The sequence below is a fragment of the Taudactylus pleione genome, unplaced genomic scaffold (genome assembly GCF_031769625.1).
Source record: "Taudactylus pleione unplaced genomic scaffold, aTauple2 ptg000541l, whole genome shotgun sequence".
Lineage (NCBI taxonomy): Eukaryota > Metazoa > Chordata > Amphibia > Anura > Myobatrachidae > Taudactylus > Taudactylus pleione.
The window spans coordinates 2,366,162-2,438,250 of NW_028284943.1; the positions used below are offsets into that span (position 1 = coordinate 2,366,162).

General features: G+C 45.3%; 1 pseudogene; it reads left to right on the forward strand.

Annotated features, from left to right (window-relative positions):
* The first annotated feature begins 18,855 nt into the window (after positions 1-18,855).
* LOC148500880 (uncharacterized) lies at positions 18,856-51,214 on the forward strand (annotated as a pseudogene).
* The last annotated feature ends 20,875 nt before the right edge of the window (positions 51,215-72,089 follow it).

The following is a 72,089-nucleotide window of genomic DNA, read 5'->3' on the forward strand; positions in this document are numbered from 1 at the left end:
GAATCAGGCCCACAGACCCTAGCCCCGGCACGCCTACAAAATGGGGGATGACACGCTCCCAGATTGTAAAACGCCCCCCGGTGCTGTACCCTCCCTACCCCTAAACGGTGGCACTGAGCGCGATCTCGCAGGACCCGTTCCGCACATGCACAGAACAAGATCATGTGCATGCACAGTCTGACCGCTATCGGAGATGTACATAAACCATCAGGTTTGTGTACATCTCTGAATCAGGCCCACAGTGCATTAACAACATAGTCAGTCGGTAAGTGTGTATGCACCCCACCTTCTCCCATATCAGACCATACAGAGGCCCCCATTTATCAACGATGGTAAACACCAGCGCAATTTTTTGTTTAGTATCACTGTGATGCAAACAAAGAATGTACTGTTATTTACCAATACTTCCCCTCCAGCGAGGTACAGCGAAGTCCTCCTCCTCTGCAAGGTCCTCCGCTGGGCTGTCGGCAGCCTAACGCTACCAGCGAAGGGGCTCCTGTGTTATACACATGCACAACGGTCCATCTGGTAGGCTTCCCTGAAGCCGGAAAGACACCGCCGGGTCTCCATTGCTGGCAAAGCGAGCACTAAAGGGGTTATGCATCGATGATAAATGGGGGCCACAATTCTTAGTAATGTTTTTTGTACTAATGTTGCTTTTTGGACACAAATGATTTAACAGCACCCAGATACCTCCCAATTGTTTTTTTTTGGACACAAATGTTATTTTTAAAAGCACCCAGATACTGGTAAATTGCTTTTTGTGCACAGATATTTTTTTCACAGCACCCACATGCCTCCGTTTTGTTTTTGTTTTTTCGGAAATAAAATTGGAAATAAAATCTGCATTGTATTGAAACTTACGTTTGGAACTATCAGTATCACACGGTCTATATCAAAGATATCACTAGGGTTGGTGTCACCCAGGCCGTAACTTATGGTGTCACCCCCTCCCCCCATGGTCGTCCTTACATATCACACCATGCAGAAACCTTGGTAACGTATTTTGTACCAATGCTTCTTTTGGACACAAATAAATGTCATTTTTACAGCACCCAGATACTGCCCAAATGCTTTTTGGACACAGGTCCGTCCTGTGACTGCGGCTTTTGGTGTCACTCCCTCAGAGGGTGAAACCCGTTGCGGTACGCAAGTGACGTCTTAGATTGGAACTGCAATGAGACAGACTCAGGGGCGTATTTAAAACGGGTCCAGCTTGTGCGGTACACGTGGGCCCCTTGGTCCAGGGGGGCCCACACTGCACACCCTGCACTCATATTTCTTAATACCCCCCCAAAGTCCAGCATTGGCTGTAGCGCTGCACAAAACACTTGGAAAATGCCCGTTTTGCGCATGCGCAGCAAGAAAATTGCCAGGAAAATGGCGGCAGTGTAATTTTCCTGGTAAGCTGCACATGCGTATTAGATTAAATACGTGCCCAGAGTTTACTGCTGCAGTGCGCTGCTGGCTGCTGGGAAGAGAGGAGGGGCCCCATATGGGGAATGCACACGGGCCCCCTCCTCTCTTAATACGCCTCTGGACAGACTGTTGTAAATGACTAGATATTCTCTGTAAAGCACTGTGTAATATGTAGGAGCTATATTAAAAAAATAATAATAATTATAATCACTTCTTATCTGTTTCCCTGTCTATATTTCTTTTACACTACTTATTCATATTTATTTACCATTCCTCTACTTCTGATCCAGTCACCCCCACATCTTGCCCCTTCATTAATCACATCCTTTTCCTAAACCTCTGACTCCCCTCTCTCCACTTCCTTTTGACCTTGGAATTCCTTAAGTTTCCTGCTCCCACCCCCTAATAGGACAGCTTTAACAATTGACTGACACTGCGATTACAGCAATAGAATCCTTTAAATATATAGCAATGTCACCTAACTGATGAAAAAACTGAGAAGCATTTTTGCCGTATGGAAATTAAGACGGACTGCAAGCAATGAGGTTTGTTATTTGCTACCCCGGAAAACGGTGCATTGGGTCAAGCATTTTGTTTTAGTAGCAAAATAGAAGAAACATGACACGAAATGGCATTCCCTCATTCCATGCATTGTCCCTCATCCCAGGAATCTCTACCCTCCTTCCGTTGCTTACGAACTGTTAATTTAATATTGCTGAAAGTGCTCATATTTTACAGTCAGCATTTTCTGAAATGAGAAGAAATGAGTATACTGCTATGGGCCGGAAGTGTATAGTTAAGATGGCAGCTTATTAGACAACAGCAGATATCATCCAATTAGCTCTATAGGCTACACAGCAGCAGGATGTGTAGGGTAACATGTCTCCCACTTTCTGTGTACACTGGACCTGATTCAGAGCCGGACGCTCTGAATCCGGGCCAGGCTTTTTTTTTTTGGAGCGGCCTCTTGGCCGCTCGCATAGCTGTGGGTGGCCACCCACAGCTATAGCGAGCGGCCATGATTATGGTCGCGATGGTCAAGACCATCGCGACCATCGTGCTTGCGACGAGACCCTTGTGGTAGGGTCTCGTTCATCGCAAGCCCCAGAGAGCTTTCGGCTCTAACAGAGCCAGAAGCTGTCCACTGACATCACTTGTGATGTCAGTGGGGCTGCCCCCAAACGGCAGGCGTACTCATGGGAACGCCTCTGTTTGGGCAGCCACCCCCCCAGGCCCGCTCACCAAAGGGGGCGAGCTGTCACTCAACATCGACAGCTCGCCCCCTTTGGTGCGAGACCCGGAGCGACGGATTGCCCGTCACTAGCCGGGTCTCGCGCACGCGCACAGCCGAGCCGGCTCCGTCATGCGCATGTGCTGTGGGCCACCATCGACCCGGTTGCGAGCGCTCAACGCTTGCGACCTGGTCTGAATCAGGCCCACACTTCCTTATGTGCAGCAGATGACCTGAGGTGGCCATCCTAAGTAAGAAAAAGCTTATAAGTGTGTTGTGTCACTACAAACAATAGTTTTGGGCAAACAAAATGAGTAGTCAGCAGGTACACACTATAAGATTATCTGTCCAATCTGACTGGTTGCAACGAAAATCTGGTTATGTATGGGAGCAAATTACAATCGACCTTGATTTTGGGACAAAAGCATATAAGGCAGCCTAGTGTTGGAATAATGGCTGTTCAAGGCTATGCTATGCTGTGCACCTACCTGCGGTATCAGGGGCATAACTAGCTCTTTGGGGGCCCCATAGCAAAGGTGCACACAGGTCACCCCCCACCATGGTGGGGTCCAGCCGACATAACCAGGCAAATGTTTTGTTAAAAAAAATAAAAAATTATATGTGTGTATATATATATATATATATATATATTTATTTAAGATGAGCATATTATATTTATGAAGAAATTATAAATCACTTTCACTTTTCTAGACTGTGCAGAAGTGTTTACAGTTTTTCCCGTTAGTGTGCATGTGATACATTTGACCCAATAGGAAGTAATGAGGAAGTTACGTTCGATTTTGCATTCGATTTTAATGGGGATTTGAACACAAAATCCCTTCTTAAAATCAACCAAAATCTAATTCGACTTGAAAATCGAATGCAAAATCGAACATTAGTAAATGAGGGATTTGCTAAGGGATTTTGCAGTTCGATTTCAGTCGATTTTATAGATTCATAAAATTGAATACCAAATCGAAACTTATTAAATGTACCCCCTGGTTCTCTTCACTGGCAGCAGCAATGAGATGTGTGAAATTTTAAATATCCCAATCCCTGCAAACCCACTTTAAAACCCCACCTCTCCAATTTTAAATGAATTGTCTTCCATAATGTGTAATACTCCTATCTAAATATTTCTGTTTTATGTTAAGATAAAATGTAAATTGACACTTGAGGAATGCGGCATTCATTGATGTCCAGTGTGGAACTATCATGGTAATCTCCATTGTCTTCCCCTACAGTTTTTTTACATTATTTCTCTCAGCGCTTCATACCTGCATTCCCTTGCTTCATGGTTATACTGAGGTTCCCAAGCTCTGCCATTACAGTCCAGGTTTTAAGGATATCCATGAATGAGAACAGGGTACTTAATAAGTACCTCAGTCAATTTGATCTAACCATCTAGACTCAAGCGTGAATATTCTTAATACATGGACTGTAATGGTAGAGTTTGGGAAATTCTGCTGTAAACTTTGGGCCTGATTCAGAGACGGACGCAATTAGCGCTCGCTCGTCCAGAAAATAGGGGTGGCTATTCAAATGAACCGTTCACTCTTTGCGGTCTGTTCACGCCTCTATGTCTGAACGAGCGAACAAAAATTGCGGTCGTTTTTTTGAAAAATACGCCCCCTGGCCGCTCGCATCCTACATCATGTCCGCTATTTATTAGATTAATCGAGTACATCGACCAGCGTATGAACTGCTCGCTATTCTTGTGGTTGGTTTTTGCTACCACAATCTTGCGAGCAGTTCTGGCTATAAAATAACCCAGTGACGTGGTCAATGACGCTGCTGTTTTAATTATGCACACCCATAAAACGCCCGTTTTGACCTTTAAGCACGCCTGCGTTCGGATCACCACTCCCCGTTTTCAAGCACCTTCCCCTGTTACCACCCACATACGCCTCCTCCTGTCACTCAAATTATCAGGCACTCGCTATTTTGCGAGCACATGAATTTCGACTGCACTGACTGGTTCGCGCATGCGTATAACGATCCGTACGCATGCGCAGTTGGGCAAACATCGCTCGGAGCGAACGAGCGGCCGCTTACGAGCGGCTCTGAATCAGGCCCTTTGTCCTCCACTGTGCACTTCAGCCTTCCCTGCCCTCTTACATTATATCTGCCCCACACTATCTCTTCTGTACAGTGCTCCTTTCCTCATACTGTATGTGTCTCCTATGTCTTTTCTGTGAACTATACCCTTACCTGTCACATCTTTGTTTTAAATATTAAGACTCCTATCTTCCCCATACCTCGTTTTAAAGTAACCCCTTGCCAAATGTTTAACTGTTTTAGAACTTTTGCTCCAGCCAGGGGTGTATCTATAATGGGTGCAGGGTGTGCGGTGCATATGGCTCCATGGGGCCAACCCTGCACCCCTTTATTCAATACTTACCTCTCCACAGTCCCACATCGGTGGTAGCAGCGCTGTACAAATCACAGTCAAAATGGCACAGCAGCCATTTTTCTTGCGTTTTGCATGGGTGTGGATTGAAAGATCTACAGTAAAAAGGTAGACTGTCTAGATAGACAACAGATGTTAGACAGTCAATAGGTCAACAGGGACAAAAGGTCGACAAGTAAGGTCGACAGGTACAAATGGTCGACAGTGACATGAAAAAGGTAGACAAAAAAATGGTCGACACATGTTTTTTTTTTTTTCTAACCCTAATCTTCACCCTAAAGCTGGCCACACACATAGCGATATTTTACCCGATCGGGCCGATTTCCAGGGGCTGGCTGGCAACTTTTAGCCTGGGGGGCAAACACAAGTAAGTGGCCCGGTTTTTCCACCAACACATTGCAATGGGGAAAGACACATGATAATAGCTTCTGTGGATAAGGTTTGTCTAATGTGGGTGTGCTTTAAATAGCCAATTAAATACATGAAAAATTATTATGTCAAAGAGCTATAAACACCTACAACGACCAGCCCCATCCCGAACCAGAAACCATTCTAGTGACCCCTACATAATGCATACAGCACTCTAGTGACGGATATACAATGCAGGAACCATTCTACTTACCATTATACAATACAGGGACCATTCCTGTGACCATTATACAATACAGGGATTATTCTTTTGACCAATATACAATACAGTGACAATTCTGAAAATGCAGAGAGCATCGCAGTGACCGCCATATAACACAGAGAATATAGCAGTCACTGCCATATAATACAGAGAGCATCTCAGTGACCAACATATAATGCAGAGAGTGTCGCAGTGATTGCCATATAATACGGAGAGCATTGCAGGTTCCGCCATATAATACAGTGACTACCATAATACAGTGAACACCGCAGTGATCATCAATTAATGCAGGAAACATCACAATGACCGCCGGATAATGCAGAGAGGTTTGCAGTGACTGACAGATAATGCAGAGTGGTTCGCAGTGACCACCATATAATGTAGGGAACATCTCAGTGACTGCTGGATATTGCAGAGAGGTTTGCAGTGACCACCAGATCAGGGAGCGTCACAGAGGCTGCCAAATAATGCAGAGAAGTTTGCTCTGATCGCCGGTTCAGAGAGCATTGCAGTGATTGCCATATAATGCAAGGAGGTTTGCAGTGTCCACCATAAAATGAAGACAACATCGCAGTGACCAATGGATAATGCAGAGAGGTTTGCAGTGTCCACCAGATTAGGGAGCGTTGCAGAGTCTGCTAGATAATGCAGAGAGGTTCGCAGTGATCGCCATATCAGAGAGTATCGCAATGACTGTATATAATGCAGAGAGGTTCACAGTGACCACCAGATCAGGGAGCATTGCAGTGGCTGCCAGATAATGCAGAGAGGTTAGGAATGACCGACAGATCAGGGACCATCGCAGTGATGTGCTATATAATGCAAAGAGGTTCGCAGTGACCATCAGATCAGGGAGCATCAAAGTGGCTGCCATGTAATGCAGAAAAGTACACAGTGACCACCAGATCAGGGAGCTACGCAATGACTGTATATAGTGCAGAGAGGTTTGCAGTGATCGCCAGATCAGGGAGCGTCGCAGTGGCTGCCAGATAATGCAGAGACGTTAGCAATGACCGACAGATCAGGGACCATCGCAGTGATGTGCCATATAATGCAAAGAGGTTCGCAGTGACCATCAGATCAGGGAGCATCACAGTGGCTGCCATATAATGCAGAAAAGTACACAGTGACCGCCAGATCAGGGAGCTATGCAGTGACACTATATAGTGCAGGGAGGTTTGCAGTGATCGCCAGATCAGGGAGCGTCACAGTGGCTGCCAGATAATGCAGACCATTGCAGTAATCGCCAGATAATGCAGAGACCATCAGTGACCCACATATAACACATATAATATGAATATACCCCTCACACACAATAACAATACCCCCCCTCACATACACACATTATTACACCCCCCCGGACAGACAGTATTAAAACAAACCCCCCCCCCCAAAAAAAACAACTACACCCCTCCCCATTGCAAAAGTATCCCCCCTCCTCAAATATCATTTAAACAATTTCACACCTCCACTGGCACTTACCTGTCTAGTAGGGGGATCTGTCTGGTCCCTGCGAAGCTCCAGGGTACAGGAAAAGATGAGAGACAGGAATAGACTAGAGAAGGGGTGGAGACTCGAGGTGAGGGGGCGGGGTCTTTGGCAGGGACAAGAGGTAGATTAGTCAGACAGGGTAGGAGAGGGGCGGGTCCACCTGGTAAGGGGGCGGGATCTTAGCCAGGGACAGGAAAGTTTAAAACAGTCAGAGAGTGTAGAGGAGTGGGCAGGGGCGGAGACTCGGGGGGAGGGGGGGGGACAGAAGCATACAGGAAGCCAGTACCAGTGCACACTGTACAACCCTTGCAGAAGGAGCGCTGCTCAGTGTGCAGCCGCAAGCTGCATGGATGTAACAGGCAGAGAATGCTGCCCATGCGCTCTGATGGTCCTATAGTTGGAGAGACTGAGAGCATTTTCTGCCTGTCACCCGGCTGTCAGTACTGCTGCATGTGCAGTGTGTGACTGCGGCCCTCACTAAAGCAAATGTGTACCGGCCCGGGGGGCATATGGCACCCTGCCCCCCGGCTCAGCCCGCCCCTGCCGATTCCGATACATTGGAACGACAGATCGTGTAAAATATGGCCAAATTCTGAGTAAATCGTGAGTCCCCACTCACGATCATGATGCAATGCGCGTCCCCGCTGGTCGCACATCGCATCTTCAGATCTGCCATGCAGTAGGGCAGATCTGACAATCTGGGACACAATGCACTGGAAAAAAAAAAAAAAAAAGTTAGGATGCAAGATAGATCTTCAGTCAGATTGGATACTTTTTACTCCAAATCGTGTGTAGAGCTGCCGGGGGAGAGTTCAGGGGGAAATCGCACACATCGTGGGATCGTGTGAAGATCGCTATGTGTGTGGGCACCTTAACCCTAACCCTCCCCTTGGTGCCTAACCCTCCCTCCTGGTGCCTAACCCTAACCATCGGGGTAGGTGCCTGATCCTAACTGTCCCTTCTAGTGCCTAACCCTCTGGTAAGTGCCTAACCCTCCCTCCTGGTGCCTAACCCTAACCGTTGGTGTAAGTGCCTAACTCTGACCCCCAGGTAAGTGCCTAACCCTAAAAAACCCAAAAAAAACATGTCGACCATATTTGTGTCTACCTTTTTCATGTCGACCTTTTGACTATGTTGACCATTTGTACATGTCAACCTTATTATGTGTCGACCTTTAGTGTCGACCTTTTTTCCCTGTCGACCTATTGACTGTCTAACATCTATTGTCTATCTAGACATTGTCTACCTTTTTACTGTAGGGGGTAAATTTACGAAGATGGGAGTTCTATTAAGAAGTGATGTTGCCCATAGCAACCAATCAGATTCTACTTCTCATTTATCTAGCTTTCTACCTTCTAGAAGATACCTGGAATCTGATTGGTTGCTATGGGCAAAATCACTTCTTAATAGAGCTCCCATCTTAGTAAATTTACCCCTGGATCTTTAGACCGGATCCCGTTTTGCACATGCGCAGTAGGAAAATAGCCAGCACATGCGCAGGCGACTAGCACAGCACGAGAGTCTACTGCTGCGCTCAGTGTGCTGCCGGGTAAAGAGGAGGGTGCCCCGGACAGAGACTGCACATGGGCCCCTTCCTCTTAGCACGCCCCTGGATCCAGCACATTGCTACCCATAACATACAGTGGTCACCAAAGCAGGGAGATTCAGAATTCAAGAAGGAGCCTCACTATTACCCTGCATTTTTTAAAAGAAAAATATAACAAGATAATAATCTGTTCCCTTATGTCACCTGCCTCCCCCTTCATCGATCCCCTCCCTAAATCTTGCCTGGATCCATGTCTCCTGATTCCCTCCCCCAAATTCCCTTTATAGTCTGTTTAGTTTAATCTGTTCCAAGTATTATGTTTCTATCTCCCCCTTACCACTTACAGATCTAACTTGCTTTTCTGATTAGATCAGTAGAAGTATGACGGGTCATTCCAATGCTTTGGAAAACTGATTTTACTGACACTCATATCTAATAACAACCACAGAACAGTGGACCTGATTCAGACCCGGTCGCAAGCGCTAAGCGCTCGCAACCGGGTCAATAGTAGCCCACAGTGCATGCGCACGACGGAGCCGGCTCCGTCGTGCGCATGCGCGAGACCCGGGTCTCGCACCAAAGGTGGGCGGGCGGGGGGGTGGCTGCCCAGACGGAGGCGTTCCCATGAGAACGCCTACCGTTTGGGGGCGGCCCCAGGAGAGCTTTCGGCTCTTGACCATCGCGACCATCATCCTGGCCGCTCGCATTAGCAACCCACAGCAATGCGAGCGGCCAGGAGGCCGCTCCATAAAAAAAAAAACGCCCTGATTCAGAGCAAGCGCTCTGTCAGAGCGTCCGGCTGAATCAGAGCCAGTGTTCAGCTAGCTCTTCATCGATGTAATTCCTGATACTTAACCTAAAGCAAGACATCTACCACATGTCTCCAGCTATCAGGACAGGACATATGCCTCCATCCTTCTTCTTGACCCTCCTCTGCAGTGCGAGTCACATGTGTGTATGTCTCCATGCCTCCCCCCAGTCACAGGTGTGTATGTCTCCATGTCCCCCCCCAGTCACAGGTGTGTATGTCTCCATGCCCCCCCCCAGTCATAGGTGTGTATGTCTCCATGTTTCCTCCTTAGTCACAGGTGTGTATGTCTCCATGCTCCCCCCAGTCATAGGTGTGTATGTCTCCATGTTTCCTCCTTAGTCACAGGTGTGTATGTCTCTATGTCCCCCCAGGCCTCAGTATGTCTCTATATCATCTTTGTGTGTGTTTGGCCTTATGTCTCCATGCCTTCTCCCTCAGTCACAGGTGTGTATATCTCCATGCCTCCCCCCCAGTCATAGGTGTGTATGTCTCCATGCCCTCCCTAGTCACATGTGTGTATGTCTCCATGCCCCCCCCAGTCACAGGTGTGTATGTCTCAGTGTTTCCTCCTTAGTCACAGGTGTGTGTCTCCATGCCGCCCCCACAGTCACAGATGTGTATGTCTCCATGCCACTCCCCAGTCATAGTTGTGTATGTCACCATGTTTCCCCCCTCAGTCACAGGTATGTATGTCTCCATGCCTCCCCCCCAGTCATAGGTGTGTATGTTTCCATGCCCCCCCTAGGCACATGTGTGTATGTCTCCATGTTTCCTCCTTAGTCACAGGTGTGTGCCGCTCCACACAGTCACAGATGTGTATGTCTCCATGCCACCCCCCAGTCACAAGTGTGTATGTCTCCATGCCTCACCCCTCAGTCACAGGTGTGTATGTTTCCATGTTTCCCCATCAGTCACAGGTGTGTATGTCTCCATGTTTCCTCCTTAGTCACAGGTGTGTATGTCTCCATGTTTCCTCCTTAGTCACAGGTGTGTATGTCTCCGTGTTTCTTCCTTAGTCACAGGTGTGTGTCTCCATGCCGCCCCCCACAGTCACAGATGTGTATGTCTCCATGCCACCCCCCAGTCACAGGTGTGTATGTCTCCTTAGTCACAGGTGTGTGCCGCTCCACACAGTCACAGATGTGTATGTCTCCATGCCCCCCCCAGTCACAGGCCTCAGTATGTCTGTATCATCTTTGTGTGTGTTTGGCCTTATGTCTCCATGCCTCCCCCTCAGTCACAGGTGTGTATGTCTCCATGCCTCCCCCCAGTCATAGGTGGGTATGTGTCCATGCCCTCCCTAGTCACATGTGTGTATGTCTCCATGCCCCCCTCCCAGTCACAGGTGTGTATGTCTCCGTGTTTCCTCCTTAGTCACAGGTGTGTGTCTCCATGCCGCCCCCACAGTCACAGATGTGTATGTCTCCATGCTACTCCCCAGTCATAGGTGTGTATGTGTCCATGCCCCCCCTAGGCACATGTGTGTATGTCTCCATGCCCCCCCCAGTCACAGGTGTGTATGTCTCCATGTTTCCTCCTTAGTCACAGGTGTGTGCCGCTCCACACAGTCACAGATGTGTATGTCTCCATGCCTCCCCCCTCAGTCACAGGTGTGTATGTCTCCATGTTTCCCCATCAGTCACAGGTGTGTATGTCTCCATGTTTCCCCCCCAGTCACAGGTGTGTATGTCTCCATGCCCCCCCCCCAGTCACAGGTGTGTATGTCTCCATGCCCCACTAGGCACATGTGTGTATGTCTCCATGCCCCCCCAGTCACATGTGTTTATGTCTCCATGTTTCCTTCTTAGTCACAGGTGTGTGTCTTCATGCCGCCCCCCACAGTCACAGGTGTGTATGTCTCCATGCCACCCCCCAGTCACTGGTGTGTATGTCTCCATGTTTCCCCCCCAGTCACAGGTGTGTATGTCTCCATGTTTCCCCCCTCAGTCACAGTTGTGTATGTCTCCATGCCTCCTCCCCAGTCATAGGTGTGTATGTTTCCATGCCCCCCTAGGCACATGTGTGTATGTCTCCATGTTTCCTCCTTAGTCACAGGTGTGTGTCTCCATGCCGCCCCCCACAGTCGCAGGTGTGTATGTCTCCATGCCACCCCCCAGTCACTGGTGTGTATGTCTCCATGTTTCCCCCCCAGTCACAGGTGTGTATGTCTCCATGTTTCCCCCCCAGTCACAGGTGTGTATGTCTCCATGTTTCCCCCCTCAGTCACAGTTGTGTATGTCTCCATGCCTCCTCCCCAGTCATAGGTGTGTATGTTTCCATGCCCCCCTAGGCACATGTGTGTATGTCTCCATGTTTCCTCCTTAGTCACAGGTGTGTGTCTCCATGCCGCCCCCCACAGTCGCAGGTGTGTATGTCTCCATGCCACCCCCCAGTCACTGGTGTGTATGTCTCCATGTTTCCCCCCCAGTCACAGGTGTGTATGTCTCCATGTTTCCCCCCCAGTCACAGGTGTGTATGTCTCCATGTTTCCCCCCTCAGTCACAGGTATGTATGTCTCCATACCTCCCCCCCAGTCATAGGTGTGGATGTGTCCATGCCCTCCCTAGGCACATATGTGTATGTCTCCATGCCCCCCCCAGTCACAGGTGTGTATGTCTCCATGTCTCCTCCTTAGTCACAGGTGTGTATGTCTCCATGTTTCCCCATCAGTCACAGGTGTGTATGTCTCCATGTTTCCCCCTCAGTCACAGGTGTGTATGTCTCCATGTCCCCCCCCCACAGTCACAGGTGTGTATGTCTCCATTTTTCCCCGTCAGTCACAGGTGTGTATGTCTCCATGTTTCCCCCCCAGTCACTGGTGTGTATGTCTCTATGCTGCTTCCCCCAGTGAAAGGTATGTATGTCTCCATGCCTCCCACCCCCAGTCACAGGTGTGTATGTCTCCATGTTTCCCCATCAGTCACAGGTGTGTATGTCTCCATGCCCCCCTAGGCACATGTGTGTATGTCTCCATGCCCCCCTAGTCACATGTGTTTATGTCTCCATGTTTCCTCCTTAGTCACAGGTGTGTGTCTCCATGCCGCCCCCCACAGTCACAGGTGTGTATGTCTCCATGCCACCCCCCAGTCACTGGTGTGTATGTCTCCATGTTTCCCCCCCAGTCACAGGTGTGTATGTCTCCATGTTTCCCCCCCAGTCACAGGTGTGTATGTCTCCATGTTTCCCCCCTCAGTCACAGGTATGTATGTCTCCATGCCTACCCCCCAGTCATAGGTGTGTATGTGTCCACGCCCCCCTAGGCACATGTGTGTATGTCTCCGTGTTTCCTCCTTAGTCACAGGTGTGTGTCTCCATGCCGCCCCCCACAGTCACAGATGTGTATGTCTCCATGCCACCCTCCAGTCACAGGTGTGTATGTCTCCATGTTTCCCCCCTCTGTCACAGGTATGTATGTCTCCATGCCTCCCCCCCAGTCATAGGTGTGTATGTTTCCATGCCCCCCATAGGCACATGTGTGTATGTCTCCATGTTTCCTCCTTAGTCACAGGTGTGTGTCTCGATGCCACCCCCACAGTCACAGGTGTGTATGTCTCCATGCCACCCCCCAGTCACTGGTGTGTATGTCTCCATGTTTCCCCCCCAGTCACAGGTGTGTATGTCTCCATGTTTCCCCCCTCAGTCACAGGTATGTATGTCTCCATGCCTCCCTTCCAGTCATAGGTGTGTATGTGTCCATGCCCCCCTTAGGCACATGTGTGTATGCCTCCATGCCCCCCCCAGTCACAGGTGTGTATGTCTCCATGTGACCTCCTTAGTCACAGGTGTATATGTCTCCATGTTTCCCCATCAGTCACAGGTCTGTATGTCTCCATGTTTCCCCCTCAGTCACAGGTGTGTATGTCTCCATGTCACCCCCCCCCAGTCACAGGTGTGTATGTCTCCATGTTTCCCCGTCAGTCACAGGTGTGTATGTCTCCATGTTTCCCACCCAGTCACTGGTGTGTATGTCTCCATGCTGCTCCCCACAGTGAAAGGTATGTATGTTCAATGCCTCCCACCCCCAGTCACAGGTGTGTATGTCTCCATGTCTCCCCCCCAGTCACAGATGTGTATGTCTTCATGTTTCCTCCTTAGTCACAGGTGTGTGTCTCCATGCCCCCACCCCCTGTCATAGGTGTGTATGTCTCCATGTTTCCCCCTTAGTCACAAGTGTGTATGTCTACATGTTTCTCCCCCTGTCACAGGTGTGTATGACTCCATGCTTCCCCCCCCATTCATAGGTGTGTATGTCTCCATGCCCCCCCCCCCAGTCACAGGTGTGTATGTCTCCATGTTTCACCCTTAGTCACAGGTGTGTATGTCTCCATGTTTCCTCTTTAGTCACAGGTGTGTGTTTCCATGCCGCCCCCCACAGTTACAGGTGTGTATGTCTCCATTCCACCCCACAGTCACAGTTGTGTATGTCTCTATGTTTCCCCCTCAGTCACAGGTGTGTATGTCTTCATGCCGCCCCCCCAGTGAAAGGTGTGTATGTATCCATTCCTCCCCCCAAGTCACAAGTGTGTATGTTTCCCCCTTAGTCACAGCTGTGTATGTCTCCATGCCACCCCCCAGTCACAGGTGTGTATGTCTCCATGTTTACCCCTCTGTCACAGGTGTGTATGTCTCCATGTTTCCCCCTTAGTCATAGGTGTGTATGTCTCCATGTACCCCCAGTCACAGGTGTGTATGTCTCCATTCCCCCCCAGTGAAAGGTGTGTATGTCTCCATGCCTCCCATCCCCCAGTCACAGGTGTGTATTTCTCCATGCCTCCCCCCCAGTCATAGGTGTGTATGTCTCCATGCCTCCCCCCCAGTCACAGGTGTGTATGTCTCCATGCCTCCCCCCCAGTCACAACTATGTATGTCAACACGTTTCCCTCTCAGTCACAGGTGTGTATGTCTCCATGTATCCCCCTCAGTCACAGGTGTGTATGTCTCCATGTCCCCCCCAGTCATAGTTGTGTATGTCTCCATGTTTCTCCCCCTGTCACAGGTGTGTATGACTACATGCCTCCCCCCCAGTCACAGGTGTGTATGTCTCCATGCCTCCCCCCCAGTCACAGCTGTGTATGTCTCCATGTTTCCCCCTTAGTCACAGGTGTGTATGTCTCCATTCCCCCCCCAGCCAGAATCCCGACACCCATAAAGAACAGCGGTGAGTATTTTTCTAACCTCTACCATAATTCTCCCTCCCCAGTGCCTAACCCTACCCTCCCCCTAGTGCCTAAACCTAACCTCGCACCCTAAACCTAACACCCCCTTCCCGGTGCCTACACCTAACCTCCCTCCCTAGTGCCTAAACCTAGCCTCCCCCTCCCTGCACCCTAATCCTAACACTTCCTCCCCGGTGCCTAACCCTAACCCTCCTCCTAATGCCTATCCCTAACCCCGCTACCTAACCCTAAACTCCCCCTAACACACTGATACTTACCTTTGGGTTACTGGTGCCGGGATTCTGACCTGTCGGGATTCCGGCACTGGTATTTAGACCGTTGGCATCCCCATATTAAGACCTCAAAGAGGTATAGGGCGGGATGCATGATGCATCGCACTCGCGATGCATTCCACCGGTCATCACATGCATGCCGGCGTTGGCAACGCCAGCATGCATGACGATCCCCGCAAAGGACCACCCTGTTGGTAAGAGCGGCCCTTTTGCAGTGGAGGGACTTCCGGGTCTATGACCCAGAAACCCCTCCAGTGTCCTTCTGCGCAGAAGGACGCGCGTGCCGTGGGGGGTGCTGGGAGGGATCTGATTGGATCCCTCAATCAGCACTTGGCGGAGAGAAGCCCATAGGTTTCCTCTGGATAACGTCATCAGGAAGCTGGCGTTACCCAACGCAGCAAAGTCCCGGAGTGCATCGCACTCTGGGGCTTGGTGCATATGAAAAATGCATTCAAACCCGCATTTTCGGGGGTTTGACCGCATTTTTACCATTGATGCATCTCGACCGTAGTGAGGAATTTGCCAATATTGCATTCTCAGAACCGCAAAGTTTAGAAGTAGCAAAATTGAGTAATAAGTCGTCTAAATGGAAGTCTGTTGTGGAGAAAAGGCATATTTAAAGGAAAATGGGATTTGGACTCTTTTGGACAGTCAAACGCATCGGAAAACAATTAAAAACAAGTGAATTTTCTGTAGAAAGCTAAATACAGACGGATCAATTGCCCGTTACAAGGCTCACCTTGTTGCAAAGGGATTTAGTAATTGACAATGGTGAAGTGTTCTCCCCTGATGCAGGTACAGTACCCTTTTTTGATAAATGCTATATCTGCACTATATGACTTGCAATATATCAACTAGATTTTGATTCGGCATATCTTAATGGTGAACTTGCTGCAGAAATCTTTATGGCGCTTCCAGAGCACTGTAATAAAACTTTGGGCAAAATTTACTAAGCAGCAGTTTCTAAACCCCGGCAGTATGGCAGCGGTTTTGCTATCTGCAGATTTAACTTGGACAAAAGCTCAACTTGGACAAAACCGAACTCATTATATTTCCCCCTAATAGAGTCTCCACTCCAACCAATCTCGCCATCACTGTTGACAACACAATCATCTCCCCTGTCCCCCAACTTCGCTGCTTGGGTGTCACCCTTGACTCCACCCTCTCCTTCACACCCCACATTCAATCTCTGACTCAATCCTGTCGGCTCCAGCTACGCAACATCGCTCGTATTAGGCCTTTCCTCTCCCAGAATGCTACCAAACTGATTATTCATTCACTAATCATTTCTCGGCTTGACTACTGCAACCTTCTCCTTACTGGCCTTCCACGTTGCCATCTTGCTCCCCTCCAGTCTGTTCTCGATGCGGCAGCTAGACTTATATTCCTCTCCCGCCGTTCCACTTCTGCTGCTCCCCTCTGCCAAAACCTGCACTGGCTCCCATTCCCCTACAGAATCCTCTTCAAACTCCTCACCTTCACATACAAGGCCCTCTCTAACTCTACTGCTCCCTACATCTCAAACCTCATTTCCTTACATACTCCCTCTCGCTCACTTCGGTCTGCCAATGACTGTTACCTCTCCTCCACCCTGGTTACTTCATCTCATGCACGTATCCAAGATTTTGCTCGTGCAGCCCCCCTTCACTGGAATGAGCTCCCTCGCTCGATCAGGCTCTCCCCGACCCTGCAGAGCTTCAAACGTGCACTGAAAACCCACCTGTTCACCAAAGCATACCCTTCCACCACATAACCATGTTACCAGGTCTCTCTCCCTCCCGCCTCAGCCATATCTACATTGCTTACTTCCTGCACTCAGGTCCTCCTCTACACACTCATGCCTCATGTCATCTGTCTGTCTCCCCTTTCCCCTAGATTGTAAGCTCCTAGGATCAGGGTCCTCCTCCCCACTGTCTCACAGCCTTCTTCTCTAGCACTTCTATGACAGCCTTCACCTTCCCAGCTGTATTGTGTATGGAGAATTGTGTTGCTAATTGTTACTTGTGCTCTGTTTATAAGTTGGTTACTGTATTGTAATGTAATGTTCTGTGTACCCTGTACTGTATGTATGGCGCTGCGGACCATTTGTGGCGCCTTATAAATAAAATGTAATAATAATAATAATAATAATAATAATTTACTAAGGCCAAAACAGTAGTCAAATTTTTTTTAGAATAGAATAGAACAGGGCTGTCATTTAGAAACCGCCACCAAACCGCTGGGGTGTAGAACCCGCTGCTTAGTAAATTTTGCCCTCTGTGACCAGAAGGAAAAGTAAGCCCACTTACTAAATAATTATACAGCTTAAAACAAAATGGCAGAAGTTCGACTAAGCATTGCTAAATGCTCCATCTCTACTAAACTTAAAGAAACCTCATATAAAATGTATTACCGTTGGTACTATACCCCCGTGAGACTCCCCAAAATGTTTCATTCCTCGTCACCTGACTGTTGGCGGAGTGTGGCCATAGCGGCACTATGCTACACATTTGGTGGACATGCCAAATATTATTCCCTTCTGGGATTTGGTCCATGGTCTTCTGAATTCTCTTTTGGAATCACTGGTAACAAAGGACCCCTGGGTATTTTAGTTATGCTGCCCACCCTCAAATCTTAATACATTTTCAAGAAATTTACTTATGCATATTCTCTCGGCGGCCAAATCCCTGATAGCCCTTAACTGGAAAACTATTTCCCCACCATCCCTTGCTGCACTTAAGCGTCAGATCTGGCATGTGACCGCTATGGAGGAGATAACCTACTATCTTCATGATAGAGGCCATATCTTTGCTCAAGTATGGGCCGCCTGGCTCCTTGCTGAACAAAGACCTCCATCTCCTGCATCCTGTGTGCTGAACACCTGCAGAGACCCATGGATGGTGTGTGCTGCCTTTCTTGCCCCAAATAACCCCTCCCAATGCTATCAACTTTTCTTCAGATTGGTCTGTAATTCTTTCTACTCTATTTATCGCTGTGGTCATTTTTTTTGTTTCCCTTTCCTTCTCCTCCCCTCCTCCATTTCCCTTCTTTTAATTATTCCCTCCATAACATCTATGCTACGATTGCTGTTTCTATTTGTATTACTATTTTGGTCACCAATATGTGTCCAATGTCACCATATATTTACATTACTGTACATTCTGTTTTTTTATGTTTGATTGTGATGATGACTGATACAGGTGTTGTTCAATTGTTTTGCTGTCTGTGACACGGTTTCACTGATTAATCCTGTTATGACTGACCGTTTAAAATAAAATAAAGAATTTGAAAAAAAATAAAATAAACAAAGTGGCAGATGTTGGTAAATCAGACTAGACACTGTGGGCCTGATTCAGAGCCGGACGCTCTGACCAGAGTGCTCGCTCTAATCAGTGCACTCCTACCTAAAATTGGAGCGGCCTCCTGGCCGCTCGCATAGCTGTGGGTGACCACCCACAGCTATAGCGAGCGGCCAAAAGATGGTCGCGATGGTAAAGACCATCACGACCATCGGGCTTGCGACGAGACCCTGCGGTAGGGTCTCGCTGCCGCAAGCCCAGGAGTGCTTTTGGCTCTATCAGAGCCAAAAACACTCCCACTGACATCACTAGTGATGTCAGTGGGGCCGGACCCAGACGGTAGGCGTTCCCATGGGAACACCTCCGTCTGGGCAGCCACGCGCCCGGCACGCCCACCAAAGGGGGCGTGCTGTCACTCACCATCGACAGCACGCCCCCTTTGGTGCGAGACCCATAGCGACGGCTGGCCGTCGCTATGCGGGTCTCGCGCATGCGCACAACGGAGCTCCCTCTGTCGTGCGCATGCGCACTAGGGCACCATCGCTGAGCGCTCGCAAGCGGCTCTGAATCAGGCCCTGTGTTGTTAGCAATGGACTTTGACAGATCAGAAACAGATCATTATCTGTACCATAAAATGATAGAAGGAAAGATATTCTTTGTCGTCATGTATGTGGATGATTTGCTACTAGCTGGTCAAGAAAGTCACATTGAGAAAAGTCTTTTAGGAGAAAAATGTAAATGGATAAACCTAGGTCCTGCAAATAACCTGCTGGGTGTAAGGATTTTGCAAACTTTAAAAGCTGGGACTATCAGTATAGATCAGCAAATCTATATTGAAACTGTATTACTGAAATATGGTACTGTATGTCAGATGCAAAACCAGTGTACTGTATACTCCTGTCTGCAAAACTACAAAACTAACTAAACGCATGTCATTTATTACAGAATCGGAAATAGAGGAGATAAGAGCTATTCCATACCAAACTGCTATTGGGAGTCTGTGTTTACAGTGAGCCACGTTAGAAAGTTTTCACTGAATCCAGAAAAACAGCATTGGTTAGAGCAGGGCCGTAATTAGGGTGGTGCCGCACAGAGTGCAACAGCCCTGAGGGCGGAACCGAGTGCCCACTGCAATCACTATACGCCGGGCGCCCGCTGCTATATATATTAATAACGGTGCGGTATGCTACGTCCGGCTCTTACACTAAAGTGCACACTCCCTACCCGGTCCCGCAGCTCCGAGTCCTGACCCTAGGAACTGTGGGAGGAGAGATGTCATGACTTCTCTCCTCCCATAGTTCCTAGGGTGAGTGAGGAGTCAGAGCTGGTGGGTCAGGTGAGCAGCAGCGTAGTGTGCACTGAGCTGTACAGCATCCAGTAGTGAGCACTGCAATGCAGGTCACGATGACAGGTCCCCCGACAATGTCCAGCATGGCAGCATCAGCAGGTCCCCATTTACTGCCAGGCCCGGAGTCGCGTCCAGCAGCAGGTGTGTGTCAATGGGGAGTCAGTGTTTGTCCCCACTGTTATATTCAAATTAATATACAGTAAAGAGCCTGGGGAGGGGGAGGGGATTGAGTGTTCAAAAGATAGACAAAATAATATATAGTGGTGAGAGGGGTGGTCTCTCATCTGAATTGCCCACATTCTGGTGGGATCAGCTCCCTCCTAGGGAGAGGAAAACAAGACCGGCACATTCTGTAGCTACAATACAAGTTTGGAACTCCAGGTTTTCTGGTCTGCACAGCTCAAAGTGGAAATATGGAAATCCGGGTTTTCCAGGTCACCCAAAGCCAGCAGGAAGTTGGCAGCAGAGGAAGAGTTTAAAACTCTCATTCACCTACTCTTCCACGCACTGATGCTGAATAGCGGCCAGCGAGTAGGCCCAAGTGACTGGAGTGCTAGGGACCAAGGCTATACCAGGAGGGCATGGCCGATTGTAAGCACGAGGAGTTCAATTACTTATTTTTTGTATGTACCTGTGTAGGTACATACAAGCCTGAGTATGTTGTTCTTCAGTGTCTGCTGCCAGTAAAAAGACACTGTGTAATCACTGGAAATCTGCCTACCGAGTCCTTATTTCAAGTACCTGTTTTACTATATATATATATATATATATATATATATATATATATATATATATATATATATATATATTAGTGGGTGAAATAAGTATTGAACAAATCAACAGTTTTCTCAGTAAATATATTTGTAATGGGGCTTTTGTAATGAAATTTTCACCAAATGTCAGCAACAACCCAAGCAATCAACACATGCAAAGAAATCAACCCATAGTTATCCAGAAATTAAGTTATGTGTAATAATGTGAAATGACACAGGGAAAAAGTATTGAACACACTTACTGAAATGTATTTAATACTTTGTCCAAAAGCCTTTGTTGGTAATGACAGCTTCAAGACAGTATGGAGAAACTAGTCACATCTACTGCTCAGGTGTGATTTTGGCCCATGCTTCCACACAAACAGTCTTCAAATATTGAAGGTTCCGTGGACCTCTTCTATGAACTCTGATCTTTAGGTCTTTCCATAGATTTTCTATTGGATTCAAGTCAGGTGATTCCCTGGGCCATTCCAGCAGCTTTATTTTCTTTCTCTGAAACCAATTGAGTGTGTCCTTGGCTGTGTGTTTTTGGGATCATTGTCTTGCTGAAATGTCCACCCTCGTTTCATCTTCAGCATCCTGGTAGATGGCAGCAGATTTTTATCAGAATGTCTATGTACATTTTTCCATTCATCCTTCCTACAATTATATGAAGTATGCCAGTACCATATGCTGAAAAACAGCCCCACACCATGATTTTCCCACCTCCAAACTTCACTATTGGTATAGTGTTTTTGGGGTGATGTGCAGTGCAATTTCTCCTGAAAACATGGTGTGTATTATGGCATACAAAGAGTTCAATTTTGGTCTCATCTGACCAGACTATATACTCCCAGTATTTCACAGGCTTGTCCAAATGTTGTGCAGCTAACTTTAAATGAGCTTCAACATGCTTTTTCTTCAGCAGTGGAGTCTTGCGTGGTGAGCGTGCATACAGGCCATGCCGGTTGAGTGCATTACTTATTGTTTTCTTTGACCAATTGTACCTGCTAATTCCATGTCTTTCTGAAGCTCTCCACAAATGGTACTTGGCTCTTGGACAACTCTTCTGATAATTATTTTCACTCCTCTGTCAGAAATCTTGCAAGGAGCACCTGCTTGTGGCCAGTTTATGGTGAAATTATGTTCTTTCCACTTACGGATTATGGCCCCAACAGTGCTCACTGAAACATTCAGAAGTTTCAAAATCTTTCTGTATCCAATGCCATCAGTATGTTTAGCAACTATAAGGTTGTGAAGGTCTTGAGAGAGCTCTTTGCTTTTACCCATCATGAGATGCTTCTTGTGTAACACCTTGGTAATGAGACACCTTTTTATAGGCCATCAGCTGGGACTGAACCAGCTTATATTCATTTGCACTGACAAGAGGCAGGATTTCTTTCTAATTACTGATAGAATTCAGCTGGTATCTTGGCTTTCCATGCCTTTTGCACCTCCCTTTCTTTGTGTGTTCAATACTTTTTCCCTGTGTCATTTCACATTATTATGGACATCTATGGTTTGAATTCATTGCATGTGTGGATTGCTTGGGTTGTTGCTGACATTTGGCGAAAATTTCATTACAATAGCCCCATTACAAATATATTTACTGAGAAAAATGTTGATGTGTTCAATACTTATTTTACCCGCTGTATATATAGAACACTCTCATGCTAATTTAAACAAGTCCAATTGACCTTCCAATTCTGTTGAACAGTTTCGCTTTATTATAACTGTCGTCAGGAACATGTGTTCCTGATGAAGGTTATAATAAACCAAAACTGTTGAACAGAATTGGAAGGTCGTCGTGACCCGTTCATATTAGCCTGAGAGTGCCGCCATCAGTGTTGTATGTATTCCTGGTGGAATTGGATGGCACCCAGCAATTTTGAAGTCTGGACAGCTTGTGGGAGTGCTGAGTGTTTGGTGTGTGTATATATATATATGTTAATGTATATATGTATATATATATATATATATATATATATACATGTTATAATTATTTTCTCCAAGAAAGAGGTACACTAATGATCTTGTACTGTATCCTTGCCAGAGTAAAGATAATTTTAATTTACTGACCAGGTGACAGCTGCATGATCTGAGAGAGGTAGGGTGAGGGTGGCGAGAGCAGTATCCTAAATCATTTTAGCCATTTAGCACTGATGCTTTTTCTCACACAGGGCACCAAAATGTCTAGTTACGGCTCTGGGCTAGAGGTTAAGAGGATCTTGAGAGACCTAAAGGGTACTAGCTCATTAAATAGAATAAGGGCGGGATGTACTAAGGGGTGAAATGCGGTCAAAACTCAGAAGACCCCCATTTTGTACCAAGCTCCAGAATGTGATACATTCCGGAGCTGAGACCTTGTGGGTAATGCTATCTTTAGATGGCGTTACCCAATAGAAGCCTATGGGCTTCTCTTTGCAATCCCCATCAGGGATCCTTCTGCGCATGCAATGAAGGATGCCAGAGGGACATCTGGGTCATAAACCTGGAAGTTCTTCTATCGCAAAGGACAGTTCTTACCAGGAGAGATGTCCTTTGCGATTTCCTAGGTACATAACGGCGAAATTATCACCGGTATGCGGCTGATAATTGCCAGAATGAACGGCATCGTGGATGCGATGCTTACTACATCCCGCTTTAAAACTTTAAATATTCTGCGACGCAGATTGGGGAGCAGATGAAGATGACAGATGTTCTATACTGGCTACCTGGTTGAAATATCAAGCACAACGATAAGCTGGTCAAGCAAGAAACGAGCAAAAGTTGCATTATCTTCAACTTTAGGACTATCTCTCTACCTCTTCCTCCTTCTATTTATATATATATATATATATATATATATCTGTCCCTTTCTTACTCCCCCTCTATCAGTGCCCCAAGGACACACTTGAAGCAGATTCCAGTTTCGCGCTGTACCTGCACTACATACAGGGGCGGGCTGGGCCGGGGGGCAGGGTGCCATGTTCCCCCCGGGCCGCACCATCACTTGGTGTCCCGGGCTGCCTCCTCAGCAGAAAAACCCTGGTGGTCCAGTTGTTGATGTGGTCTCGGGCGATATAATCGACTGTCACTGCGACTGTCGGCATTTACGGCCGCGTGATGCTGCTGCATCACACACATTCCCGTAACCTAACCTTCTAATAACTGGCGGGTGGATTTCAGTTACTTTCTGTCCTACAGGGCTACGGAAGCACTGTAGGAAGAAAAAAGTTAGTGACAACCTAGGCCAGTGGCGTCAGTGGCGGGAACTAGAGAGTGGTGGGCCCAGGTGCAAGAATATGCTTTGGGCTCCCCTATGCAGTGCCCCCAGTAGTGGTCCCCCTATGCAGTGCCCCCAGTAGTGGTCCCCCTATGCAGTGCCCCCAGTAATGCCCCTTATACAGTGCCCCCAGAAGTGGTCCCCCCTATGCAGTGCCCCCAGTAATAGTCCCCCTATGCAGTGCCCCCAGTAGTAGTCCTCCTGATGCATTGGTCCCAGTAGCAGTGCCCCCTATGCATTGCCTCCAGTAGTAGTCCACCCTATGCATTGCCCCCAGTAGTAGTTCCCCTTATACTGTGCCCCCAGTAGCGGCCACCCCCTCTATACAGTCCCCCCAGTAACGGCCCCCCATAAAGTGCCCCCAGTAGCGGACCCCTCTTATACAGTGCCCCTAGTAGTGGCCACCCGCCCTATACAGTGCCCCTAGTAGCACACCCCTATGCAGTGTCAGTGCCACTGCAACTGCGAACTATGGCCTCTGAAGTGATCAGAGGCTAAGGAAGCCGGTGTTCCCAGTGATGCAGTGATGTCATGATGTCACTTGCAATGTGAGGAGCCTTCGCGGCTGCATCTGCTGGATCAAGTTAGATCCAGTCAGCACGGCAGTGCGAGCGACAGCCCGGACGACGGCCGCATTGAGTCAGGTAAGTACTGGGGGGGGCATTACTTTAAGGGGCACAACTACAGGGGCACGGCATATGGGCACGACTGCCAGGGGCACTGCATATGGACACAACTACCAGGGGCACTGCATATGGGCACTGCATATGGGCACTACTACAGGGGGCATTGCAAAAGGGGCACTACTACAGGGGGCATTGCAAAAAGGGGCACTACATCAGGGGGCATTGCAAAAGGGGCATTACATCAGGGGGCATTGCATAAGGGGCACTGCTACAGGGGCATTGCATAAGGGGCACTGCCACAGGGGGCCCTGCATAATGGGCACTGCTACAGGGGGCATTGCATAAGGTGCACTACTACAGGGGACATTGCATAAGAAGCACTGCTACACGGGGCATTGCATAATGGGCACTGCTACAGGGGGTCCTGCATAATGGGCACTGCTGCAGGGGGCATTGCTTAAGGGACATTGCATAAGGGGCACTGCCACAGTGGGCCCTGCATAATGGGCACTGCTACAGGGGGCATTGCATAAGAAGCACTGCTACAGGGGGCATTGCATAAGGGCCACTGCATAAGGGGGCCCTGCATAATGGGCACTTCTACAGGGGGCATTGCATAAGGGGCACTACTACAGGGGTCATTGCATAAGGGGCGCAACTACAGGGGGCACTGTATAAGGGGCACTAACTTGATACATGCAGAGTTTACAGGTTATAAGTTATCTTCCCAATAATCTGGTTCTACACGGACATAGAAACTGTGCAACCTATCTTGAGCTGAGGTGACAGACTGGCAGGAGAGGAGGGTTGGTGCAGATCTTTCAGGGTCGGATGTAATGGGCATTACTGCGTGGCACCATATGCCCTAGGGGTATTACTTAGTGTGGCATAATGTGTTATAAAGGGCATTACTGTGTGGCATTATGCGCTATAATGTGTAAGGGGCATTACAGGTGTGACATAATGGGTATGCAGTCGGGAAGCTGGAGGATCTAATCCCGACAGCCGGCTTCCCAACTGTCATATCCCGGCAAGGGTCTAAAGACAGGTGTCGATATGCCGACGCCTATCATTAGACAAACGCTGTGAGCCCGACACTCGGCATCCCGATCGAAGGGACGCCAGGCGCCAATCGTGGATAGCCGCTGGGGGGGAGGGTTAGGTTTAGGGTTCCCAGGGGGGACTTAGGGTTAGGCACCCCCGGGAGGTTAGGTTTAGGCTAGGGGAAGAGGGGGGGAGGACATAGGGTTAGACACCACCCAGAGGACTTAGGTTTAGGCGGCGGGGGTGGAGGGGGTTAGGTTTAGGCACATAGAGGGGGGATTAGGGTTAGGCACTGGAGGAGAAGGTTAGGGTTAGGCACCCCTATACTTGCCTTTGATGATTGGGATTTCCTCTGCCGGGATGCCGCTGTTGGGATTCCAACCGCCGGGCATGGGTCCGGCGGTAAATCATACCAATTCCGGCATAATGTGTTATAGGGGCATTATGGCGTGGCATCATTTGTTATAAGGGCATTACTGTGTGTCATGTGTTATAAACGGCATTATTGTGTGGCATAATGTTTAAGGGGCATTACTGTTTGGCATAATGTGTTGTAAGGGGCATTATGGTATGGCATAATGTGTTATAGAGCAATTAAGGTGTGGCATAACTTGTTATAAGAGCATTATGGTGTGGCATCATGTGTTATGAGGGGCATTACTTAGTGTGTCATAATGTGTAAGGGACATTACTGTATCCTGAACACACACACCTTAAACATCGTCTTTGGGTGTGTTAGTTTTTTGGGTGGGGGGGCGCCTGAATCTGTTTTGGCAGGGGGGAGCAAAACTTTTAGTTACGCCACTGACCCAGACTGTGATACGGCCGCGCATATAGAATATATATATATATGTGTGTGTATGTGTATGTATATAGATTGTAAGCTTGCGAGCAGGGTCTTCCTACCTATATATCTGTCTGTTATTACCCAGTTTTGTTCTATTAATGTTTACAATTGTAAAGCACAACGGAATACGCTGCGCTATATAAGAAACTGTTAATAAATAATAAATAATAATAAATAAATGTATATGTGTATATATATATATGTATATGTGTATATATATGTATGTGCACACAAATGTATGTACTAGCTGGGATAAAAAAGAATTGACCAGGTTGAAGACTGGACCCTGAAGTACACCTGCAGCCTTTTTTTGTTTACATTGTCCTCACCTATAACTCCATTTAATTAATCCTGAAAAGGATCCCACTGTTTGCTAACGTGCATGCAAACAGTGGCGTAAGTACTGTGGGTACAAGGGGTATGGATGCTAAAGTGCCCGAGCTGCCTCTGTGTCATGCCGCTCCCCCTGCACCCAGTCACGCACACAAGGTGGGCTGGTCCAGTCACAGCAAAAAATCACTTTTTTCTACAATAGTATGGTGACGGAAATCATGCAGATGTTGCTAAAATGAAATAAGTGCACTTTAGTTGCTTATCGTTTTATCATAAAACACCCTCCATTTAATGATGGGCCGTTACTTATGGGCCATCCCTTAGGACTTGCCCCCCAGGCTAAATGTTGCCAGCCAGCCCCTGACTACATATCGCTGTGCTGATATCAGCAGGGCTATCAAGACATACGATGGGCCTAGGTGATAAGGCATGTGGAGGAGTGGTCACGCTCCCTCAGAAAAATAAATAAATGAAAAATATATGCCTGGCACTGCAAAAGGGGAGCATTTGTCAGACTCAACAGCTGGCCTGGGACCCTACTGGACCCTGAACTCAAATAAGGTCGGACCTGGGTAAAAGTAACCTCCTCTCAGCGACACTAGATATCAGCAAAAGCGCTGGTACAGATTTGATCTATTTATAGTGTTAAGTCAAATGCTTCAAATATTTAACATGTTATATAAATTTATAAAAATATGTATCAAATTAATATTTTTTATTAGATGAATCCGTTGCTACCACCTTGAGATGGCGATAACAGGACAAGTATTGCGCGGGTACAAGTACCACTATAATACTTGTTAAATAGACTTCCTCATGTAAACGTGCAAATCTGACCCTGACCAAAGGTGATCTAGCTAATAGTGTGTTCAAAGCCTCCACCACTGCCTCATTATTAGGTGGGAATATCATCTGCCTGTACTGTAGCTCTACCACCACTAAGAATGGAAAACAGTTGTAACAGTACAACATTGTCATGTTTCAGTACTCCACTTTCTACAGAATGCCCATTGCCCAAACCCTACATGCCCTGCTGCATCCATGATAAGCCTTATCTCAGAATAGCAGCTATTTACTTTTCTGCAAAATATGTAGCCATTATACTCTTCAAGAAAATATAGCCACGTCCTCATGTCCTCTTTAATTTCGTTCTCCTTAATGTAACCTTTTTAGCCATTTCTTCTTGTGAGGTTTATATTCCAGTCATGATCACAAATTCCTCTATTCCCCAACTGGTGCTCAGTTCCCAATCCGACATCATAAAACCCAGATCAAATCCTCCCATACAAGCTGTGCTATATTTTTATTAAAATAGCACTCTAGTCAGTGGTGCAAGTAGAATTTGTTTTTATTGGTGCACTGTGTGCGCCAAAGGTGCTCTGGCTCCTAGCTATTTATTTCTACGTATACTGACATCAGGGCAGGGGCGTGGAGAGGAAGGGAGTGTGTGTGTGTGTGGGGGGGGGGAGTACAAGGTACCCTGGACTGGGGTTCTCTGGAACTCCAGTAGTGCAATGGATACATAACCACGCTCCAGATTACATGGTCATGTGCCGCTGTGATGTTTCTAGTGTTGTCCAGATTGGACATAGCTATGCCCCCTCATTGTCATGGCCCCAAGCACTAAAACCAACCCAATCTCTTGACAATCATGTATCAGGGCTCTGATCCTTAGTAACTCCATCCTCCATGACAGACAAAACATTCATGACAGAAACAGCACCAAACCCCTCTCCTATACTGATCCTCAATGGAAACTCAGCTAACGTATACTGCATGAGATTATTAGTGCCTTGGAAGCCATTAGTCACTGCTTGAAAAGGAGATTAGTATTTTCTCAACAGTCACAAATGCATGTTTTTTTGGTGCCATGGGCCAGAAAGAGCATTGGAGCCCTCCCCCCCCCTCCTTTTTTCAAAAGGGGTGTGGCGTAATGGGCTGCCTTCAGAAATTGTGGGCCAGATAGCTCCATATGTAAGGTGTCTGACTGCCATGTGAGAGGTGATGAGTTTGAGTGGCAGGTATGACAGTATTTTGAAATGTGTGTGTTAAATAAAGGAAGATGTGACTTAAGATGCTTGAGGAGGTGGCCAGAAGTCGGCCAAGGAGGAGATAGGGGCGGTCAGGAGATTCCGGGGATAAAAGAAAAGGAAACTACAAGTGAGAACGATTATATACAGAAAGTTGATAGGTTCGAGCAGCGCCCCCTGCTTGTGGTGCCCTGTACCATGGCACATGTCGCCCCACTCTAGTTATGGCCCTGCAGTTCGCCCGTGGCATAGCTGGGCGAGCTGCCTTTTTCTGCCTGAATGCCTTGTCATAATACCACAAAGCTAACTATATATAATCCTGTATGTCTCAAAAATGGTATGTATATAGTTAAAAAATTACAAGCATTCTTATGAGGATTTTTTTCTCAATAATACTAGTGTTCAAATGCCTGTAGCCAATTTCCAAAAATCTTTGGCATCTGACTGTAAGGCCATTCTTCCCATCTATGTACACTCTCCTTGACAAATTATTAAATGATGGAAGCAATGTGACAACATCTACATTCTCAGCTCCTTCTAGCCTCCTTATACTTTATTTTATCCCTAAAGGAAAAGGCAAGCCTAGTGGTAGAGCTAATCACATATACCAAATATACTCGAGTATAAGCCGACCCGAATATAAGCCGAGGTACCTACTTTTACCCCAAAAAACTGGGAAAACTTATTGACTCGAGTATAAGCCTAGTATGGGAAATGGCAGCAGCTGGTAGTGCCCCCAGTAGTAATTCCCCCTGGTTGTGCCCCCAGTAGTAATCCCTCCTGGTAGTGCACCCAGTGGTAATCCCCCCTTTCAGTGCCTCCAGTGGTAATCCCCCCTTTCAGTGCCTCCAGTAGTAATCCCCCCTGGTAGTACCCCCAGTGGTAAACCCCCTTTTAGTGCCCCCTGTAGTAATCCCCCCTGGTAGAGCCCCCTGTAGTAATCCTCCCCTGGTAGTTCCCCCAGTGGTAATCCCCCCTTTTAGTGCCCCCTGTAGTAATCGCCCCCTGGTAGTGCCCCCTGTAGTAATCGCCCCCTGGTAGTGCCCCCTGCAGTAATCGCCCCCTGGTAGTGCCCCATGTAGCCCCCCCCAGTAGAGAGAGATGCGATAAGAATAAAAAAAAAAAATCACTTACCTGAAACTCCCGCTCCTGGTCCCGCCGCTATCCGCTCCTACGGCCGCTTTGCATGGGAGAGACGTCGTCAAGACGACGTGTCTCCAATTACCCACTGCGGGAGCCGGAAGATGGCTCCCGCAGTGGGAGCAGCAGCAGCCGCTGAGAGTCTGACTCTCAGCGGCTGCTGATTACAGCAAACACACAGCTGCCAGCTCCGGCGGCTGTGTGTTTGTGCTGTGTAGCGCTGACCGAACTCCGTCCGGTGTGCTATAAGTTGTATTACATAGTGTGGCATAATGTGTTATAAAGGGCTTACTGTGTGGCATAATTTGTTATAAGGGGCATTATTGTGTGGCATAATGTGTAAGGGGCATTACTGTGTGGCATAATGTGTTGTAAGGGGCATTACAGTGTGGCATGTGTTATAGGGGCATTACGGTGTGGCATAATGTGCTATAGGTAGGGATGGCCATCGACCATCGATGATTCATAATCATAGATGGTTTATGGCCAATGTCGAATGTTTTTCACAGTGATGGGGGACAAACCAGATGGTTTCCCTCCATCGATGGAAGAACATAACTGAATAGTTGTTTGTTTTACAAGGCGCTGGGACAAGGAGCATAGCTCCACCCCCAACACCCACGAAGCCACGCCCACTGGTTCTGATTGGCCCACGAGCCAGTCAGTGATAGAACAGGGATGTCCATCGACTTCATGAAGACATTGATGTTCATCCATTGCATAGTTGGTTACCATCGATGGTCACTTGCTATTTTGACATCGATTGTAGCCATTTATGGTAACCATATCGATGGCCATTCCTAGTTATAGATGCATTATGGTGTGGCATGTGTTATAAGGGGCGTTACTTAGTGTGGCATAATGTGTAAGGGGCATTACTGCATCATGAAACAAAACACCTTTTTTGGGAGTGTGCATGAAACTTTTTTGGCAGGGAGGAGAACAATTCACTGTGTTGATACAAATATCATTCTGTGTAGGGATTTCAATATGGTCCTACATAGGGAAGCCTCTGCTAATACCTTCCTCTGTCACATAGGCATATCTGTAATGAGTGCAGGGTGTACAGTGCACAAGGGAGATGACACCTCACACCCTGCACAACATATTATACTTACCTCTCCATCAGCACTGCAGAAATCACTGGGAAAATGGCGTGGCTGCCATTTTCCCGAAGATCTACATATGTGCCATATGGAAATCACAAGAACATGGAACAGCCCCATGTTCCGGGATAAAGCAGGTGAGTAAATGCAATATGCAGCAGTCAGGAGCATATAGGGTTAATCAAAAGCATAGTGAGAGCAGAGCTGGTGGAGCTCCATGCTATAGGTGCCTGCTTCAGCCAGGGCGCTGTGTCTCTTTTTACTGCCAGGCTTGCCAAAAGTTGCCGGGCACTAGGAACCAGTGGCTTTCCACACATGCGCAAACTCCAAAATGTGTCTTTTGAGCATGCAAGCCTTTCTTCCACGCTGTGCTGCTGAGGGAGAGGAGTGCAAAGAGGAGCATGCAGGCTGTCTAAGAAAAAAGTAAGTTGGTATGGGAGGAGGATGGGCTTGGCTTTTGAGGTGACACAGGAGGCTGGAGTAACATGGGTGAAAAGGCTGAAGTGACAGGAGGCTGGAGTGATGGGGCCATGAGGCTGGAGTGATGGAGCAGGATGCTGGAGAGGACACTTGAACCTCTGTTGTATGATGATGACATTAGTTAAATTACTACACAAACAGACATCTTCCCAATCATGTGATCTCCTGCATGAATAGTGAATAAAGACTGAAGACATTCTCTGCCCGGGGAGGATCAGTTTCTCCAGACATTCCCTGTTGCAGATAAACTATCATATTTATTTACTACACACAAAAAAAGTATAGACTTTTTTTCTTTAAAAAAAGCTAAAAATACCTTTAATAACACTGGTTATTAACTATAATGTGAGGGAACCATCTTGCACATATGCGTCCGCATATGTGCATCTGTGTATTGAAATAGCAACTATATACAAATGAGCATCCACGTGTAAGTATGTGCGTACGCATAGGAGCGTCCGTGTATATAAGTATATATACACATATGCGTGTGCGTTATGTGCATCAGTAGTGAATATGTAGTTTAGCGCATCAGATTGCACAACGCAAAGTAGCGCCGTGGAAACATCATCAGACCATAGACAATTAGATTGTCAGATAATAATTGTACAACAATCATATCCAATTATTTGACTTTGACAGTCCACCCTTTGATAGCAAACATAACCTATCACCTTTTATTCTTAACCTACTTAGTCATGCATAATAAATTATTATTCAATGTTCTAGATGGTGTGACACAATTTGGTCACTGAATCGTCAATAATGCGTTTTAAAGAAAGGGTAAAACAACCCTTATACACACTCAGCGGATGTATAGGGGACCACTGGTAAGATGTGGGACCTCATCGAACCTATAAAGGAAGTTTGGAGGAACTGAGACTACATTATCTAGGATGTTTAATGGAACATTTACAATATTTTATCATACATGACCAAGCCTATTCACATGTTCTTTATCTGATGACACATTCAATTTCAGGATTGTAATGCAGTTCATCCTTAGTTCCTATACCACCACCACTCACCACCATCATGATCTCATTTTCACGATTTACCTTGGTGGTAAATTTTCCACCCTTTGCCACAGTAAGAACACATCTGACACATAAACCAATTACTAAGATGACAACAAGTATGAGAATAAGAAGCTTACCTACACTAGCAACCATCTCCTGTACCCACTCTCCCAGACCGGCGAACCATTTGACAGGGTTTAACCACGAGAACCATTTCTCTACCTTTACCTCAGTCTCATACAGGGAAGTATTATGGTCCTTCTGAAATTACTTGACACCAAATTGGGTGGCAAAAGTCACACAATATCCACCAGTAACAGCTGTCAGGTAGTTTAACACTAACCTATGTTATACCAATTCCTTTTTATACTTGAAAGTGTCATCATACATCTCGGTGATGTTGTCTATTCATTTAGCCAGGTCTTGGATGTATCTATAATTTAAAGATCCCTGAATGATCCTGGTGGGATCTAATGCTACCAAAATTTGGAAGCCGATTGTTTCATTAATCAACTGTGTGGCTATATGTTCTTCACCAGGGATCATATTTCTTTTGTCACGATGTTCATACTGTGTGTGTATGAATGGGGGTGGTGCGGTTTTATGGATACCAATCATTTCATCATGTGTAAAGGTCATGATTTCTGGTAATACCCTTCCAAGATAACATAAACCTTCAGAACTTGGAGAGAGCCATTTGTTCCACATATAAAATACACATCATCTGGGAGAACGTAAGGAATAGAATGCATCATTATCATTGAACACATTATTCTTACAAAGAATCCTGCTCCCAGTTCCGCCATTTGACTGATACACATTTCTGTTTGTATAATATCTGCACAGTACCCTTGTGATACTCTGCCAACCATTACTGTATCGTATCTACGTGTGTACCTGTACTGGAAGTATCTCCCAGTTGCAACAATTCCGCTTATAAGTTCAGAATCGATAGGCTCATTATCTGCTCGGTGAGAATAAGTAATTGTCTGATTGTTCCAGGTCACCTCCCAATTTCCTGGTTGTCTGAAATTTGTGATATTTAAGCATACCAGGGATCTATCTACATGGTACTGGTGGAGCTTAAGACTAGGGGGTTTAGATATATTACATTTCTTGTCCACCGTTCTTCCCCCATGTAATTCAAGTACCTCTGCTAACTTTAATGGGTATGGCACTAATCCTGATTTACTCTGTCCTTGAGGTACTTGTGAGCACACCCAACATTCAGTCTGGTTTAAGACCTTACCCACTAAGGAATGGTAATCCTCTACAGGATGCTCACCCAAATACAGATTGCTCTTGGACTGGCATCGTTGGATGCATTTCTCATCAACTAGGCACTCACAGTACTCGCAAATACAATATTCATCAGACAATGACCCCTCACACTGTCTCCGAGTTACATGGCTAACAGATCTCTTAATAATCACTGTATTGAGTTTGACCGTATACTGCCCTGATTGTTTTATTGTTATTTCCTCCAACTCCACTCTATCGATATCACTATCGACCTCCCTCTCCAACATCTGTCCTCTATCACAGAAACAGGAAATCCCAAAACAAATAAGGATTATGAGAACCCTAGAAGGAAGTAAAGACACAAACACAGCCCGCCACTCCATTGCTGGAATAGTGGTCTGCACAAGCCTCTGGCTCAGGTGTTTTCACTGCAGTCTCTAGCTCTCCCAGAACAGGCTCGCAATAGACAGGTCCACATTATTTGTCTCGACTCCGCCTTGTATCTCCTTCGGGTGGTTGACCTTTGTGCAGTGAGTGGAATGGACCCAGATATCGCTTTTCGCTACCTTCAACGATGTGGTACTTGTCATCAACACCTGATACGGACCTTCCCACCGGTCTGTCAAACAACCTGAGCGTAAGAAATTTCGGATCAAAACATATTCCCCAGGTTCAACATCATGACAGTTTGTTTCTGGCATATCAGGTGACAACATTTTCAATTTCTATTGCTGTTGTTTCAACTGCCTACTCATTTTTATAAGATATTTCACAGTAACCTCATTATTACACTTCAAATCATCCTGCAAACTTATAATCAAATGATGTTCCCTCCCAAACAGTATCTCAAAGGGGGACATATTAAGAGGAGATCTAGGAGTGGTTCTAATGCTATGGAGGACTAGCGGTAAGGCTTCTGGCCATCCTAATCCAGTTTCAGCCATGATCTTACTCAGTTTATTCTTAATAGTACCGTTCACTCTCCATCTTGGCACTGGCTTGCGGTCGGTAGGGGATGTGAAGTCTACTATTAATTCCCATTAGCTTACACATGTTCTGGAAAACATCACCAGTGAAATGAGTACCCCTATCACTTTCTATGATTCTAGGGATACCGTATCTGCATACAAACTCCTGAACAATCTTTTTAGCAGTAAAAACAGCAGTATTAGTGGCAGCTGGATATGCCTCTACCCAATTAGAAAATACATCATTACAAACTAATACATACTTGAGATTCCTGCAAGGTGGTAATTGAATGAAGTCAATTTGTATTACCTGAAAAGGACCGTCTGTCGGAGGGATATGGGATGGCTTGGTGGGGATTGTCTTCCAGACATTTTTCCTCAAGCAAGTCAGACAGGACATTGCTATCTTTCCAGCCTGAGAAGAAAAGCCGGGTGCACAACAATATGCTGTGACCAACTTGCACATACCTTCTTTTCCTAGGTGAGTCAGACCATGCGCTGCCTCAGCCAGGCTTGGGTAGTATGCCTTGGGAGCAACAGGCCTACCTTGTCCATCTCTCCAGAGTCCGGAGGACTCCTGAGCACATCCCTTCGATCTCCAGACCGCCTTTTCCTGTAGGGAACACAAATTTTGCATTTCAATTAATTTCTGCGTGTCTATTGTCTGGAAGACCATCACTTTATCAGTTGTTAAGTTTATGCGCAACCCTGCTGCCCATTTGGCAGCTTCATCTGCTCTGTTATTGCCCATTGACACTGGATCTTCTTCGCATGTGTGGGCTTTGCATTTGATGACAGCTACTGCTTTTGGTAGCTGGATTGCTATCAGAAGTCCTTTTATGTGATGTGAGTGTGCAACTGGTGTGCTTGCTGCTGTCATAAAATTCCTAAGACGCTAAAGAGCACCAAAATCATGTACTACCCCGAAGGCGTACCTAGAATCAGTGTAGATATATGCTGATTTACCTTCTGCCAGCTCACACGCTCTCTTTAATGCCACCAGTTCAGCCACCTGGGCTGAGTGAGGTGGACCAAGTGATTCAGCTTCTATAACATCCTCGTCATTTACAACAGGATAACCTGTACATAATTCTCCTGTGTCCGTCTGCCTGTGACAACTCCCATCCGTGTAAAACGTTAAATCTACATTTTCTAATGGTGTGTCACATATGTGTGGTCTTGCAGTAGAAGTCTGATTCAAATACTCCATACAATCGTGTGTATCAGTATACCTGCAAAACTCACCTTCAACCAGAGACTCACCTTCCTCCACCCTTTGTCCATCTCGAGGCACATATGGTAAGTATGTTGCTGGATTTAACGTATTGCACCTTTTAATGTTAATATTTGCAGGTGCCATTAGAGCTATTTCCCATTTCAGAAAGCTTGCTGAAGAGACATGTCTGGTTTGGGCAGAATTTAACAAAGCAGATACTGCATGCGGTGTACAGACAGTTGTATCATGCCCTAATACTACATCCTTGCTCTTATTTACCAGAAGAGCAGTTGCAGCTACACTTCTTAAACACGTTGGGAGTGATCTTGCTACAGTGTCCAATTGTGCACTGTAGTATACTACGGGCCTACTGGCATTACCATGTTTTTGTGTGAGGACACCTGCTACGCAGCCATCAGCTTCCGTACAAAATAACTCAAAGGGTTTTTCATAATCTGGTATTCCCAGGGCAGGTGCTCTTGCCAGACTATCCTTAAGGTTAAGGAAAGCCTGCTCTGTCTCCTCAGTGTGTATGACACAGTCAGGTTTTGAGGAGGAAACTAATTCCTGCAATGGTAATGCCAAAATAGAAAAACCTGGGATCCATGTCCTGCAGTATCCACACATGCCTAAGAAGGTACGGATTTGCTGCTGGTTTTACATGCTCTGTATGGCCTGTGGGGGTCATTCAGATCCGCTTGCGAGCGCAGGATGCTCGCAAGCGGGTTGATGTTGCCCCACTGCACATGCGCACGACGGAGGGAGCTCCATCGTGCGCATGCGCGAGACCCGGATAGCGACTGGCTCTCCGTTGCTCCGGGTCTCGCACCAAAGGGGGCGTGCTGTGGATGTTGATTGACAGCATGCCCTCTTTAGTGGGCGTGCCGGGGGCGTGACTGCCAGACGGAGGCATTCCCATGACCATCGCGACCATCATGATGGACGCTCGCTATAGCTGTGGGTGGTAACCCACAGCTATGTGAGCGTCCATAAGACCGCTCCATTTTCAGGGAGGAGGGCCCTGATTCAAAGCGAGCGCTCTGGTCAGAGCGTTCGGCTCTGAATCAGGCCCTGTATTCTGTCAGTTGTCAAGTGTCATAGACCCTGGGTTAGACAGTGTCCCAAGTATTTGACCCTTGTCTGGCATGGCTGCAATTTGTCCTTTGCAACCTGTGCCCAGTTTGTGAGAGATGAAGCAACAACAGTTTAGTATCAATTAAACATGGCATAAATGAATCAGAGCACAACAACAAATCATCTACATATTGAATGAGGACAGACCCATTGCTTGGTTGAAAAGATTGCAAACAGTCATGTAAAGCCTTAGAGAAAATACTGGGGCTATCTATGAAACCCTGGGGCAATCATGTCCATGTGTATTGTACCCCTCTGTAGGAAAATGCAAAAATATGTTGACAGTCAGGGTGAAGAGGAACAGAGAAGAATCCAGAACATAGAGTACCAGATATATCAACTGTCATTGTAGGTTCTTCCCTAGTATTCTCAGTTAACCTGACTGGCTGTAGACTACAGGTATGACCTGATCCCTAGCACTATCATCCTCCAGCAGAGCATTGGCTGTTACTATGTGAGCGGGTGACCGTTGGAAATTTCCTGAATTTTGTGAGTGCCCTCTCTAAGTGTACCTAGGTGTTCCCTTATTAGATGACCCCCGATTTCTTAATCTACAATTCCTTCTTATGTGTCCCTCTTTATTACAATTAAACACCTTACTGTATTACCCTGTTGCTGGTAATTGTTGTAAGACTGTGGCTGTGTATGTGGTCCCTCTAGAGCCTGAATGCTCACTGCCATTAACTTCTCACTCAGTGCCTCTTTCTTCCTGCAAATGTTCTTGTCATGTTTTATGGCAGACTCTCTAAGTGTATCTACCGTAATTCCTCTCCAGTTAGGTACTCTTATTTTTAGATTGTCTTTGAGACCATCCATAAGTACCTTAACAGCTACTTCCCTGTGGTGTACATCATCTTTAATATCTGCTATCCCAGTGTACTGTTAGCAGTGCTCTGACAAAATAATTTGATGCAGATTCACTATCCTTTTGTTTAATAGGGAAAATTTTACTCCAGTTTACCACTGGGAAATATACAGCCAATTGTGTTATTATACGTTTTATATTTACCTGGTTATCCTCATCCGTCAAGGATTCATCCTCCTCCAATATACAATCTTTAATAAACTTCTGCACATCCGTATTGGAGGGCAGACAGGCCCTTAACACCACTCGCCAATCCTTATTAGTTGGCTCATGAGCATTACCTAAATCTTTAACAAATTTCTGGCATTTGCCTAATTCTTTCCTAGGGTCTGGGAAATCTGACATAATTGAATGTAATTCTGCTCTAGTCCATGGACAATGCATTTCTACATTCCTTATAGGAACTATACCATCTTTGTCCGTTTTCCCATTGGGAACTGCAATTGTACGGACAGGATGTGTACCTACCACATCACTATGTTCAGGATTAAGAATTGTTTTGGTGCTATGGGTGTTACCTCTCCTAGTACGGTCTCCACTAGTCTCACCAATTCAGCTGCTGGCCCTGCTGGTTGGATCACTCCCTTTCCTCTCTGTGGAACATCTAATTTATTAACAGCATGTGTAATGGCTGAAATTACAGTAGGTTCATCATCTTCTACCAAAACATTTTCCTTGAGGGGACTTAAATTAGGATACAAGTTATTATGATTTTTTATTATTTTTGATATTGGCTGTACTTTCACCTGCGGTCGCATTTGGCAGCCGAGGTGTGCTTGCACTATCTCCTTTATGCACAGTGACGCTACCTTGCAGCATGGGTACTCTACCGGGCGACGACTTGCTTTGCAGCATGAGTACGCTGTTTTGCGGTGTGCTACTATGCCACGTGTGTGCGCTATTTTGCGGCATAAACATGCTACTTTGTGGCGTGTGCACGCTGCCTAGCAGACTGAGTATGCTGCTTTGTGACGCACATACACCACCGTGCCACGTGTTCCCCTCTTGCTGCCATAACTTTGAACAATCATTATACTGTACTCTTCTTCAAAGATTTGACTAAACATATGTTATCTCTAACATTACTCAGTACCTCCGAATCGAAACTGCCAACTTTAAGAAAGGGTTTCACACATCCTTTGGTTATCTTGACCCATATGTCGCAGTACACATTAGCATACGCGCCATACTTTACATTCATTATATACCTTGCTGATCCAATCGGCCCATTCATAAACAGCTCTCCCTCTACCATCCCTAGCGACTGCTTAGCACCCATCTGGGACAACGCTTTCGCTTTTTACACTAGGGACTTCGACGGTGGATGAATTAAATAAGTTGCATCCACTCACTTCCACCCATTGTGCACCGCCGACCGCTAAGCGTTTTTCCGTTAGCGTGCACAACGAGGGAACAGAAAATAGCCTATGCAATTATTCTGCTTTCCAGACAAATTATACCAAGCTTTGTCCGACCGCTTCCTACTTTGACTTTCCCCTGGTAGAATTTAAGTATTCCTTTAACACTTACCCTTGCCAAGGGTATCCTCCACCACAACCAATTTCACAATCACGGTTCTTTACACAACCATGTGGTTTAATCACATTGTCCAGAAACACTACCCTATCAATGGACTTTGCGATTACAATTGTAAGTTGACCGAGTAAAAACAACCTCCGGTTTCACGCCCGGTATACCTGCTGTGTATACCTACTCGGTAGTAGCTGGGCCTCATCAGGCATCTACCGGGTCTCTCCTGTCTCTCTCCGACAGTGTAGAAAAACCTTTTCTGTTTTTCTTTTCCCCTTTTCACATCACAAGCATACGTTCACATTCATATACCTTTGTTTTCTGGCCAGAAAAATGCTTTCCCTCTGTGACAATATCTATTCAGAGGTTTTAACAAGTGATACAAGACTATCTATCAAAATGATTGCTTAAACATGTGGCAGTATTACAGGGAAGACGCATGCGCTATTTGCGAATCGCCTATTGCAGCGCAAAAGTGACAATAAAAGAAACGGACTTTTCTCTCTTGTCCCTGGATTCTAATCAGCGCTCCTTAGAACACCCAAAGAACGGATATTCGATTTCACAACACACAAACAGGTTCAAAACACATTGCGTTCTTAACCGTATGTGACGCGTCCACACTTTGTTGAGGTATCGAAATCCGGTTGTCGCTTTGAGTAATTTCCGGTAGCGTGACTTCAAGGCCGAACCCCCATCTGTTGATTCCCAATAGTCGCTAGTCACTATTTAGTGCTGCAAGTCGCTTAAGAAATAATTGCTTTCCAGTCCAATCGTGTGGTTCCAAAGCACAAAAATTTATTTATGCAAAGAAAAAGTAACACGATGTAAGAATTAACAATTAGAGTAAAAAGCAATAATAAAGTACAAGCCGATACATATGTATGCGCACTGGTCCCAGCATACAGTCATCAATCCAGAAGCCTGTGATCATCAAAGTGGATGTTTGAACACAGGGATCGGGATGCAGCTTATATACTTTACAGAGTTCAGAGTTAACAAAGGGACTAGTTGACAAGTTTCCATTGGTTCTTGCTTCTGGATAATCTGGTCATTGGTTGATTCATACGGTGTCATCAGGGGCATGGCTCAGTTCTCCAACGGTCTCTTTGTGTACCTTCCTGCTGAACAACTGGTTAAAACTAGCTACAACACTACATGCATGTTATAACATTTCTATCCAATAACTCCCTATCATCTATAACTAGTGGACGCATGATGCGACTTCTTTGCCGATAGATATGGATGTCTGCAGTTAAACAGGGATTTAGTATGATACCAAACATGACATGTTCACTATATTCTAAACCTTAGATCTCATTTAAGTACATATTACATCATAATTATTAGCTAAAAATACCTTTAATAACACTGGTTATTATCTATAATGTGTGGGAACCATCTTGCACATATGCATCCGCATATGTGCATCTGTGTATTGCAATAGCAACTATATACAAATGAGCGTCCACGTGTAAGTATGTGCGTACGCATAGGAGCGTCCGTGTATATAAGTATATATACATTTATATGTGTGTGCGTTCATGTGCATCAGTGTATGTGTGTTGTGAATATGCAGTTTAGCGAATCGGATTGCACAACGCAAAGTAACGTCGTGGAAACACATCGTCAGACCATAGACGATTAGATCGTCAGATAACAATTGTACAACAATCATATCCAATTATTTGACTTTGACAATATACATATACAGTGGTGGCAGCGGAATGTATATATTATACAGCAGTAGTGAAACAGTGGAGAGAAGACACGCGGAGAACTGCGCATGTGCAGTAGCTCACTTGCCAGGTCGAAGGTCGTGTCTCCGTGTAACTCTGGTCCTGGTGCCCAGATGGAAAGAGAGAGACAGGCCGCAGAGTGCTCTCTTCAACAGCTACCATTTTCGATTACTCTACAGAGTAACTATCCTTTAGGAACTTATTTCCAATGGTGTTTTCCCTCTAAAATTTCTTTTGCCCTGAAATTTAAAGCTGTATTGGAAACAGCTTGAATTAATTATCCCTATAATAATTTAGAACATCTGGGTTCCATGGGTGTTTTCTGGAAGGCTGCTAAAGTCATTCTGCGTGGGAAAATAATTTCATATGTTAAAAAATATAGGGCCTAATTCAGAAATGTAGGCAAACTCAATGGTTTATGTACATCCCTAATGTGCAGATCCAGTCCTACGTCGTCGGACGCTGTACAGATGCAAAGGCGCAAGCAGAAATGCCAGTGCCAGCAACTATCACGCATGAATGGAGCAAAAATTGGATTGCTCCGTCGGGTGCCCTAAAAAAATAGCCGCCATCTAAACAATTGCCCCCTCTGTATTTAAATCTGTCTTTCATTCATACCCTCTTTAACAATGTCCGGCTATGCTGCACATTACTATCTGTTATTGGACAAAACCTTTGCTAATTTTTTTTTTTGCACCTCTTTTGTGTGTGGTGGGAAACTAGCAAAGATACTTGTTGCAAAGTGCCTTCGCCTGACCAGAGTGGAGGTACTGTGCGGCCAATCATTATTTTAGTATGAAGCTACATATATATTACACCTTTCAATTGAGTGCAGTTTCCAAGACCTCAGTTCTGCTTGGCTGGTACACTCAAAATGACATGCCCATTTGCCATAGATATAATTATATTGTATATTAGATACTTAGGGGTCTATTCATTATGTTAATTATCAGACCCCGAAAACACAAGTCTGCGATGAATAAGCTTTTTTAATGAAGTTATGTGATACTTATAGATTTTTGGCTTCTGAACACGAAAATGACTCCCGATTTGCATATCACATCACGGTTTTCTGCAAAATGTGTATTTATTAATAAGTCATTTTTTTCATATACTTTAAAGTAATAAATGTATTCTGCCTGCATTTATAATGAAACATTGCCTTAAATGAATTCAGTCGGTAGTATAGAACATTGCAATTCAGTACTCGTCATAAAACTTCCCCCCGCCCAGTGCCAGATTAAGGTCCACATGGGCGTGGAGCTGAAATTTACAAAGGGCCTATCTTTTCGAGGAGTGCTCCATCCATTCCTTGGGCACATCATTTCTGAAAGCTCTTTAAAGATGGATCCGAACAAGTTGAAAGCAATTCAAGCGTGGCCCCACTGTACAATTTTTATCTTACGATATAGTCGTCTATGGTCGGATGATGTGTTACTAGGATGCTACTTTGCGTCGGTGCAATCCAATGCGCACAAATGCGAATCCATAATACACATATACTGACGCACATAACGCACACACATATATACACATAGACGTTCGTATGTATATTTACATACGTACACATAGACGCTCATATGCATATTCACATACATACTGACACATATTTGCTATTTCAATACACAGACGCACATATGCGAATGCATACATATAAAATGGTTCCCACACATTATAGTTAATAACCTGAGTTACTAAATGTATTGTTATCTAATAATTATGATGTGAGATGTACTTAAAGGAGATCTAAGGTTCAGAATACAGTGGACATGTCATGTTTGGCATCATACTAAATCCCTGTTTATTTGCAGACATCCGTTTCTATCGGCAAAGAAGTCGCATCATGCGTCCGCTAGTTATGGATGATAGGGAGTTATTGAATAGAATGTTATAACTTGTATGCAGTGTTGGAGCCAGTTTTAACCAGTTGTTTGGCGGGAAGCTACACAATGTGACCATTGGAGGACTGAGCCATACCCCTGATGACACCGTGTGAACTAACCAATGACCAGATTGACCAGAAGCAAGAACCAATGAGAACCTGTCAATTTGTCCCTTTGTTAACTCTGAAACCTGTAAGGTATATAAGCTGTGTCCTGAGCTCAGTGTACACACATCTTCTAGCGACCGCAGACTTCTGGATTGATGACTGTATACAGGGACCAGTGCGCATGCGTATGTATCGGCTGTACTATTTTCATTGCTTTTTACTCTAAATGTTAAATCTTACATCATGTTATCCCTTTTACATAAATAACTTTTTGTGCTTTGGAACCACATGATTGGACTGGAAAGCAATTCTTTCTTAAGCGACTTGCAGCTCTAAATAGTGACTTATAGGAAACAATGATGGGGTCTCGTCTGGGATATCACACTACCGGAAATTACGTAAAGCGTACGGATTTTGGTTCCTCAACAAATGGTGGACGCATCATACACGGGTAAGAACGCAATCTGTTTAAAGCCTGTTTATTACTTTATCTTGTGAAACCGAATATCCATTTTTATGTAATCTAAGGAGCGCTGATTAGAATCCAGGGACAAGAGAGAAAAGTCTGTTTCTTTTATTGTCACTTTTGCGCTGCAATAGGCAATTCACAAATAGCGTATCCCTGTAGGACTGCCACATGTTTAAGCAAACACTTTGATAGATAATCTTTATCACTTGTTAAAACCTCTGAAAAGGTATTGTCACGGGGGAAAGCATTTTTCTGGCCAGAAAACAAAGGTATATGAATGTGAACGTATGCTTGTGATGTGAAAAGGAAAAAGAAAAACGGAGAGAAGGTTTTTGCTTTTTGAACTGTTGAAAATAGACAGGGCCAGCAAGGTGTCCAAGAGGCAGGTAGGACAGCCGTAGCAGTATACATAGCAGGTATAACTGGTCTACTCCCAATTGTAATTGCAAAGTCCATTGATAAGTTAGTGTCTCTGGGCAATGCGATCGGACTGCATGGTTGTGTGAACCGTGATTGTGAATTGGGTGTGGTGGAAGAAATCACTGGCAAGGGTAAGTGGAATACTTAAATTCTACCTGTTGGAGAGTAACTCAAAGTAGGAAGCGGTCGGACAAAGCTTTGTTAATTTGTCCTGAAAGCAGAATAATTGCATAGGCTATTTTCGGTTTCCTCGTTGTGTACGCTAACAAAAAAATGCTTAGCGGTCGGCTGTGCACAGCGGGTGGAAGTGAGTGGACGCAGCTTGTTTAATTCGTCCACCGGTCGAAGTCCCTAGCGAAAGTAGCGAAAGCATTGTCCCAGATGGGTGCTAAGCAGTCGCTAGGGATGGTCGATGAGATGCTGCTTATGGATGGGCCGACTGGTTCGGCAAGGTATATAATGAATGTGAAGTATGGCGCGTATGCTAAAGCATACTGCGACATATGTGTCAAGATGACCAAAGGATGTATGAATCCCTTTCCCAAAGTTGGCAGTTTCGATTCGGAGGCAGTAAGTAATGTTAGAGACAACATATATTTTAGTAATATCTTTGAAGAAAAGAGTAAAGAATAATGATTGTTTAAATTGTGGCAGCACGAGGAGAACACGTGGCAAGGTGGTGTATGCACGCCGCAAAGCAGCATACTCACACCGCTAGGCAGCATGCACACGCTGCAAAGTAGAGTGTCCACGCTGCAAAATAGCGTACACACATGGTAAAGTAGCATGCCACAAAACAGCGTACTCATGCCGCAAAGCAGCACGCCGCCAGTTAGCGTACCCACGCTGCAAGGTAGCGTTACTGCACATAAAGAAGAGAGCGCATGCACACCTCCGCCGCCATATGCGGCTGCAGGTGAAAGTACAGCCGATGCCAAAAATAAAAAATACAAGTAATTTGTATCCTGATTTAAGTCACCTCAAGGAAAATGTTGTTGTAGAAGATGATGAACCTACTGTAATTTCAGCCATTGCACATGCTGTTAATATACTAGATGTTCCACAGAGACAAGGAAAGGGAGCGATCCAACCAGCAGGGGCAGTGGCTGAAATTGGTGAGACTAGTGGAGACCATAGTAGAAGAGGTAACATCAATAGTACCGAAACAATAAATCCAGTAATTAATCCTGAACATAGTGATGTGGTAGGTACACATCCTGTCTGTACAATTGCAGTTCCCAATGGGAAACTGGACAAAGATGGTATTCCTATAAGGAATGCAGCAATGCATTGTCCATGGATGAGAGCAGAATTGCATTCAATTATGTCAGACTTCCCAGGCCCTAGGAAAGAGTTAGCCAAATGAAAGAAATTTGTTAAAGATTTAGGTAATGCTCATGAGCCAACTAATAAAGATTGGTGAGTGGTGTTAAGGGCCTGTCTCCCTTCCAATACTAATGTACAAAAGTTTATTAAGGATTGTATATTGGAGGAGGATGAATCCTTACCAGATGAGGATAACCAGGTAAATATAAAATGTATAATCACGCAATTGGCCATATATTTTCCAGGGGTAGTGAACTGGAGTAAAATTTTCACTATTAAACAAAAAGATAGCGAATCTGCAGCAGATTATTTCACCAGAGCGCTGCTAACAATAACCCAGTACACAGGGATAGCAGATATTAAAGATGATGCACACCACAGGGAAGTAGCTGTTACGGTACTAATGGATGGTCTCAAAGATAATCTAAAGACCAGGGTGCAAACCTCTCTACCTAACTGGAGAGGAATTACTGTAGATGCACTTAGAGAATCTGCCATAGAACATGATAAGAACATTTCCAAAAGGAAAGAGGCACAGAGTGAGAAGTTAATGGCAGTGAGCAGTCAGGCTTTAGAGGGATTACCTACACAGTCACATAATTAAAACACATACAAACAACGAAGTTATACAGTAAGGTGTTATAATTGCAATAAAGAAGGACACCTACAGAGGGACTGTAAATCGAGAAATTGGGGGCCACCTAAGAAGGGACCACCTACGTACACTCAGAGAGGGCACTCGCAAGATTCAGGAAATTTCCAGCAGTTACCCGCTCACATAGTGACAGCAAACACTCTGCTGGAGGATAGTCAGTGCTAGGGGTCAGGTCATACCTGTAGTCTACAGCCAGTCAGGTTAACTGAGAATACTAGGGAAGAACATACAATTACAGTTGATATATCTGGTACTAAACACACTTTTCTTGTAGATACAGGGGCGACCAGATCCGTGATAACTTTTCCATTTAATTTACAGGTTACCAACAAGACCATACCAGCAATGGGAGTAATGGGGAGGGTACAGCATTACCCTTTAACGAGATCTGCAGAGGTTACTATCGGGCCGCTGCAAACCAAGCATTCCTTTCTCCTGGCAGCGGCGGTTCCTACTAACCTGATGGGAAGGGATTTGCTGTGTAAAATGGGATGTCTCATATACTGTACCCCTGATGGTATATTCCTAGATATACCGGAAAAGGTTGCACATGAGATATAGGATATATTGGACACACCACAAAGATTAATGTTGCACTCTGCCATTCTAGAACCAAGTCCATTTCAGGTAAAAGAGATGTTATTGCAAATACCGGGTTCCCTCTGGACCAAAGATGGACAGGACACTGGATTGATGGCAAATGTAGACCCTGAAATGGTTAACTTGAAGAGTGGTAGGCAGGCTCCAAAAATCCCTCAGTACCCATTAAAACCTGAGGTGGAGCTAGGGGTGTATCCCATAATTGCGTGGTTATTGCAACAAGGAATTTTAATTTGCACAGCTAGTCCAGCCAACAGTCCCATTTTTCCAGTGAAGAAGGCTGGTGGGAGGGGCTATAGATTAGAACAGGATCTTAGGGGGGTTAATAAAGTTGTTGAAAGCCAATTCCCCGTAGTGCCCAATCCAGCTGTCATCCTCATGCAGATTCCACCCTCTGCTACTCATTTCACTGTCATTGATTTATTTTCTGCATTCTTCTCTGTTACTCTTCACCCTGACTGTCAATATCTATTTGCATTCTCCTACAGAGAGGTACATGGACACGATTGCCCCACGGTTTCATGGATAGCCCCAGTATTGCAATCTTTTCAACCAAGCATTGGGTCTGTCCTCATTCAATATGTAGATGATTTGTTGTTGTGCTCTGATTCGTTTATGTCATGTTTAATGATACTAAACTGTTGTTGCTTCATCTTTCACAAACAGGGCACAAGGTTGCAAAGGAGAAATTACAGCCATGCCAGACTAAGGTCAAATACTTGGGACACTGTCTAACCCAGGGGCTAAGACACTTGACAACGGACAGAATTCAAGCCATACAGACCATGACACTACCGCCAAACCAGCAGCAAATCCGTACCTTCTTGGGCATGTGTGGATATTGCATGACGTGGATCCCAGGTTTTTCTATTTTGGCATTACCATTGCAGGACTTTCATCCTCAAAACCCGACCATGTCATACACACTGAGGAAACAGAGCAGGCTTTCCTTAACCTTAAGGATAGTCTGACAAGAGCACCTGCCTTAGGAATATCAGATTATGAAAAACCCTTTGAGTTATATTGTACGGAAGCTGATGGCTGCGCAGCAGGTGTTCTCACACAGAAACACGGTGTCGCTAGCAGACCTGTAGCATACTACAGTGCACAATTGGACACTGTAGCAAGATCACTCCTGACATGTTTAAGAAGTGTAGCTGCAACTGCTCTTCTGGTAAATAAGAGCGAGTACGTAGTATTAGGATGATACAACTGTCTATACACCGCATGCAGTATCTGCTTTGTTAAATTCTGCCCAAACCAGACATGTCTCTTCAGCAAGGTTCACGAAATGGGAACTAGCTCTGATGGCACCTGCAAATATTACCATTAAACGGTGCAATATGTTAAATCCAGCAACATACTTACCATATGTGCCTCGAGATGCAAAAAGGGTGGAGGAAGGTGAGTTTCTGGTTGAAGGTGAGTTTTGCAGGTATACTGACACACATGATTGTATGGAATATTTGAATCAGACCTTTACTGCAAGACCAGACATATGTGACACACCATTAAAAGATGTAGATTTGATGTTTTACACAGATGGGAGTTGTCATAGACAGACAGACACAGGAGAATTATGCACAGGTTATGCTGTTGTAAATGATGAGGATGTTGTAGAAGCTGAACCACTTGGTCCACCTCACTCAGCCCTGGTGGCTGAGCTGGTGGCATTAAAGAGAGCGTGTGAGTTGGCAGAAGGTAAATCAGCTAACATATACACTGATTCTAGGTACGCCTTCGGGGTAGTACATGAATTGGGGCTCTTTGGTGTCTTAGGAACTTTATGACAGCAGCAGGCACACCAGTAGCACATTCACATCACATAAAAGGACTTCTGACAGAAATTCAGTTACCAAAAGCAGTAGCTGTCATCAAATGCAAAGCCCACACATGCAAAGAAGACCCGGTGTCAATGGGCAATAACAGAGCAGGTGAAGCTGCCAAATGGGCGGCAGGGTTACGCATAAATATACCTACTAACAAAGTGATGGTCTTCCAGACAATAGACACGCAGAAATTAATTGAAATGCAAGATTTGTGTTCCCTACAGGAAAAGGCGGTCTGGAGATCGAAGGGATGTGGTCAGGAATCCCCTGGACTCTGGAGAGATGGACAAGGTAGGCCTGTTGCTCCCAGGGCATACTACCCAAGCCTGGCTGAGGCAGCGCATGGTCTGACTCACCTGGGAAAAGAAGGTATGTGCAAGTTGGTCAGAGCATATTGGTGTGCACCAGGCTTTTCTTCTCAAGCTGGAAAGAAAGCAATGTCCTGTCTGACTTGTTTGAGGAAAAATGTCGGGAAGACAATACCAACCGAGCCATCCCATGTCCCTCCGACAGATGGTCCTTTTCAGGTAATACAAATTGACTTCATTCAATTACCACCTTGCAGGAATCTCAAGTATGTATTAGTTTGTACTGATGTATTTTCTAATTGGGTAGAGGCAGATCCAGCTGCCACTAATACTGCTGTTTTTACTGCTAAGAAGATTGTTCAGGAGTTTGTATACAGATACGGTATCCCTAGAATCATAGAAAGTGATAGGGGTACTCATTTCACTGGTGATGTTTTCCAGAACATGTGTAAGTTTATGGGAATCAATAGTAGACTTCACAGCCCCTACCAACTGCAAGCCAGTGCAAAGGTGGAGAAAGTGAACGGTACTATTAAGAATAAACTGAGTAAGATCATAGCTGAAACTGGATTAGGATGGCCAGAAGCCTTACTGTTCGTCCTCCATAGCATCAGAACCACTCCCAGATCTCCTCTTAATCTGTTCCCCTTTGAGATACTGTTTGGGAGGCAACCTCATTTGATTATAAATCCACATTATGATTTGAAGCGTAATAATGAGGTTACTGTGCAATATCTTATAAAAATGAGTAGACAGCTGAAACAACAGCAACAGAAACTGAAAATGTTGTTACCTGATATGCCAGAAACAAACTGTCATGATGTTGAACCTGGAGAATATGTTATGATCCAAAATTTCTTATGCTCAGGTTGTTTGACAGACCGCTGGGAAGGTTCTTACCATTTGTTGATGACAAGTACCACATCTTTGAAGGTAGCAGAAAGAGATACCTGGGTCCATTCCACTCATTGCAGAAAGGTCAACCACCTGAAGGAGGTACAAGGCAAAGTCAAGACAGACAATGCGGACCTGTCAATTGTGAGCCAGTTCCGGGAAAAACTAAAGACTGCAGTGAAAAAACCGGAGCCTGAGACGTGTACAGATTACTAGTCCAGCAATAGAGTGGCGATCTGTTTCTTTTTCTTGTTCCAGGGTTCTTCTCATTCTTATTTGTTTCAGGATTTCCTATTTCTATGATGGAGGACAGATGACGGAGAGTGAGGCCGATAGTAATGTCAATAGAGTGGAGTCAGCGGAGAGAGCAATAGAACGATCAGGGCAACCTATGGTCAAACTCAGTTCAGGGATCATTAAGAGATCTGTTAGCCATGGAACTCGGAGACAGTGTGAGGGGCTATTGTCTGAGGATTATTGTATTTGTGAGTACTGTGGATCCCTAGTTGATGAGAAATGCATCCAACAATGCCAGTCCAAGAGCAATCTGTATTTGGGCGAGCATCCTTTAGAGGATTACCATTCCTTAGTGGTTAAGGTTCTAAACCAAACAGAATGTTGGGTGTGCTCACAAGTACCTCAAGGACAGAGTAAATCAGGATTAGTGCCATACCCATTAAAGTTAGCAGAGGTACTTGAATTACATGGGGGAAGACCGGTGGACAAGAAATGTAATATATCTAGACCCCCTAGTCTTAAGGTCCACCAATACCATGTAGATAGATCCCTGGTATGCTTAAATATCACAAATTTCAGAAAACCAGGAAATTGGGAGGTGTTCTGGAACAATCAGACAATGACCTATTCACACAGAGCTGATAATGAACCTATCGATTCTGAACTTATACGCAGAATTATTGCAAATGGGAGATACTTCCGGTATAGGTACACGCGTAGATACGACAAAGTAATGGTTGGCAGAGTATCATTAGGGTACTGTGCAAATATTATACAACCAGAAACATGTACCAGTCAAATGGGGGAAATGGGGGCAGGATTCTTTGTCAGAATAATGTGTTCAATGATAATGATGCATTCTGTTCCTTACATTCTCCCAGATGATGTGTATTTCATATGCGGAAGGAAAGCGTACAAGTGGCTTTCTCCGAACTCTGAAGGTTTATGCTATCTTGGAAGGGTATTACCAGAAATCATGACCCTTACACATGATAAAATGATAGATATTCACCACCACTCCCCCCTCCTTATACCCACACTCATTATGAACACGTTTTTAAAAGGCACCTCATAGACAGAGGAGACCCCTTAGCCTCAAGTTTGATACAGGAATCCACCGGGATTCAATTCCTCATCGCCTTAGATATCACCCGTACGGCCAGAGGAGTTATAAATTATAGGTACATCCAAGCGTTGGCAAATCTGATTCATAATATCACTGAGATGTATGATGACACCTTCAGGTTTACTGGTAAGGAATTGCAAGTCTACAAGAAAGAACTTGTGCAATACAGGATGGTTTTGAATTATGTCACGGCTGTAACGGGTGGGTACTGTGTAACCTTAGAAACTCAGTATGTAGTAAAATGTTGCACATACATCACCAATAGTACAGATGATCCAAAGGAGGTGATTGAGCAGAAAATGGATGAAATCCTACAACTGAAATGGGAATTTTGGAAGGACCATAATACTTCCTTGTATGAGACTGAGGTTAAATGGTTAAACCCATGTGGAGAAATGAGAAATGGTTAAACCATGTGGAGGTGAGTGGTGGTGGTATAGGTACTAAGGTTGATAAAGAACTGCATTACAATCCTGAAATTGAATGTACCATCAGATAATAACATGTGAATAGGCTTGGCCCTGTATAATGTCAAAACTGGATTATTGGCTGAGACAAGATCAGTTTAAAATTGAAGCATGCGCGACGCCATCTTGCAAATGGCAGCTAAACTCCATTTTAGAAACAAGAATCTGCAAGACTCCATTTTGTGACCAGCGTCACTCCAAGTTACAACTCAGGAGCTAAGAACAGATGGCAATGTGTTTGTTAATCTACCAAGGGCAACTGGAAGAACAAGCTTCCTGAGTAAAAGTAAATAGAATAGACAATGGGTATTTTTACATACAAATTGGGAATCCCTGGATGCAGACAAAGTATAGTTGTGGCAATTGTAATAATCCAAGCCTTAGCCCCACACACAGACAGGATGGCCCCAGCTTCATAGCTTGAGATGATAACACAGTTTCCTTTGAACACAGGAAAGGTGGGGGCCTGCTGACAGAGGGCATGTGGAACTATCTGGCTCAGCATGTCACACTGCTAAGTGCACCCATCTTCATACACACATTAATACGTCTTTATATCAAACCCCGAATAATCACACATTACATATTCACACATACGGTTTAATAAGCTTTAAAGTGTATGATTTAAGTTGGTTCAGTTAGTTTAAATGCTGAGAAATAAAGATATTTGATAACTAAGGTATTATACATGCTAAACAAGTCGTGTTTGGAGTTGTACTGATGCATACTCTTTTTACAGTATTCCGGTGTTATCGGTGGGGAGATCGCATCATGCATTCTCGAATTATGGAACGCAGAGCCTACAAGCAACAAAATGTATATTTTAGGAACAGCTGTTAGGATGTTGCAGGGGGCGTGAAGAGGAAGATCCCCAGCTGTTAGAGGCAGGGAGAGTCTATTTGAACTAGCCTGTTAAATGTGCTGTAACAGATGCTTCTCCCCTGGGAACCAATGATACCAGCAACAAACTTCCCTATTGTCCTGTTTATTCTGGGAATGTATAAATATGTGTGCACGAACGCTGGTTCTCAGTCTTCGTGCTGAATGCTGTATGACTAGGGGTCTCTTGCTGATGCCTATCTCCGGGTCCGGAAGCGCCTGCGTATGTATACTGTACTTGGGTCTGTATAATTTTCCTTTTGCGCCTAAATTGTGTCTTGATCTTGAAATTGCGTGTAACTTTCTGAACTTTTACCTGAATAACACTTGTGCTTTGGAACCACAGATTCCACGTCTAAGTCTTTATTTATGGTATGACTGCGTACGCAAATTAGCGTCATCCTTAGAGGTTTATAGGTAGGATTTTAGAAGGTACAGGCAGGGGTATATAGAGGTTCAATTCTAAAATCAACAGATGGGGGCTCACTTACCTACTCACACGGTACATACGTCTAGCGATATCTCAGCAAAGGGTGGAGTGGCCACATACAGGGTTTTCCTGTAACCGCTTTGTGCTGAAAGATCGCTATCCGTTTTCATGTGAGCCAAGGAAGCTGACTAGAATCTAGGGACAAGAAAGGAAAAAGTTTGTTTTCCTTTGTTGATAGAACCTAACGCTTAGAGGGGTGCCGCAGTATTGAGTACGCGACTGAGACGCATTTTTGTGTACGCAGTTAAAAAAAGTAATTATACGGTTGTGCGGTAGTCGCATTATTGTGTATGTGGCTGGTCGCACAATAGCGTATATGTACTTCCGGTTGTGCTGCCACATGTTTGAACAAAGCCATTGAGGTTTATATTTTTTTTCTATTACCAATATCTGGGTTAACGTGTATTTTTCAGCGCAGGAAAAAAGTGTGTAACAGTGAATATTTGTTGAACAAAGTTAAGGGTATCATATGATCCTTAAAGGCTAGGTGCAAGGGTTAGTCTAGCAGCTATACACAGTAGCAGGTGTACATGTTGTCTTTGTTGTAGAGAGGTGCGTGAGAGTAGCCGACATATAAACTCTCATAGGTGTGGAAGTCGCCTTACTAAATCTTGTCCGGGTGTGGAATTTGCCTTTTTCAAATCTTATCCAGGTGTGGAAGTTGCCTTACTAAATCTTATCCAGGTGTGTGTGCGCCGCCGACTTAAATCGTCCACAGGTGAGTGAAAGTGTCTTGATTGTCTTTCACCGGTCTAAATCTTTATTGAAAAGCGTAGGAGTTGTCTCAGAATGGGAGCCACGCAAACAGTAGAGATGTTAGGCATGATGTGCTGCTAATGGAGGAGCTGATCGGATCGGCCCGTCGTATCATGCATACCAAGTACGGTACTTATGCAATAAGGTATTGTGATTTATGGTTTAATATGATGAGGAAGAGTGTTAGACCGTTTCCCAGAATTGGTAGTTTTGATAAGGATGTATTAGAGAATGTCCGGGATCACATCAGTTTGATGCGCTCCCGAGAGAAAAAGGTTAAATATTTTGAATGTTTAAAACTGTGGCAACATGAAGGGGATGCGTGGCTTAAAAAAGTGCAAACAACGCAAACTAGCGTCGTGAGCACATTGCCAGAAAATACATCTGCGACGCTGTATTGCAATACGGGCGAGCCGCAAAATGGCGCGCACGTGCGGCAAGGTAGCATCGTGGAGAGTATTGCCAGCAGTTCACGCTCCCCTCCCCCACCTTATGTGGATGGAGGTGCAAGTACAGTTACCAAAAATACCCATAAAAATGTAACAAGCAACTTGTACCCTCTCTTAAGCAACTATAAAGAAAATGTTCATGATGCGGATGATGAGCCTATTGTAATGTCTGCCATTTCCCATGCTGTGCAGATGATAGATGCTGCATCACCACAATCACGGGTGGTGCTGCCATCTCCATTGGTAACAGCAAGGGAAGTGTTAACACACTCTGCACCAGTAGAGGAAGTTGTTAATACCATATTTAGCAGCAGCAGATTAAACCCCCAGCCAGGTAACCAGTTCAGAGGTAGCAACGCTGCCGGTCTGCATCCCATTCGGACAATAACTGTTCCAAATGGAAATGCAGATGCGAACGGTATAGTGCCCACGAGGGAAGTAGTAATGCATTGTCCTTGGACAAGAGCAGAACTAAATTCCATCATAAATGATTTCCCCGATCCCAAAAAGGAATTAGCCAAATGTCAAAGATTTTTGAGAAATTTGGGTAGTTCACATGAGCCCACTAATAAAGATTGGCGTGTGGTGAGAAGATATTAAAGATAGCACTCACCACAGGGGAATGATAGTCACGGTACTCATGGACGGTCTGAGAGACGACTTAAAGACTCGGGCTCAGACCTCACAGCCTGGCTGGAGGGGACTTACAATAGATAACCTCATAGAGTCTGCCATAGAACATGATAAAAATATCACAAAGAAGAGAGAGACCCAGGGCGAAAAACTAATGGCTGTCAGTATCTAAGCTCTGGAAGGAATGACAATAACATCACAGCCAACCGACACACCTGCACCCACACACACACCTGCACCTGAACAATTACACGTCCTCACCAATCCCACACAACAGCAAACACATCCTTACCCCACATATCATACACAACCACAGGTCCCATACTCATATCCCCCACAATATCCTTACCCTCTCTATCTTTACCCATACCCACCACCTTTCCCTCTTGCTCAAATCCCACAACAATCTTTTCATCCACCCCGTTCAAAATTATGTTTTAACTGTCACCAAGTGGGACACATAAGTAAGTACTGCAAAGTGAAGAACACCACACAGGAACACGAGTTTCCCATGGGTTCATAGGTAACCCCAGTATCTTCTCCCAGGCCTTATATGACTGTTTACAATCTTTTCAACCTGCCAAAGTATCTGTTCTAATGTAAAATGTGGACGATTTATTGTTGTATTTTAGGTCATGTTTAAATTATATTAAACTGTTGTGCTTTATCTCCCACTCATAGGATGCAAGGTTGCTAAGGATAAACGGCAGCCATGCCAGGCTGAGGTCGACTACTCGGAATACTATCCAACCCAGTGGCACAGACATTATTTAGAGCAGTAGCTATTAATAACAAGATTTAATTGCAGGAACCTGTATGCAGATACTATATCCCTAGAATTATTAAAAATGATAGGGGGACTTATTTTACAGGTGACGTTTCCAAGAACATGTGTAAGATGATGGGTAACAACACTAAGATTATCCCAGACTGTCTTTTCCTTTATTTGCCCCCCCCCTTTGAGATACTGTTCAAACAGACAGCCTCATGTGAAAATATGACAATGAGGTTACTGTGCAGGGTCTCACGAAGATGAATGAGAATAACCGAAATTGAAAGTGTTATTAACTAACATGTCTAATGCAGCCTGTCATGATGTCAAATCTGGAAGAATTTTTTTTTAGCTCAGGTTGTTTGACTGATCGGTGGAAAGGTCCGTATCTGATGATACAACATCCTCAAAGGGTGGCCGGGGAATATATGTGGGTCCATTCCACTCACTATAGGGAGGTTAACCAACCGGTGGAGATACAAGGCGGAGATAAGGCCAATAACGTGGACCTGTCGATTGCGAGCTTGTGCTGGAAGGATTGAAAAGGTGACGGTGAGATATCTGAGCTAAAGAAATGTGTAGATCAGTGCTTCCAGCAATGGAGTTGTCTGCTGTTGTCATCCTAGTTCTTTTTCTTTCCAGAGTTTTGTCGTGATGATCTGTTTGGGGATACTCAGTGTCTGTGATGGAGGACCGATTGAGGAAATGGGAGCTGATGGCAGTGCTGATGGAGTGGAGTCAGGAGGAGTGCAATGCCAATCAGGGGAGTGTCTGACCAATTTTAGTATTGTAATTGTTATGTTATTTGGGAAAAATACTTCCAGAAGTTATGACCCTCACACATGTTGAAATGCTGGGTATACATAAAAACACACCATCACCCTATCTTCACACACAATATGAACACAGAGGCAAAAGAAATATGATGCGTCCGGTGTGTTCCTATTGTGTTGAAGTGTGGAAAATGTAAAAACAGAGTAAAACGAAAGAATGAAATTATGATAGTGGCCAGTATGAATACCGAGGTAAATACAGAACTGCATTACAACCCTGAGCTAGGAAATACCATAATTTAATGTATTATATTTAGCCATGCATAAAAAAATGTATTATTGAAATGTTATTTTTTTTTTTTAAAAACCCACCCCAAATAATGTAAAGTCTAAATTCCCCTTCAAGACTGCTTTTATAAGACTGGTGCATCCCCACACCTTTCACATGATCTTCCAAGATCCGTGGTGTGCGTATAATAGTAGTTTTATGTCCCCACTCAGAGACACATTATTTATGGATTAAGAACCACCTTGTGCCATCCCATGATAACACTAAATTATATGTAAATGTAAGCCTAAATTAAATTCTAATAGCAGATTGTGATAGCATGTTGTTCGCTATCAAAGGATGGACTGTCAAAACTGGATTATTGGCTGAGACAAGATCAGTTTAAAATTGAAGCGTGCACGACGCCATCTTGCAAATGGCGGCTAGACTCCATTTTAGAAACAAGAATCTGCAAGACGCCATTTTGTGACCAGCGTCACTTCAAGTTACAACTCAGGAGCTAAGAACAGATGGCAATGTTTTTGTTAATCTACCAAGGGCAACTGGAAGAACAAGCTTCCTGAGTAAAAGTAAATAGAATAGACAATGGGTATTTTTACATACAAATTGGGAATCCCTGGATGCAGTCAAAGTATAGTTGTGGCAATTGTAATAATCCAGGCATTGATCTACACAACTGGATTTGTCTGAATCCTAAACAGGTTTTAGCCCCACACACAGACAGGATGGCCCCAACTTCACAGCTTGAGATGATAACACAGTTTCCTTTGAACACAGGAAAGGTGGGGGCCTGCTGACAGAGGGCATGTGGAACTATCTGGCTCAGCATGTCACACTGCTAAAGTGAACCCATCTTCATACACACATTAATATGTCTTTATATCAAACCCCGAATACTCACACATTACATATTCACACATAAGGTTTAATAAGCTTTAAAGTGTATGATTTAAGTTGGTTCAGTTAGTTTAAATGCTGAGAAATAAAGATATTTGATAACTAAGGTATTATACATGCTAAACAAGTCGTGTTTGGAGTTGTACTGATGCGTACTCTTTTTACAGTATTCCGGTGTTATCGGTGGGGAGATCGCATCATGCATTCTCGAGTTATGGAACGCAGAGCCTACAAGCAACAAAATGTATATTTTAGGAACAGCTGTTAGGATGTTGCAGGGGGCGTGAAGAGGAAGATCCCCAGCTGTTAGAGGCAGGGAGAGTCTATTTGAACTAGCCTGTTAAATGTGCTGTAACAGATGCTTCTGCCCTGGGAACCAATGACACCAGCAACAAACTTCCCTATTGTCCTGTTTATTCTGAGGGGGTATAAATATGTGTGCATGAACGCTGGTTCTCAGTCTTCATGCTGAACACTGTATGACTAGAGGTCTCTTGCTGATGCCTATCTCCGGGTCTGGAAGTGCCTGCGTATGTATACTGTACTTGGGTCTGTATAATTTTCCTTTTGCGCCTAAATTGTGTCTTGATCAATTGTGTGTAACTGTCCGAACTTTTACCTGAATAACACTTGTGCTTTGGAACCACAGATTCCACGTCTAAGTCTTTATTTATGGTATGACTGCGTACGCAAATTAGCGTCATCCTTAGAGGTTTATAGGTAGGATTTTAGAAGGTACAGGCAGGGGTATATAGAGGTTCAATTCTAAAATCAACAATAATAAAATATATTGTAAATGTTCCGTTAAACATCATAGATAATGTAGTCGCAATTCCCCCAAACTTCCTTTATAGGTTTGATGAAGTCCCACATCCTACCAATGGTCCCTTATAGATCCGCTGAGTGCGTATAAGGGTTGTTTTACCCTTTCCTGAGGTGCACTATTGACGGTTCAATTACCTACTTGTGTCATACCATATAGAACATTAGATAATAATTTATTATGCATGACTAAATAGGCTAAGAATAGAATGTGATAGTTTTATGTTTGCTATCAAAGGGTGGACTGTCAAAGTCAAATAATTGGATATGATCGCTGTACAATTATTATCTGACAATATAGTCGTCTATGGTCGGATGACGTGTTACTAGGATGCTACTTAGCATCGGTGCAATCCAGTGCACACAGATACGAATCCATAATACACATACACTGACGCACATAACGCACACACACACACATATATATATATATATATATATACACATTCATATGTATATTCACATATGTACACATAGACGCTCATATGCGTATTCAAATACATACTGAGACATTTCCTATTTCAATACACAGACGCACATATGTGAACGCATACATATAAAATGGTTCCCGCATATTATAGTCAATAACCTGGGTTATTAAAGGTATTGTTATCTAATAATTATGATGTGGGATGTACTTAAAGGAGATCTAAGGTTCAGAATACAGTGGACATGTCATGTTTGGTATCATACTAAATCCCTGTTTATTTGCAGACATCGGTTTCTATCGGCAAAGAAGTCGCATCATGCGTCGACTAGTTATGGATGATAGGGAGTTATTGAATAGAATGTTATAACTTGTATGCAGTGTTGTAGCCAGTTTTAACCAGTTGTTTGGCGGGAAGCTACACAATGTGATCGTTGGAGGACTGAGCCATACCCCTGATGACACCGTATGAACGGACCAATGACCAGATTGACCAGAAGCAAGAACCAATGAGAACCTGTCAATTTGTCCCTTTGTTAACTCTGAAACCTGTAAACCACAGGATTGATTATCTTAAGAATGCGGTAAGGTCTGTTGAAGCGTGGTGCTAACTTCATACTTGGTACTTTCAGGCGAATGTTCTTGGAAGATAGCCATTCCCTGTCCCCAACTCTCAGGAGGGAAACATCAAGATGTTTTCTGTCTGCAAATCTTTTGTAGTCACAGGAGGTCCTTTTTAAAGAACAATGAACATCCTTCCACAAATTTGAAAAATAATCAACCAACTTGGTAACGGCAGGAACTTCCATGGGTGGTAAGTCTTGAAAATCGGGCACTCGAGGGTGTCTACCATAAACAGTGAAGAATGGAGTGGTACCTAAAATTGTGGGCAAACTCTGCCCAAGGTAATAAATCAACCCAGTCATCTTGAGAGGAGGATACGGAGAGTTTAACAAAAAGTTTCCACTTCCTGGTTCACCCTTTCAGTCTGGCCATTGGTCTGAGGGTGATAGGCTGATGAAACCTTAAATGTTATCCCACAAGAACCACAGAGAGCCATCCAAAATCTTGCCTCAAATTGTACCCCATGGTATGGTCTCTTTAGGCAAGCTATGAAGTCTGAAGATCTCTTGGATAAACACCTTTGCCAGCTGAGGAGCGAATGGGAAGCCAGTTAAAGGAATGAAGTGGGCCATCTTTGAAAAATGGTCAACCACTACGCAAATAGTATTGTGTCCCTTAGATGGTGGTATTGTTTCCTATAAGTTGCTATTTAGCGCTGCAAGTCACTTAAGAAAGAATTGCTTTCCAGTCCAATTGTGTGGTTCCAAAGCACAAAAAGTTATTTATGTAAAAGGGATAACACGATGTAAGATTTAACAATTAGAGTAAAAAGCAATGAAAAAGTACAGCCGATATATACGCATGCGCACTGGTCCCTATATACAGTCATCAATCCAGACGTCTGCGGTCGCTAGAAGATGTGTGTACACTGAGGTCAGGACACAGCTTATATACCTTACAGGTTTCAGAGTTTACAAAGGGACAAATTTACAGGTTCTCATTGGCTCTTGCTTCTGATCAATCTGGCCATTGGTCAGTTCATATGGTGTCATCAAGGGTATGGCTCAATTTTCCAACGTGTAGTTTCCCGCCAAACAACTGGTTATAACTGGCTCCAACACTGCACATAAGTAATAACATTCTATACAATAACTCCCTATCATCCATAACTAACGGACGCATGATGCAACTCCTTTGCCGATAGAAACGGATGTCTGCAAATAAACAGGGATTTAGTATGTTACCAAACATGACATGTCCACTGTACTCTGAACCTTAGATCTCTTTTAAGTACATATTACATCATAATTATTAGATAATAATACCTTTAATAACTCAGGTTATTAACTATAATGTGTGGGAACCATCATACATGCATGTGTTCGCATATGTGCATCTGTGTATTGAAATAGCAAATGTGCGTCTGTGTGTATGTACCTCAATATATATAGATGAGCATCCATGTGTAAGTATGTGCATACGCATATGAGCGTCTGTGTACATATATATATATATATGTATATGTGTGCGTTATGTGCATCTGTGTATGTGTGATGTGTGTTGTGGATTCGCATTTGTGCGCATTGGATTGCACCGATGCAAAGTAGCAACCTAGTAACACATCATCAGATTATAGACGACTATATTGTCAGATAATAATTGTACAGCAATCATATCCAATTATTTGACTTTGACACATCCCAGCAGGTTAGATTCAGCGCCTTTTAGACAGATTTCGCCAACGTTTGATATTCGTGGATGAGGCAATCATATATACAGGCCTCACGCCTCCGACTTCTTTCTCCTCCAGGGACCTCAGCTTCCATCCCCTCAGTAGGGGGTCTTTCTATACCAAACGGGACAATAACCAAAATAGTGAACCTAAATTATGCAGTAACCCATTATAGCCACAGAGTCTAGTGATATTTGCAACACAGTCCAGATGATGCCCGCACAACGCAGAGTGGAATCCACTGGAGTTGGAAGTGGTCTGTGGGCAGCGTGGGAGCCGCATCGCTGATTGATGGCACACAGCGGTAGATGGAATGCAGACAACTATGATCAGTCTGTGTGCGGTGTGGAAGCCGCGGTGCTGAGAGATGATACACAGTGGTAGATGGAATGTAGACAACAGCAAGCAGTCTGTGTGCGGCTTGGAAGGTGCAGCACTGAGATGGTATACAGCGGCGATGGTAAGCAGTCACGGTGGTTATCTGTATGGGGCATGGAAGCCGCAGCGCTGAGACAAACAGCGATGGTACAAGTAGGTAATGGTTGACTTTCATCAAGGAGAGTATCCACTGGAGAAAACTCTGGAAGCACAGGAGACACTGAGCCTGGAACGATCCTCAGGAAGGAACTCAGTTGTTCAGGAAATTAGTCTTTCCTAGGCCTGGAAATATATATGGAGTGGTAAAAAGTAATTGACCAGGCTGACCAGGTGAGCAGCCAGGTGAGCGGTAATCACTTGGACAGGCTGTTGGAGGTTTTAGATGCAGCAATGAATGAATGTTTAACCATACTTGCCTACCCTCCGGATTTGTCCGGGAGCCTCCCAAAAATCAGGTGCTGCTCCTGGCCCCCTGGAAAGGCAGGCAAGCCTGCGGGCGTACACCGACCTCTCTGCCCCCGGGCGGTTATGAGAGAATCTCCTACAGCGGTGGTGGCTCCTTCCCCTGCTTCACAATGCCGGTAATCTCTGCATTGTGTAGCGGGGGTGGGGCCAGATTGACGTGATGATGTGGCCACTCCCCCCGCTCAGCCCCCTATGCCAGCCACTCCCCATTGCTTTGCCGATCTGGCTGCCCCCTCCCGGAAGGGGGAGCCAGAATGTCGGCAACCCTGTATGGGTGGCTAAGACCACATTTTGTGAAATACAGAAGATCTGTGGTTAATTCTCCAAGATGTTTGGTACAACCTTCCTGCCCAGTTCATTCAAAAACTGTGCGCAAGTGTACCTAGAAGAACTGATGCTGTTTTGAAGGCAAAGCGTGGTCACATCAAATAATAATTTGATTTAGATTTCTCTTCTGTTCATTCACTTTGCATTTTGTTAATTGAGAAAAATAAACTAACACTTCTATATTTTAAAGCATTCTTACTTTGCAGCATTTTTTCCACACCTGCCTAAAACGTTTGCACAGTACTGTATTTTTTTCTATATTTTTCGCTTATATGTGAGAAGGAATATGAGACAGCATGGTGGCAGAGTGGCACAATGGTAAGCATTGCTGCCTCACAGCGCTGAGGTCATGGGTTTGATTTTTGACAAGTGTGGAATTTATACAGTATGTTTCCCCATGTTTACATATTTTTTACCTGAGTGCTCCAGTTTCCTCCTACACTTCTAAAACATGAAGATACGTCATACTTGCCTACTTTTAAACACTCCTCTCTGGAAGAAATCTGGATAGGAGACGCACCTGACCACTTCAGAGGCGGGGCCGGGCTCTTTACGTTATTAGGTGCAATCAGCGACATTTTAGTCCCGCTCTCTCCTGCAGACTCATGATTTCTAGTATTATCTCCCCATCCTGCCCACTTCACGAGGAAGTGGGCAGGATGCGGGAGATCCTTCCTCTCTTCCAGTGGTGCAGGGGACTACCCCCCAAAAAAAATCTGGGGGAAAATTTACTAAGTTTCGATTTGGTATTCAATTTTATGAATCTATAAAATCGACTGAAATCGAATTTAAATCGAACTGCAAAATCCCTTAGCATACACCTAATTTACTAATAATCAATTTTGCATTCGATTTTCAAATCAAATTAGATATCGGTTGATTTTAAGAAGGTATTTGATGTTCGATTTTACATGCTCATGTACAAATTGAACACCAAATCCCACTCAAAATTGACCTTCAAATCCCCAAATGAATAGACCTGCTTCATGCTTTCATTATTAGCATGAGCAGGTCTGATTTACACAGATGCATGTATACATCAGTGAGATGCATGCAGGGATCTTAGGGCCTGATTCAGAGCTGCTCGCTATTTGCAAGCGCACCCTCTGAATCAGGGGGGGGAGTACTTTTTTTATTTTTCCTGTCCGCTAGTGCGAGCAGGCAGGAGATGGTCGCGATCGCGACCATCGGCACTGCGAGGAGACCCTAAAGTAGAGTCTCAGCACTCGCAATGCCGAGTGGACTTCCAGCTCTAATAGAGTGATGAAGTGATGAAGTTCCTTCGGGAACGCCTCCGTTTGTTCAGCCACCCCCCCTACCCACCTACAAAATGGGGTGAGCTGTCGATCAACATCGACAGCCGCCCCATTTTGCTGCGAACTCCGTAGCGAGTGAAGGTCTCACTTGCTACGGGCATGCACGTTGCGCTTGCCGCGCGTGCGCACTGGGCCACCATCGACCCGCTTGAGAGCGACTCTGAATCAGGCCCTTAGTGTAAAACGAAAAAGAAAAAAATTAAGTCTTAGGCGCTGGAAAAGATCACAATCAAATATAAAGATCAGTTATTAATAATAAAAGAGTCAAATGAGTTTCCAAAAGACTCTCTCAGCTTATCAATTAGCCGATTAACTAATAATATATTAATAGTGAGCAGCAGTTATAACAATTGTAGCAAACCAATACACATGCAAAGAAAAAGAGAAACCAATAACCGCGCTCTAACGTGGTAAAAACAGCAGCACCGTGCAACAATTAATGTAAAAATATATATAAATTTAATGCAAATGTAAACAAACAAACAATTTAATATAAGTATTGTCTCAATTTGAAAGCTAAATGTCAAAATAAATTAATAGTAATCACATCATAATATATTATATCAGCTGGTTGCTTATAAAATAATCTACTCAACCGGACGCGGCTAATTGGTTAACATATTCCAAGGCTCTGTAGATTATAGTGCATATAACTTTTTAATTACAACAATACAAGAACCTAGTCCAAGAGAACTTTTATTTTGACTTCTAACAAAAGATTTTTTAGCAAGCAGCTGATATAATATATTATGATGGCGGCCCCAAGTGATGTCAGTGGGAGAGATTTCGGCTCTGTTTGAGCCGAAATCTCTCTGGGGCTTGCGGCAATGAGATCCTACCACAAGGGCCTCGTCGCAAGCCCGATGGTCGCGATGGTCTTGACCATCGCGACCATCTTCTTGGCTGCTCGCTATAGCTGGGGGTGGTCACCCACAGCCATGCAAGCGGCCAGGAGGCCGCACTAAAAAAAAAAATAGCCCAGCCCTGATTCAGAGTGTCCGGTTCTGAATCAGGGCCCTCCAACCTAAACTTGGAGCGGCCTCCTGGCCGCTCGCATAGCTGTGGGTGACCACCCACAGCAAATGCGAGCGGCCAAAAAGATGGTCGCGATGGTCAAGATCATCGCGATCATCGGGCTTGCGACGAGACCCTGCGGTAGGGTCTCGCTGCCGCAAGCCCTGGAGTGATTTGGGCTCTATCAGAGCCAAAATCACTCCAACTGACATCACTAGTGATAGGCGTTCCCATGGGAACGCCTCCGTCTGGCAGCCACGCCCCCGGCACGCCCACCAAAGGGGGCGTGCTGTCAATCAACATAGACAGCACTCCCCCTTTGGTGCGAGACCCGGACCGACAGCTTGGCTGTCGCTATCCGGGTCTCGCGCATGCGCACAACGGAGCTCCCTCCGTCGTGCGCATGCGCATTTGGGTACCATCGACCCGCTTGCGAGTGTCCTGCGCTCGCGAGCGGGTCTGAATGAGACCCTCTGTTCGAAAGGTAAGTATATGAGGTTAGTTGTCTTCTGATATAATTAATCTTAGTATGTAGTAGGGAATACCGATTATAAGTTTCACTTGGGCAGGGATTGATGTGGATGATTAAATATTCTCTAAAAATCACTTTGCTAATGCAGGAGCTATATAATAACCTAATAAATATCTACTTTATAATAGATTTTTTTTTGTTGAAATTAAACATAATAGGAAATCAGTTTTTTTGCTATCTAACCAAATATTGAAAAAAAATTTTTTTGTATTTATGACATGGCTGGGTGTAAAGGCACACATCCACTAGAAGACAGGCAAACGTCTGCACGATTACGACATTGTACTCTCGCAGTCGTTTGTCAGTCTGTGATGTGCCTACACTGAACGAGCAGTCGATCAGTGTAGGCACATCAATCATCTGCAGACATGCTGAACCTGACATTATCATCAGGTTGTACAACATATTTGTCCAATGATAGATGTCTAAACGACCAGGGGGAGCGCGCATCGCTGGTCGTTTTAGACATTTTTCTGAACGATTTTCAAACGATTATTGAACGATAACGATATCATTATCGTTCAATCGCTCAATTTAATCATCTAGTGGATGTGTGCCTTTAGTGTATCTGTGTGTAAGTATACCTGTTGTAAATCTGCTATCGGGCATAAATAGATTTTAACATGCTGTTTCTTATAGTTTTATTATTTGGACGCATACATCCAACTCAGCATCAGCCCCATGAATAACTCCAAATAATACATAAAGGTAGCTGTCATGTCACAATCAATGAGTCACAAACTGAATCTGTCCCAGGATATGATGTCACATAGGTATGTTCTGCTAATGGACTGTGCGGCACCTCGGGGACAAAAGGAAGCATTGAAGTGTGACTCATCAAACTATGTTATCTTGATCACAGCCATAACTTGCTGAGCTACTCACAGATATGTTAAACGGGAGGCTGGTTACAGAGGGAAATACTACAAGAGAGATTAAAAAAAGATAGGGGGTATTCATGAAGGCTGGAAGAGAGACAAAATTGTGAAAGATAAAGTACCAACCAATCAGCTCCTAACTGTCATTTTTCAAACACAGTCTGTAAAGTGACAATTAGGAGCTGATTGGTTGATACTTTGTCTCTCACCATTTTATCTCTGTCCAAGCTTTCATTAATATCCCCAATAGTGTGATATAGATCAGGAGCTATGTAGTATGGGGAAAGAAGGAAGAAATATCTTCGCAGGAACAATTTTAATATAATGATTTTATTAATTTTCTTTAAATCAAAACTATTATTTTTATCTGTAACTTTCATTTTAATCAAACTAACTACTTTTAGGGGTCTATTCATCACCACTTAATTTCTACAAAAGCAGGTGAAAATGCACATTTCACCTGCAATTGTAGAAATTAAATTATCGGGCCATTCATCAAGAAGGTAAAGCAGGAGACATAACAGATATCACCTGCTCACCTTCCTCTGGCGGAATGGCCCGCTGTCCCCATACACTAGTATCACAGATATCTCCTGCTTACCTTCCTCTGGCGGAATGGCCCGCTGTCCCCATACACTAGTATCACAGATATCCTGCTTACCTTCCTCTGGCGGAATGGCCTGCTGTCCCCATACACTAGTATCACAGATATCTCCTGCTTACCTTCCTCTGGCGGAATGGCCTGCTGTCCCCATACACTAGTATCACAGATATCTCCTGCTTACCTTCCTCTGGCAGAATGGCCCGCTGTCCCCATACACTAGTATCACAGATATCCTGCTTACTTCCTCTGGCAGAATGGCCCGCTGTCCCCATACACTAGTATCACAGATATCCTGCTTACCTTCCTCTTGTGGAATGGCCCTCTGTCCCCATACACTAGTATCACAGATATCTCCTGCTTACTTTCCTCTTGTGGAATGGCCCTCTGTCCCTATACACTAGTATCACAGATATCCTGCTTACCTTCCTCTTGTGGAATGGCCCGCTGTCCCCATACACTAGTATCACAGATATCACCTGCTTACCTTCCTCTAGCGGAATGGCCCGCTGTCCCCATACACTAGTATCACAGATATCCTGCTTACCTTCCTCTGGCGGAATGGCCCGCTGTCCCCATACACTAGTATCACAGATATCCTGCTTACCTTCCTCTGGCGGAATGGCCCGCTGTCCCCATACACTAGTATCACAGATATCTCCTGCTTACCTTCCTCTTGTGGAATGGCCCGCTGTCCCCATACACTAGTATGGGGCATACTAGCCTACTTTCCTCGGGTGCCACTCCCGGCACTCCTGCAAAAGTAGGCAAGTCCCCCAGATTGTCCGCCAGCCACCCTCGACCGCACGTGAAAGTGGGCGGCTCAGGTGGCGATGACGCAATTCGTGCTGAATCGCGTCATCGTAGCCCTGCCCCCTGCTCTGTAATGGCAGTAATATCGGCATTATAAAATGGGGGCGGCGCAGTGATTATGTGATTGCTCCGCTCACTTCTGCCGCCCCCACTCGCCCTGCCGCACCGACCTGGCAGTCAGTAAGTATGGTATGGGGACAGAATTCATCAAGCTCTGAAAATACAATATTTTCAGAGCTTGGGTGCGGGATAATTCTTCAGATGGCAAGTGCTCCCGCTCCCGGGTTTGCAACCCGCTCCTTTCCTATGGGAAGGAGTCCCAGGTTGCAAAAAGGGATCCTTTCGGATCCCTCCGCCCCTGTCCGGCTCCTTCCACCGGACGTCGGGGCTCTTGAGTGCATGCGTGACCTGTAGGAGCAGTAAAAAGGTTCACTGCTCTGAAAGGAGCAGTGAGGCAGTGAAGCCGCTCGCGGGAACAGCTGATTTTCAGATCAGCTGTCTCCGTGCCGGACCAATGATGAATTGCTTAAATTAGCATTAATAAGTAGACATTAATAAGAAAGCATTATAATGCAAATAATGCTAAGTATCCAAGCTATAGCACATGAATGTATCCGCTGATAATTATATTTTGGTTAGTGGTATTCAAATAAATCCATTGAAAGCCAATATTGCAATTTGGTTAGTATAATGCAAATGTATAGAACATATCCAGGTATACAGTGCACTGAGGGTTATGTATGATAAGTCGACAGTCATAATATTGACATGAGAATGTCGACATGGTCATAGTGTCGCCATTGACCATGTCGACATTCATCATTTAAGGCGCATATCCACTACACAATAAAAATTAACGATTGAATGATTACAATATCGTTATTCAATCGTTCATTATGCCGGCAACGACCAGTGATGCGCGTTCCCGCTGGTCGTTGTCGGCATTTGTCATCGCTGGAACATACTGCCCAACCTGTCGATATCGTCAGGTTGTGCATGTTCTGGGATGAGGGAGGGTGCCTGCAATGAATGACATATCGTTCAGCGTGGGCACATTAGCCACTGCACAGGATGATGAACGATTGCACAATTACGATGTTGTAATCGTACAGTCGTTTTACACTTGTGTAGTGGATATGCACCTTTAGATAGTGATGAAATATTGGCATATTAGAATGTCGACATTCTGACAATGTCGACATTTCATCTGTCAACATTTTAACAATGTTGATATCGTAACTGTCAACATTGTGGTGTCGACATTATGAATGGCAACATTGTCATTGTTGACCTGTTAACTACATTCCCAATTTTGAGCCTTTATGTAACTGGAAGGCTGGTACTAAAGGGCAGAAGGTTTGCCTTTACCTTTATCACATGAAAGAGTGTTCTGCCTATCTGCATATCATGGTGCATTATTACTTTGCTAAGCTAGCAGAGCATAGGAGTGAGCTTAGAAGTGTGTGGGCAGTCCATCAGGCATTTTGAGGTACGCTTTATAATTGACCAACCGAGTATACTAAAGTAGGGGTGGGCAACATGTGGTACAACAGCTGCTGTGGAACAAAACATCACATCATGCCCTGCTGTAAGAGGGGTGCGGGGCGGAGTCTGCTGCCATGCAGGTGTATTTCCGTAGCTTACATTATGTTGCACCCAGGGCTGCAGAGAGCCCTGGCAGGCCCAGGTACAGAGGGGGTGTGGCCTAATAGCGGGAGGTGTGGCCATGCCCCCTGAGTAAAAAAATAAAAATAAAAAAGCACTTTTGCAGCGCCGGGGAGGGGGGCGCTGTAAGCCCCTCAGCCTGGCGCAAAGCCAGAGGGGGCATGATCAGTGTGATCTCCTCCCCCTCACAGGCAAAGGAGACTTATGTGGCTGCTGCTCAGCAGCCACGAGCAGTCTCCCACTGGGCTGCAGTGAGAGTGAGAGAAGGGGGGGGGGGGGATGGCGCCGGACCCGAGCCCCCGCCGGGCCTCTCAGTAAGCCCGGGCCCGGGTAAACAATGCCCGCTCCCCTCCCCTCTCGGCTCCCCTGGTTGCACCCTCTCACCTTCAGGCCGTATGGTGAACAGATGGTCCTGGTATACCACACTGAATATGGACCCGATGACCTAAGAGGATGGAGTGAGAATCATCCCTCCTAAACGCCGACCGAAAAAGCCCTGCCAGACTGGGGACGCACCAAACAGGGATTCAGGTTTTAAGTGAAGATCATCACAGGCACTCTTGGCCTCAGATCCCAAGTTTCACCTATAGGTACTCGCGCACCAGGTGAAGACTCGACCTTGCCCCAGAGTGCGAGGCCCACTGCACGCCCTGAAGGAAGAAAGACAGAAAGGAAAATGGACAGACACAGAGGTTCTCACCAGTGGTACTCTTGAAACTTCGTCCTGCTCGATCCCTCACAGGTTCCTGTAGGGAGACAACAATAGTGCTGTGCAGGGCCCTATCCTACTCTAACAGTGTGTAACACTAATACACCTATTCTACAATAATAATGGCCCTAACTCACCGGCCTAACAACTATGGACCTCATTCAGAGTCTCTCATTAGGGCACGCTCGCTCGCTAGGAGCGATAATCGCACAACTGCGTATGCGCATAATTCGCAGTGCGCGTGCGCAAGTCATTCATTGCGATCTGATTTTGCTAGCTCGCAAGCCACTTTCAGGTCACTGCTTTGAGTGACAGATAGTGCTGTTTGTGGGTGGTAACAGGGGAAGGTACTTGTGAACGGGGGTGTGGATGTGCGAACACAGGCGTGTCTGACCATCAGAACAGCGTTTAATGGGTGTGCATAATTAGCAAAGTAGCGTCATTGCACATGTGACGTGGTTGTTTTTTAGCCTGAACTGCTCGCAGTGCTTGGGGTAGGTTTGGTCAACCCCAAGCGCTGTGAGCAACTCCGATGGCCCTTGATGTTCACGATTAATCAGACTCTTCCCGGAGATGACGTGTGCTGCGAGTGACAGGTGGGAGGTTTTATAGTCCAGCGTACGCTAACTGCCGTCGCTCACTAAAACATAGAGGGCGTCCTTACAGCGCAAAGAGTGATCACTTCATTTGCATACCCAGCCCCTTTTTGCAAGCGAGCGATCGCATCTTGCTAACAGGGCTAAATCAATCTACTCTGCTAACCTCAGTGCTGCTCCTTTTTAACTCTGCCTAATAGAGCTGGCCAGCTCCTTCTCTAGCAAATGATGGAAACACACGATTTAGGTGGGAGCCAGCGGGAGTAGTGATGCTAATTAAGTATGGGAAACCAGACAGTTTCTCCACACAAAGGACATAATCAGAGGGTGGGAGCCGCACAGCTTTGCCACACCTCCAAGCTAAGTTCCCCTGTACTTCACCTGCAAAATGTGTGTTAAACTAAACTACCAGGTGGATTCTACACATTCAACTAGGCCTAGTGCCCAAACCTAGGCTTTAGTTAGACTTATTTTATAGCAGCCTGGGCCTAATGCCCAGACTTTCACCACTGCCCACAACTGTTTAATAAGTGACCCGGGCCTAATGTCTGGGGCTACTTTATGTTAATGGGGCCTCTAGGCCTGCCTACTTGGGCCTAGTGCCCACCTCTTTACTTACAGGCCGAAGGTCTGGATATTGACCACGAGCCTAGTGCATGCCTCTCTACTTACAGGCCGAAGGCCTGGATATTGGCCACTGGCCTAGTGCCCACCTACTGAGCCAGTTACGTGAGCCTAATACCCAGGTCACCTACCCTGATTGGGGAATCTCCTGTTTACTTTATAGGGCCTAGTGCCTGCTACTGTGCCTAGGCCTAATGCCTGCCTACCTGCCCACAGGCCTAATGCCTGAGTGTGTCCCCGGGCCTAGTGCCCGACAACCCTGGTGGTCTAGGGGGAGTTTATAGGTAAGTGGTGGTGGCCCAGAGCCACCTACCCGTATCATTGGAAGAGGTTGCAGTGGGGTGCTTCATTAAGCTCTTTTGCAGCCCACCACTGCAGTCCTCTCCGGTCTTCAGCCAAGCTCCGCCTCCTGCTGACTGCCGCCGTCCTGAAGGCTCAGCCGCCATCTTCTTATCTTCAATGGCCGCGCCCACCGTCTTCTGGCTTGATCCTGCCGTCTTCAGGTCTCTTCCATGACCGCTGGAGCTCTCCTTGGGAGGTCTGTTCTCTTCCTTCACCGTTGTCGGACTGAGCTCTCCCGCCCAGCAGCATCTAATAAAATACGCTGCCGGTGGGCTGAACTATGGCGCAGCGAGCCCTGTTTAGCTTGTTGTGGCCAATTCCTATTGGCTTCCACTCCGCAAGCCGTACTTGGCTCGCGGCTGGAGCCAACTCTGCCTGAACACCACACCAGTGCTGAGAGCCACCAATCGGTCACGGCGCCTGACTCCCACCGCAACCGCACCTCCATCACTGGAAGGGACCGGGCGGTCCCTTCACCAGGTACCCATCGCTCCTGTACCTCCGGGTGTCTGATCCCAGCGCCATTCCCCACAGTAAGGGGACCAGGGTGGTCTCCCACACTGCCACAGTTTTGCTGTTGCTAAAACTGTGTCAAGGTATGCTTGGATGTGTATTTCCGCATGTTTTCTACCCCTGTACTACCCCGTGGCTGCCATTTTGTGGCATTTTGTGCAGGGCTAAGATACCCGATGTGGGACCGCAGAGAGGTAAGTATTAGATAATATAGGTGAAGGGTGTGCGGTGCGGGCCCCCCAGGAACAGGCCTCTGCCTGTGTGCACCGCATACCATGCACCCCTGACTGTAATATTTTTAACTACTCTACCTGAGTGATTAATTCTGTATTGTGATCATAGCTGGGATCCCAGAAAGAGTTCTACGGAGGGCGCCCACCTCTTGTGAGCAGGACAATCTGTAATGACCACAGTTGTTACCAGCCTTCCATCTCACACTGCTAACTATAAATTACTCATATTGCAGAAAAAGATCAGCAATTCAGCAATTCAGCCTTTGAGTCCATTACAGACCTCTCCATTTATACTGATGATAGGCAGCAATGGCTGCTTCCTGTTAGGA